We start from the raw sequence: 72,089 nt of genomic DNA on the forward strand, positions 1-72,089 counted from the left end.
CAACACTATGTATGGAGAAAAAAAGGCACAGCACAGCACACCAACATCAAAACCTCATCCCAACATCCCAACTGTAAAGTATAGTGGAGGGAACATCATGGTTTGGGGCTGCTTTGCTGCCTCAGGGCCTGGTCAGCTTGCTATCATCAATGAAAAAAATGAACTCCCAAGTTTATCAAGACATTTTGCAGGAGAATGTTAGGCTATCTGTCTGCCAATTGAAGCTCAACAGAAGTTGGTTGATGCAACAGGACAACGACCCAAAACCCATAAGTAAATCAACAGAATGGCTTCAACAGAAGAAAATACGCCTTCTGGAGTGGCCAGTCAGAGTCCTGACCTCAACCCGATTGAGATGCTGTGGCATGACCTCAAGAGAGCAATCCACACCAGATATCCCAAGAATATTGCTGAACTGAAACAGTTTTGTAAAGAGGAATGGTCCAGAATTCCTCCTGACCATGGTGCAGGTCTGATCTGCAACTACAGAAAACGTTTGGTTGAGGTTATTGCTGCCAAAGGAGGGTCAACCAGTTATTAAATCCAAGGGTTCACATAAGTTTCCCACCCTGCACTGTGAATGTTTACATGGTGTGTTCAATAAAGACATGAAAACATAATTGTTTGTGTGTTATTAGTTTAAGCCGACTGTGTTTGTCTATTGTTGTGACCTAGATTAAGATCAGATCAAATTTATGACCAATTTATGTAGAAATCCAGGTATTTCCAAAGGGTTCACATACTTTTTCTTGCCACTGTAATTTGTTAACTTGCCAATAAGTTAATAGGCTATTTATTGTATTTCAAAAGTGATAATGAATTGTGTTTGGTTGTCAACACAACCACATATCAACATTTAGATTTAGTTTAAGCTTGGATGGTTCCACCTGTGCTATTGACTTAGTCTGGCTTTAATTCCATTTGCTACAAATTAATAATTGAAATCTAAGTTAAAGAATATGACTAAATCAAATCAAACTTTAATTGCACTTTAATTAAAGTGTTTTTATTTAGTCCTATTCTCTAACTTAGATTTTTGTTTGAGATGGAGATGTGAATCCAACATATCAATTACTAATTTGTAGACAAACTGGATTTAAAGCAGACTAAGTCAGTGGCACAGATTGAACTATCCAAGACATCCTCACTGCTGGGTGTCAATCTGGGGTAGGATATCGGTAAGAGTCCATTCAGTGATAAAGCTCTCAGCTGCTTTCCTCAGAAGAGAGGTTGGTGAGATAGGCCTTCACTGATGGAGGGTGACTTGGTTTTAGGTAAGTGGACCACTATAGCTTCTTTCCATTCAGCAGGAACGATGTCCTCTTGTAGTGGTAAATTAAGAATGTCAGCCAGTGGTCTGTGCTCAGCTCATATGCAAACTCCTTATTAGTCTGCCTGGGATTTCATCTGGGCCTGCTGCCTTATGGGTTTTCACCTTCTGTAGCTTTCTGTAGACTTCCCAGGCTTGGACTGTTGGAGCAGGGCAGCAGAGCTGGGTGGTAGGGACTGTGCTACTTTTGATGGTGATTTGATCCTTTAATTTGCTGTACCGTGTTTATCGTCTGGTCTAAGACCCTCTTTGTGGAAGGTTGCCTCAGTTTGGGAGAGGTTGGCTAATTCCTTGATGTTCTTATGCCACTGGGCATAATGAAACGACATTCACTGTTACTTAACCCCTGTATTGATTAGCCTACATTAGGCCTTATAAATGTATTCTATAATATGAAAATGCCTCTATAATTTCCTCTTTGAGTTGTACAAAATAAATAGGCTATACTTTTTAATGAGTCACGACTATCACATTATACAGTAACACCATGAATTTTCAGAATATAATTTCTATTGCCCTCCATTTATCAATAGGCATGATTTACCCATTGTAGTCATCGGAATTAGAAGGCAACATGGTTTTGATGCCTCCCAGTGGAGGATTAGAGCAAACATTTGTTGCACTTCCCATCTTTCACAAGGTAAAACTGCAATGTCCACTGGATTTTGTCTAGAAGGGATACAGCTTTTGTCCAAATAGCGCAGGTTAGGAGAACTTACGCAGCAGGTTAGGAAAATTAGGTTATGGTTAGGAAAAGGGTTAGGGTTAGCAAAAATCAAATAAAAAAAGTCGATTTTTACCATCAATTTGACCAAAGCTGTATCCCATCTAGACATGACATGTCCACTGGCACTGAAGCCCTCATACCAAGATAGTAGACTACAACAGCAACCACAATTAGTCAAGTGTGATGGAGGGGCTTGAAAGCACACAGGGCTCTTTTCTATCTCCGGTGAGAACAAACTCTCATTCCCATTTAGTTTGGATATTTGTCAGGGTACTTCTATGGTTCTCTTGTTGACCTAAATATGAGAAAAGATCATTACTTTTTCTATAAAAATGTCACTCGTATTATTTAATGTGTGTTAAAAGTCTGCATCCATTTTAAGATAAGATTGTTTAAGATCATGTTGGAGCTTTAATGTGTTCTATAATAATCAGCTGGTGATATAAAATGCCTATTCCTATTGCAATTTATTATCCAAATGATTACAAACACAAGATTTAAAAAACAACAACAACGTTCTGTTAAAGATGGGAATACTTAATATTTTGTTAGAGCCAAACAATTGTTCATCTTGGTTCAGAGAAATATTGTATACATTCCATATGCAAACACATGTTTAAGTTTCACATGCTTGAGCAACAACTTGCTGGTGCTTAGATTGACATAAGTATTGAACCAATGGTGTAAGCAGGAATTGTAAAAACTTGGGTAAGAATGAAATTAGCAACTGTATTTCAGACTACATTAAGGTGTGCCAAGGAGAGAGGACGGTGGCCATCTATGTGGCACTGATGTGGCAAAGACACTGGGAAACTTACAGTAAATGTTTCAATATTACTTCTCCATCTTTGAAAAATCAATGTAAGCAACACACTTTCCCGCACCCTGCCTGGCCAGCGTTGAGCTGACAGTGACAGCAGCACGCATGCGCAGTATATCAACTGTTTCGGTGTCGGTGCTGAAGTTGGGCGGATGGAAGAAAAACACCGCCGATGGAGATTATACGGCAGGATGTATCTTTACTGTGCGATCTAACAAGCATCAACATAAAACACATATAAAGTAACCACTATAGACGACTGACAACCAGAATTAAAAGGGTAAGATGATGGATATTCTTATGTTAAATGTCCCACGAGCTAGCACTAGCCATGCTAGTCTCAGTAGCTAGCTGCCGCCTCTTCGCAGCACAGAACATGAGAACGTCTGATGGTGGCTAGCTAGCTATACAGAAAGTGGGTGTTATTCGTAGTTTTGTTGATGCGACAATAAGGCACTATCGTATCTTTGTAGTGGTTTTGCACTATCATTTGGTGTTTTGCCATGCGGAATCAGGTTGTCTTTGCAGCTGACGTTACCTGCAATGATTTAGCTAGCTAGCTAGTTCAGATTCTTCGAATCACAGCTGCAAGACAGTGAGAGACCATGCAAAACACCCAAGGATGAGCAGCAGGCAACGACCGCTATGTTGCGAATGCTTTAGGAAGTTATGACAAGCATGCATATGCTTTAACATGTATTTTAGTCTAAAATGTACGATTGTGCTACAGTTCATTAGCTAACTATTATTTCTTCATGCATTTAATTAGGCAGCGAGTCAGTTTGTGTTAATAACGAACTAGGGGTTGTCACAAGTTACCATAGCCACAAAGTCCACATTTGCTACTGGTTTATCGTAAAAATTCATGGAAACAAATATTTTATTTTTGTCTTAATATAAGGTTAGAAGTGTGGTTAAGGTTAAAGGGATACTTCGGGATTTTGGCAATGATGCCTTTGTCTACTTCCCCAGAGTCAGATGTCTGTGTCCAGTATGAAGAATGTTAAGAGGTCGTTATGCTAGCAGATAGCCATAGACTTCATCATGCGCTGATTCTTGTTAGCAATTGCGCTAGTACTAGTTAGCAGCTTCATTCAAACCGCATGCAGAGACATAAATGGTATCCACAAGTTAATCTGACTAGGGAGGTAGATAAGTGCATCATTGGTAAGGGTTGAATCTGTAGTTACAGGAGGCGAAATTTCGTTCCATAGGAAGTGGGGGCAATTTCACAAGTGTGTGTGATTGCAGCCGTAGTTCGGGGCGTTCCTGCATCTGCAGGAACAGCCCATTGGTGCACGTCATGCTTGTGTTACACTTGATATTATGGATTTGTCTCTGCGATTCAAATGTGGTCAAAAGGGAAATATAAATATTTTCTGTGCTTTTCATGGTCGAAGGACATTGTCTACCAGTGTCCTAGCTAGCTACCTACCTGTGTCGCCCCTGCCTTGTGTGTACCGGAGTCCAAGCTAGCTAACTGCCCTCACAGTCGTTAACAGAACTGCGGGAAAAAAGTGCCGGACAGGCGGTGGGCGAAGTACACTCTCTACCGGTGTGCTAGCTAGCTACCTATCCTGCCTCCCACCTGCTGTGTACTGGAGTCCTCCTAGCTAGCTAGCAAACAAGTTAGCACAGTGTCCTACGCTCCCACCTACCAAACACTTGCCCTTGCCATCGTTAACAGAACTGCGGAAAGCAGTGCTTGACAGGCAAAGGACACTGTCTACCGTTGGTCTAGCTAGCTAGCTAACTACCTATCCCGCCTGCTCTGTACTGGAGTCCTCCTAGCTAGCTAGCAAACAAGTTAGCACACAGTGTCCTACGCTCCCACCTTCCAAACACTTGCCGTCGTTCACAGAACTGTGGGAAAACAGTGCCTGACAGGTGGGGGCTAAGTACTCTTGTCTACTGGTGGCCTAGCTAGCTACCGTTGTCGCCCCCTACTCCAGGCTGTATCACATCCGGCCGTGATTGGGAGTCCCATAGGGCGGCGCACAATTGGCCCAGCGTGTCCGGGTTTGTCTGGGGTAGGTCATCGATGTATAAAATAATTTGTTCTTCACTTACTTGCCTAGTTCAATAAATAAAATAAACATTTAGTCTCATCTGATAATTTAGTTAAAAGACTCAGGTAAAAAAAAATGAAATGAAATTTAGCAATATATATCACATTACATCTTACTAATACATTTTAAGTAATTATGGCAAAAATATTTTTGGCTGCTAAAAAATCTGAGTGGCTGGTAGATTTTTTTCATCTACAGTGGCTACAGCACATCTACAGCACAGTGGCTGATGGACCAAAAAGTGCATTTTAGGCCCTGCTCTGAGCCTTTACCAAAATACAAAACATGGCGGACAATTTCTCTTGCCTCGGATCTGAACTTCAATGACAGTTAACATAAAACAAAAATACGAATTTGACATTCCCGCGCCCCAATGACATTGGCGCAGAGGAGGGCTGGCTTGCTAGCTAGCTGCAGTCATTTTCAGCCATTTTCTTATAAAACAGCTCAGCAGGCGAAATGCAAATTCGCAATGCTAGCTAGCTAATGTTAGCTAGACTCGGGAGCTCTTGGGGCCATAAACAGACTTCAGGAGCCAGTGGGTTAGATATGATTCCACCATGGGCAACAACAACTGGCTACTAGTTTTCAGCCAAATATGTTCAACTCATAGCTAGTTTATCCAGTAACCATTTAGAAGAATAGCTACAGACTGAAATGTAGCTGGCATGCTGGCTTACACCGGCCATGCAGTAGCCAAATAGCTAGCTAATCATAGATGCCAAAAGACACATATCTTGTCTTGGGAGCTCATGGGCACACAGGCTACATTAGCCAACTGGTTAGACATGATTACACCACGGGCAACAATAACTGGCGACTAGTTTGTTTTCAGGTAAATATTTTCAACTCTTCCAACTTAGTTTATCCAAAGACCACCGCATTTAGGAGGATAGCTAATTACTGAAATGTAGCTAGCTAGATTTTTACATTTACATTTTTTGTAATTTACTAGACTTCCAAGAGCAATTAGGGTTAAGTTCCTTGCTCATGGGAAAAGAGAGATTTTTCACTTAGTCTGCTTGGGGATTTGATCCAGGCAATAGCCACTAACTAATCGTGTACGCATAACCCAAATGTATCAAAGAATAGGTAAATTTGCTCATGTCAAGCGACACATACCAGACCATTTGTGGTAAGGTAAAAATAATTAGTGGGCTTGTTTTTCAGACAATGAAACTAAAATAGATTGGTAGCTAGCTGGTGAGGCTTTAATTTCTTTCCCAATTAATCTGGTGATCAAGCTGAAGCTGGATTTCCCAAGTCGTTCGGTCAGTGCTAACTGCTCATGCCGGGGCACGAGCTAGCTAAACACACGGCTCTGTAAAGCATCTTTGTGATGTCACACACTCAAGAGGGCTCACCCAATGGGTTATATGTCGAGACTCAAGAAATTGGAGAAGGGTGTAATTGCGGCCCACAATTCCTGCATCTGCAGGAACCCTTTATAATTCTATTGGTAAATTTTTAAGCTAAGACTCCAGTACACAGGCGGGAGGCAGGGACACTCCAGTACAATGGGTGGCAGTAATGCGCCATAATGTTGGGTGCCAATCTCCAATAAACCCCACAGAATAATATTTTGTCATTTTTAATTTAACCTTTATTTAACTAGGCAAGTCAGTTAAGAACAAGTTCTTATTTAAAATTACGGCCTACCCCGTCCCCGTAGGAGGCCTTTTTCCTTTTGGTAGGCCGTCCATTGTAAATAAGAATTTGTTTTTATCTGGCTTGCCTATAAATGAAAGGTTAAATATAAAATTAAAAACCCGGTCAAACCTTAACCTGGATGACACTGGGCCAATTGTGTGCCGCCCTATGGGACTCCCAATCATGGGCGGTTGTGATACAGCCTGGTATCGAACCACGGTCTGTAGTGGCGCCTCTAGCACTGAGATGAAGTGCCCAAAAACAGCTACCGCTTTAAGGATGTGAAGTTACCGTGGTAAAGAGGCTACTCAGTTCCTGTCATGTGTGTCTGTGTGTGTGAGATTTTGGATCTGAGTAATAGTAGACAGCATCTCTTCACTATCATTTGAAGCAGCAAACTCAAATGAACAACAGACCTTGTGAACAAAACAATGTAAATAGCCAAGAAACACGAGGACAGTCTCACTTTGTAGACTTTTGAGTAAATGTGACTAATTTCAGGAAAATAGGCATTTGTCGCACATCACTACTTTACAGAAGAGGCATTTGAACGTAAACAAGTATTTTATACCTATCGTTTTTGTGTTTATACTTTTTCATAACAACAATGACAAGTTTGATGTTGGACAACAATAGAATGTTCATGATGTCACTGCAACAGCTGTCTACAGACATGTCGATAGACATAGTATAAACCAGCCTTTAGTCTTGAAATCTGTTGTTTAGTACACTCCTGTACTCACTCACTAGAGATTGCACATGGCCTCACATGTGAAGAGATGGGTGGGGCTAAGGCTTAAGAGTGTGTGAGTGATGCTGAATGGGTGTAGATAAAGAATAGCTCTTACAGGAGAAGTTGATATGGCGAATCCCCTTAATAAGCCATTCTTATTGGGACAGGCAATGTAACATCCATAAAGTTTTTTTTAAAGATGCCCCTTACATAGGATTGTTTGATTTGACATTGCTGTTGATGTTATTTGTTTTGAGGCTGTTCTGCTCAGTGCTCCAGATCGTACAAGTTTGGAAAATGGACAATGAGAGGTTGTTGGCAAAGTCTAGAGATCTGTGATGATGAAAGATCTATAGATTTATGATGTTGTATGATACCATTGTAATCATTGACCATCAAAACATAGCCTAGATGTAGACATCACCTTTTCCGTTGATATCATGTTAATTTCAGCAGATGGTAAGGAAAATTCATTGTCCATTTATAGTGGAATAGAAAAATGGCCAGCAGAAGTTTTTGCGATGGCTCCATAACTGAAAATAATCCGAGCCCCAAACTTTGCAAGTATTCCAAGTTTCATGCTTTTATAAAAAAAGCTTTTCACACATTGCCTGGACTAGTAGGCCTAACTGCCAGCCTATCACTCATACGGTAATGTTAGCTCTAATTCAAACTGTGATTTTAACTTTTAGATTTTGCTAGTCGTTTGTTTTCAATAAAGAATTGCAGAGCACCCCAAAACCTCAGCTCTTGATCTACTCAGAATACATTGCTGAATCGGGATGGGGCAGAGGTAAGCATTGTGCTTCTTTGCCATATTTCCAGAGTCTGTCTGAACAAAGCGTTAGGGTTGTGTTGCGTGACCATTAACTCTGAGGTTATACAGAAAATGAAACTCCTACGTCCTCCCTGAAACGTATTCCCGGCCATGGGCCCCTGTGAATACAGTCTATTTGAAAGAAAATTGGTGACACCATGTTAGCCAAGAGCTAGAGGCCGTCCATGGGTTTCTCAAATTGGTATTTTGTAACTGCTCTCAAATATGACACAGGTGATATTTAGCTAATATCTGTTGATGGCATATAAGGCATTTCTTTGCTCTAGATTGCAGGAAATGCAATTACAGGTGTTTAAAAAAATGTAAAAGTCTGTCCCTCTGGGCTAATAACTGAGGGCCTAATTGGTGGAACTTTAAAACTGTTCTGTATGTAGCCTATGTGGCTATGCTTTAATTTAAGCATTAAATATACTTGTGGGTCATTCTATATTAATTCAATCACTTGTTGACCACACCCCTTGAGGAGTACCTGAGGAGGTAGTGTAGCACCAGCCAGTTGAATACCAGCTAATCAATTCATGTTACTTATGTCACCCCTAAAAACGCCCTACAGTCAGTCATACTTCATGTTGCATGGGCTTTGGTTGTGTGGCCACTTAGGGTACATTTAGGTGAGCCTCGGTTTCAAGGTGAAGCGTTCATCAATTCTTGGCTTAAAGGGATAGTTTGGGATTTTGGCAATGAGTCAGGTGAAATCGTGGATACCATTTTTATGCATCTGCTTCCAGTATGAAGGAAGTTAAAAAGTAGTTTCACGAGCCAATGCTAACTAGCGTTAGCGCAGTGACTGGAAGTTGCTGCACACAGAGACATAAAAATCCACAAGGTCATCTAACTCTGGGGAAGTAGATAAAGGGCCTCATTGTCAAAATCCCAAACTATCCCTTTAGGTGGATGTGTACAGGAATAGCCATTTGAACGTTAAGCCTGTAGGCTAGGCCTAATAGGCTATATTTTAATTTGGTAGTCAGTCAGGGCCATTCTTTGGGATGTGCTCTCCATTTTCCAGATTTTAATCAATGTTCATAGTAGCCTAACTAAAGACTTACTGTAAGTCACTTTGAATTATTATCATATTAGCATATTGACATTAGTAAATCATACCAGATGTGAAAGAAATGTCTGTCCATATTTCTAGATTGAGTTCTTAAGGGTGTGAGGGGTCACCCCTCTTTAAGTAATGAGCACACCTTCACCATTGGCTAAGCTAAATGGTTGAACTGGCTAACTAAGCGGACCCACTCAATTAGGCTAGCCACCACAACTTTAAAAAGTTGCTGTTACATCTCACTTATGGAAGATTCTCGTTGTTTAACACTGACTGACTAAGCTACCGTAAATCTTTCAATTATAATGGAAGAAGGAGACATTCAGCAATTTGATCATTGGTGACTGGTTTGAATGCGCAAACTTCGCAATAACAAATTGGAAGATGGAAGCTGTCGCTAGTCATAGACCACCACCAACTCGCTGTATAGAAAGCAATGATGTGAATCCTCTGTTGGGCCTGCGGAGAGTTCGTGGGGATGTGAATCCTCTGTTGGGACTGCGGAGAGTTCGTGGGGATGTGAATCCTCTGTTGGGACTGCGGAGAGGTCGTGGGGATGTGAATCCTCTGTTGGGACCTCGGAGAGTTCGTGGGGATGTGAATCCTCTGTTGGGACTGCGGAGAGGTCCTGGGGATGTGAATCCTCTGTTTGGACTGCGGAGAGGTCGTGGGGATGTGAATCCTCTGTTGGGACCTCGGAGAGTTCGTGGGGATGTGAATCCTCTGTTGGGACTGCAGAGAGGTCCTGGGGATGTGAATCCTCTGTTGGGACTGCGGAGAGTTCGGTGGAGATGTGAATCCTCTGTTGGGACTGTGGAGAGGTCCTGGGGATGTGAATCCTCTGTTTGGACTGCGGAGAGGTCCTGGGGATGGGAATCCTCTGTTGGGACTGTGGAGAGTTTGTGGGGATGTGAATCCTCTGTTAGGACTGCGGAGAGGTCCTGGGGATGTGAATCCTCTGTTAGGACTGCGGATGTGTAGCAGCTTGTTTCTGTATTGTAATTTTTAGCAGACCCTTTACTTCGGCTACCATTTAGGGTTTTATCTTCCTTTTTTAAAAGAAGTGGGGCAGTCCCACACTTCACGTAGGTCTATTTTTTGTTTATTGAATATTAAAGAAGTAGAGAGGAAGGCTAGAGGAGAGGGTTGCTAAAGTTAAGTTCCTCAGGGGGAAACATCACAGACAGTGTGTGAAGACGCCTCTTCAACTGCAGGAGGCTGAAGAAATTTGGCTTGTCACCTAAATCCCTGACAAACTTTTACAGATGCACAATCGAGAGCATCCTGTTGGGTTGTATCACAGCCTAGTGCGGCAACTGCATCGTCCTCAACCGCAAGTCTCTCCAGAGGGTGGTGCGGTCTGCACAACGCATCACCAGGGGCAAACTACCTGCCCTCCATGACACCTACAGCACCCGATGTCACAGGAATGACAAAAAGATCATCAAGGACATTAACCACCTGAGCCACAGCCTGTTCACACCGCTATCATCCAGAAGGTGAGGTCAGTACAGGGGCATCAAAGCTGGGACCGAGAGACTGAAAAACAGCTTCTCTCTCAAGGCCATCAGACTGCTAAACAGCAATCACTAACTCAGAGAGGCTGCTGCCTACTTTGAGACCCAATCAGTGGCCACTTTAATAAATGGATCACTAGTCACTTCATACAATGCACTCTAAATAATGCCACTTTAATCATGTTTACATTTCTTACATTACTCATATCACGTGTATATACTGTATTTTATACCATCTCTGCACCTTGCCTATGCCGCTCAGTCATCACTCATCCTACACTTACATGTACATACTCTCATTCACCCATTTTGATTTGTGTGTATTAGGTAGTTGTTGGGGAATTGTTAGATTGTTACTTGTTAGATATTACTGCACTGTCGGAACTAGAAGCACAAGCATTTCTCTACACTCGCATTAACATCTGCTAACCATGTATATGTGACAAATAAGATTTGATTTGATTTTAAACCCATGCTGCTGTGGTATAGGCTATGTAATCTGGAGGCAGCGGCCCAGACCACTAAACTTCCCTAGGCTACTAGGCACTGTTTCCTGACCAAGCTAATTTTGACTTGTGGGTATATGTAATGATGTCTTTATTGTGAACCTCCTGAGCCTCTGACACAGATCTCGGCTAGGCAGGGTACTGTACAGTGGCCCTCCCCAGGCCATGTTAGAAACCAGATGAGGAAGTGTCTCTGTTTGTAGTTGTCAAGGAGATGACAATCTAGACCTCTGCAGTCATGTGCTTGCAGTAGTTTTGCAGTCGTACATACTGTAGGCCCATGCTATAGCTAGCCTAAAGGCCTAAAACTGTAGAACACAAACTCACATGTGATATACTGTCCATAAGTCACTTTTGAACACTGTTGGGATATGTCCTACATCATGCACAGTGGTAAGAGACAGACTTAGATTTTTGGTGGACTTTACTATTTTGTTTTATATAATAGGCTGCTCCAAATCACCAAAAAGGAGGTGAAAAGTAAGGCTAATTTAGGGGTGTCAAACTACATTCCTGGAGGGCCGTGTGTCTGCTGGTTTTGTTGTTTCCTTTCAATTAGTTTCGAATTAAGACCTAAACAACCTGGTAAGGGAAGTTCCTAATTAATCAATGACCTTAATCAAGTACAGGGGAGGAGTGAAAACCCGTAGACACACGGTCCTCCAGGAATTTATTTTGACACCCCTGGCCTAATGCTTTAGTGGCACAAGATCAAAGGTTATTATAAACCCGCTGTCCGTCTGTACAATATTACAATGCACTGTATTTCTCTTTTGTGTTTTTCAGATGGTATATTGTTGCTCCCCTTGTGATCAACACTGCAAATGATCCACCCACTGAGTCCCTGAACTCTGCTGAGACCCAGGCAGAAACTGCTGTCCTCCTTATCCCTCACTTCCTGGCCCTCCGTCAGGGATGGTGAGAACGACAATACTACCCTGTAGACACACCCTAGTGCTTTACTTCTGAACCCACCCAAGTTCAAACAACCACTTACCTCAACGCCATGATTCACCTGCCTGGTCTGTCTGTGGAAGCAACTGACTAATTTTTATGGTAGGTTACTTAGGACAGATGTCCAATACCTTATAGTAGTGTATGTGACTGTTAAGTTTTATCCGTACATCATTGAAAGAAATTCAGTATGTTACGACCGTAAAACTTAAATTAATAGCCCAGGCGTTTTATTTGCTTATATCACTGAACACAACAGGCGCTTGCTTATTAGAGACGGCCTTCTACAGTGCATTCAGAAAGTATTGATACCCCTTGACTTATTCCACATTTCGTTGTGTTACAGCCTGAATTCAAAATGGATTAAATATAATTGTTTTCTTACCCACCTATACACAATACTCCATAATGACAAAGTGAAAACATGTTTTTAGAAATTGTAACAAATGTATTGAAATACAGAAATATGTCATTTACATAAGTATTCACACCCCTGAGTCAATACTTTGTAGAAGCAGCGATTACAGCTGTGGGTCTTTCTGGGTAAGTCTGAAAGAGGTTTCCATACCTGGATTGTGCAACATTTGCCCATTATCCTTTTAAAAATTCATCAAGCTCTGTCAAATCATTGCTTGACAACCATTTTCAGATTTTGCCATTGATTTTCAAGTAGAGTTCAGACAAATCTGTAACTCGGCAGCTACAGAACATTAACTGGTAGTCATTCAAAAATCATGTTAAACACTGTTATTGCACACAGTGAGTCCATGCAATTTATTATGCGACTTGTTAAGCACACATTTATTCCTGGACTTATTTAAACTTGCCATAACAAAGGAGTTGAATACTTACTTGACTCAAGACATTTCAGCGTTTCATTTTTAAAAATTAATTTGTAAGAATTTCGAAAAACATAATTCTACTTTGACATTATGGGGTGTTGGGTGTATGCCAGTGACAAAGAAATCTACATTTAATCCATTTTAAATTCAGGCTGTAACACAACAAAATGTGGAAAACGTCTAGGGCTGTGAATACTTTCTGAAGGCACTGTATTTGAGCCAGGTGTTTCCTTAATGCACACAGCGTTTGCTAATTTGCATAGTTCATTGTTTCTAATTTGCGTATTTCATTGTTTAATTCCAGCATTCACTTCCAGCATTTTAATACATTTCCTCATTTCCTGCACTCATGTGTTATCATTTACACACGGTGTCACCTTTCTTTTGTCTTAGTCTGTCTCTAAAAAAATATATAAGCAACTTTTCCTTGACAGAATAATTTTTCACCACTTTGACTAGAGGTCGATCGGTAGGTTTCTAGGGGTCTACTCCCCACCATTTCCACCATTAAAGCGCCCCTGGCCCAGCTGAGTAAGTGGCAATGAATTAAAGGATTATTCCACCAACTCCATGGGCCTTTTCTACAGTAATACATGTGAACCTCGTAAACAATTAATTTAGACCATGAGTTTATTTGAAACGTGTGTTAATTTGCTGAAATGTGTACCGTTGCCAGGCTATTTATATGGACAGGTGGCAATTTCAGACGAGGCGTTTAATACCTTTTTTGCACTATTGGTTAGAGCCTGTAAGTAAGCATTTCACTGTAAGGTCTACACCTGACGTATTCGGTGCACGTGACAAATAAACTTTGATTGATTTAAGTTTTACAGTATTTTAATTCTCTGAATTCTCTTCAGCTGTACGCATCAGACAGACATAGACTAATTTATTCTGACAGTCACAGCATAAATGTAGTAATCTAATTTAAGGCTTTTTTTTGTCATGCACTACCAGTCTTGGTACTACCAGTCTTGGTAGTGCATGACATCTCTCTGGGTGGAGACTGGAGAGTGGCAGGCGGAGGAGGATCCTCTTGTGCAGTGGGCCGTAACCCTTGCTCTGCATCACTGGCTGCTGCTTTAGAACGGCTAGGACCATGCGCTGTTAGTATTGAATAAATTAGCCTTACATTTAAAGAGAGTCATATTTGCCATTGAACAAAATTATGTGTGCCACAGCAAGATCAAAGGACAGTACATTTCCCAAATGGCTAATAGAATAAAATGTCTCCTCACTGCAGTTCGACAATAGAATTAAAATTAGATATTAATCCTAGCCAAAATGATGGAGATGCAGAATGAAAATTAGGTTCTTTGGCTAAGCCTATATTTGTCTTTCCACATGGAGGGAACCTTTATTTGCATTTCTTTTCAGTGGCTTGGATGTGTCCCCAACTAGAACAAAGGTGTTTGTCACTGTATTTTGCATCAATGTGCATGTTTTCCACCGGTGGAAGGTGAATAACCGATGGCTGCTCAAGCGGCCAACTCAGGATTTGCATGTTTGGTTTATTGGTCCATATATGATCCTTATCATGGATGTCAAAGTGAAGGCCACAGAGAGAGACATTCTCACTGTTCATTGTTAGTGTCCATAAATACGGAGCAAAAGTTGAATGATGACTTTGCAGGTAAGACGATCCTTTATTTAATAGTTTTGGGATTCAAGAGCAAAGTTTAAAAGTAGTGAAATGAAGTAGAATCACAGGAGAGATCAAATGAGAGCAGAGAAGACATTTATTTTTTAAGGTTAGCCAACATGTACCATCTACAGTACTTGCGGGCCGTGTTCCACACCAGGATTGTGCAGAATGGTATTTATTAACCTGTCATAATTATTATAATTATATTAATAATGGTCTGTTCTTTGGGATTGATTGAAACAAGCATTATTGTACCATTCATGACCAGGATGTTAATAATCGTGGTGATAGTAACCATTCTCTGAAATAATTACCAGAAAGAATCCAATGTTAGTACATATTTTAAAAATTGCGCCTCTTATTTCCTAGGGATGTTCCCAGTAGGCAATTTTTTTGTTTTTTGGGGGGTAGATAGATTGTAGCTCCCATCAATGTAATTGTCCTCATTTCCAATTCCCCATATAATTATTTGGTAAAATAAAAAATATATACTGTTCCAGTCAAAAGTTTGGACACCTACTCATTCAAGGGTTTTTCTTTATCTTTACTATTTTCTACATTGTAGAATAATGGTGAACACATCAAAACGATGAAATGACGCAATCATATAGTAACCAACCAAATGTTAAACAAATCAAAGTAGCCACCCTTTGCCTTGATGACAGCTTTGCACACTCTTGGCATTCTCTCAACCAGCTTCACCTGGATTGCTTTTCCTCACTCTCAAGTCCAACTCATCCCAAACCATCTCAATTGGGTTGAGGTCAGGTGATTGAGGAGGCCAGGTCATCTGATGCAGCACTTCATCACTCTCCTTCTTGATCAAATAGCCCTTACACAGCCTGGAGGTGTGTTTTGGGTCATTGTCCTTTTGAAAAACAAATGATAGTCCCACTAAGCGCAAACCAGGTGGTATGGCGTATCTCTGCAGAATGCTGTGGTTGCCATGCTGGTTAAGTGTGCCTTAAATTCTAAATAAATCACTGACAGTGTCACCAGCAAAGCACCATCACAGCCCCTCCATGCTTCACGGTGGGCACCACACATGCGGAGATCATCCGTTCACCTACTCTGCGTCTCACAAAGACACGGCGGTTGGAACCCAAAATCTCAAATTCGGACTCATCAGACCAAAGGTCAGATTTCCACCGGTTTAATGTCCATTGCTTGTGTTTTTTGGCCCAAGCAAGTCTCTTCTTGTTATTGGTGTCCTTTAGTAGTGGTTTCTATGCAGCAGTTCAAGCATGAAGGCCTGATTGACACAGTCTCCTCCTCTGTTCAGTTGATGTTGAGATGTCTGTTACTTGAACTCAGTGAAGCATTTATTTGGGCTGCAATTTATGAGTCTGGTAACTCTAATGAACTTATCCTCTGCAGCAAAGGTAACTCTGGGTCTTCCTTTCCTGTGTCGGTTCTCATGAGAGCCAGTTTCATCATAGCACTTAATGGTTTTTGCGACTGCACTTGAAGAAACTTTAAAAGTTCTTGAAATTTTCCGCATTGACTGACCTTCATGCTTTAAAGTAATGATGGATTGCTGTTTTCTTTTGCTTATTTGATATTTTCTTGCCAAAGTATGGACTTGGTATTATACCAAATAGGGCTATCTTCTATATACCACCCCTACCTTGTCACTACACAACTGATTGGCTCAAACACGTTAAGAAGGAAATACATTTCACAAATACATTTTTAACAAGGCACACCTGTTAATTGAAATGCATTCCAGGTGACTACCTCATGAAGCTGGTTGAGAGAATGCAAAGCTGTCATCAAGGCAACGGATGGCTACTTTAAAGAATCTCAAATATAAAATAAATTTAGCTTTGTTTAACACTTTTTTTTTGGTTACTACATTTTTATATTTATTTGACCTTTTATTTAACTAGGCAAGTCAGTTAAGAACAAAATCTTATTTTTAATGATGGCCTAGTAACAGTGGGCTAACTGCCTTGTTCAGGGGCAGAACGACAGATTTTTACCTTGTCAGCTCGGGATTTGATCTTGCAACCTTTCGGTTACTAGTCAAACGCTCTAACCACTAAGCTACCTGCCGCCCCGATGATTCCATATGTGTTATTTCATAGTTTTGATATCTTCACTATTATTCTACAATGTAGAAAATAGTAAAAAATAAAGAAAAACCCTTTAATGAGTGTCCAAACGTTTGACTGCTACTGTACATACATATGCATACGTGTATTATATATACACTACTGTTCAAAAGTTTGAGGTCACTTAGAAATTTCCTAGCTTTTGAAAGAAAAGCATATTTTTTTGTCCATTAAAATAACCTCAAATTGGTCAGAAATACAGTGTAGACTTTGTTAATGTTGTAAATGACTATTATCTGTAAACGGCTGATTTTTATTTTTAATGGAATATTTACAGAGGCCCATTTATCAGCAACCATCACTCCTTTGTTCCAATGGCACATTGTGTTAGCTAATCCAGTTTGTTTTAAAAGGCTAATTGATCATTAGAAAACCCTTTTGCAATTATGTCAGCACAGCTGAAAACTGTTGTTCTGATTAAAGAAGCAATAAAACTGGCCTACTTTGGACTAGTTGAGTATCTGAAGCATCAGCATTTGTGGGTTTGATTACAGGCTCAAAATGGCCAGAAACAAGAAACTTTCTTCTGAAACTCATCAGTCTATTCTTGTTCTGAGAAATAGCCAAGAATGTGAAGATCTGGTTCAATGCTGGGTACTACTCCCTTCACAGAACAGCGCAAACTGTCTCTAACCAGAATAGAAAGAGGAGTGGGAGGCCCTCGGTGTACAACTGAGCAAGATGACAAGTACATTAGAGTGTCTAGTTTGAGAAACAGATGCCTCACAAGTCCTCAACTGGCAGCTTCATTAAATAGTACCCGCAAAACACCAGTCTCGACGTCAACAGTGAAGAGGTGACTCCAGGATGCTGGCCTTGGCAGAGTTGCAAAGAAAAAGCCATATCTCAGACTGGCCAATAAAAATAAAAGATTAAGATGGGCAAAAGAACACAGACACTGGACAGAGGAACTCTGCCTAGAAGGCCAGCATCCCAGCATCTGTACAGTTTCCTTTGTTAAAATGGACTCTCTTGACCTAAATTGCTTTTGTTTTAGAGATTAGTCCTGAATTGCATGACCTCTAAAGGCACATTTAAAGTTTTCCCGTACGGTAAGGGGATCTGCTGTACCTATGTTATGTCAGAAAAAGTCAGTTATAAATTATTCTGTCCAAGTTAAAAACAAGTTATCGTCCAAAAGGCTTTGATTAAATTTCCAATATCCTCGCCCCCACGTGGAAATGCTGTAAGAGTAATGTATATGCCAATTATCTGATTGTCCGACCGCATTCTGTCCCCTATCAACACTTTTTAAACTTTTGGTGCCAGAGAGAATGACATAAGAAAGTAGTCAAGTCGACTAGCTTGATTGAGCCTCCACCATGTGTATCTTACTAGGTCGGGATATTTAAGCCTTCATATGTCCACTGGTTCCAATATATCCATGACATTCGGGATTTCCTTAAGTGGATGAAGGTGATATCCTTTACGGTCCATAGAGGTATTTAAAACTGTATTATAATCTCCCACCATAATAATAGTCTTGTATTGCTTGTAGGGTTGATCAATTATTATATATATTTTCAAAGAAGCGTGGATCATCATTATTTGAACCGTATAGGTTAATGAGACAAATCTGTTTATGGTCCAATAACATATTTAAAATCTACCTTGTTTGGACAATTTGCACATTCTGATCAAAATGACTTAATTAATATCCTCACCCCTTTTTGAGTTTCTTTGCACATAGGAGAAATATATTCCCCCCCAGTCCTTTTCCCACATAACTTCATCTAAAATTGTTGATTGAGTTCCCTGTAAACAATAGATATTGTATTCCTTCTCTTTTAGCTGGGTAAATGCTGATCGTCTTTTCTCATTATCTGCTAAGCCATTACAATTATAACTGGCTATCATATTTTTATTGATTGATTGAATTGGCTTGATTGTACTGGAGTGTTCATTCACTCAAGAAAGATTTGCCCATATGTCAGTGTCCACTGCCTAAAGTAGGTTAATGCCTTTGTATCCTACTTTTGTTGGGTTTCACAATGGTGGAATTGCACACAGCTATTGCACTGCAACCTTTAGGCTAGCTTATGTCCACTTGTTTACTCCCCTTCACACATGTAGGCCTAGTAGGCTATAGACAGGCCCTTGGTTTGTGCTCCTTGTCATTGGGGACAAATATAATGTGTTTCTTTGCTCGGTCACATGCCTTTGCACCTGGATGTAGTTACAATGATATACAGTTGAAGTAGGAAGTTTACATAGGTTGGAGTCATTAACTTGTTTTTCAACCACTACACAAATTTCTTGTTGACAAAGTATAGTTTTGGCAAGTCAGTTAGGACATCTACTCTGTGCATGACAAGTAATTTTTCCAACAATTGTTTACAGACTGATTATTTCACTTATAATTCACTGTATCACAATTCCAGTAGGTCAGAAGTTTATGTATGCTAAGTTGACTGTGCCTTTAAACAGCTTGGAAAATTCCAGAAACTTATGTCATGGCTTTAGAAGCTTCTGATTGACTCAAATTATGTCAATTAGCCTATCGGAGGTGTACCTGTTGATGTATTTCAAGCCTTACCGTCAAACTCAGTGCCTCTTTGCTTGACATGGGAAAATCAAAAGAAATCAGCCAAGACCTCAGAAAAAGAATTGTAGACCTCCACAAGTCTGGTTCATCCTTGGGAGCAATTTCCAAACACCTGAAGGTACCACGTTCATCTGTGCAAACAATAGTACGCAATTATAAACACCATGGGACCACGCAGCGGTCATACTGCTCAGGAAGGAGACGCGTTCTGTCTCCTAGAGATGAACGTACTTTGGTGCGAAAAGTGCAAATCAATCCCAGAATAGCAGCAAAGGGCCTTGTAAAGATGCTGGAGGAAACGGTTATAAAAGTATCTATAACCACAGTTAAACAAGTCCTATATCGACATAACCTGAAAGGCCACTCAGCAAGGAAGAAGCCACTGCTCCTAAACCGCCATAAAAAAAGCCAGACTATGGTTTGCAACTGCACATGGGGACAAAGATCGTGCTTTTTGGAGAAATGTCCTCTGGTCTGATTAAACAAAAGTAGAATTGTTTGGCCATAATGACCATTGTTATGTTTGGAGGAAAAAGGGGGAGGTTTGCAAGCCGAAGGACACCATCCCAACCGTGAAGCACGGGGGTGGCAGCATCATGTTGTGGGGGTGCTTTGCTGCAGGAGGGACTTGTGCACTTCACAAAATAGATGGCATCATGACGTAGGAAAATGATGTGGATATATTGAAGCAACATCTCAAGACATCAGTCAGGAAGTTAAAGCTTGGTCACAAATGGGTCTTCCAAATGGACAATGACCCCAAGCATACTTCCAAAGTTGTGGCAAAATGGCTTAAGGACAACAAAGTCAAGGTATTGTAGTGGCCATCACAAAACCCTGACCTCAGTCCTATAGAAAATTTGTGGTCAGAAATTAAAAAGTGTGTGCGAGCAAGGAGGCCTACAAACCTGACTCAGTTACACCAGCTCTGTCAGGAGGAATTGGCCAAAATTCAACCAACTTATTGTGGGAAGCTTGTGGAAGGCTACCCAAAACGTTTGACCCAAGTTAAACAATTTAAAGGCAGTGCTACCAAATACTAATTGAGTGTATGTAAGCTTCTGACTCATTGGGAATGTGATGAAAGAAATAAAATCTGAAATAAATCCTTATCTCTGCTATTATTCTGACATTTTCACATTCTTACAATAAAGTGGTGATCCTAAGACGGAATTTTTACAAGGATTAGATGTCAGGAATTGTGTAAAAATTGAGTTTAAATGTATTTGGCTATGTAAACTTCCGACTTCAACTGTACATATCTGTTTTTTGAGGGGTAAATTGTTATGCTGTTTGTAATGTATGTTTTTTATTTTGGTATCTATTTAGGCACTCACAGCAGACCCATAATGTAGCACAGACTGAGCATCTTCTGCTCATGTGTAAAGACAGTGTTTACTGTGTGTGTACGGTCTGTGTGTACAGTCTGTGTGTACGGTTTGTGTGTGTACCAATTTCTTGCTCACACAGCAGAGCAGATTTGTCAAGGTGCCAAGCAAGGCCAGCTCCAGGAGGGAATCCTGTCTCATTCTTTCACCACCTCTTTCTATCATTCTATCTATTTTTCTCTCTCCATCCTCATCCTCTATCTTTCTCTCTTTCACTTTGGGCTTGTGCAGCTGAAAATGTTCTACGTTGGCCTCTGAGTTTGAATATCAATATTGTTGAATTTAATTTATTTTGGGTAACAGACATATACAACAAAATGTACAATGTGGACCCAGAGGATATCACTTGAAAGTATTAATTAAATGTCTTGTTTCCAAAGTGGTCCTTGGTTGTTGACATGGTTTGACTGTGCTTGCCACACACACAATACCTTGTTTTTACATTTTATTTTGTTGAAATTATAAAAAGTTGACCGCATGAATGAGTGGCAAAGATAATAGGGGCAAATTTAGAAAACAACCAGTGAAAAAATACCTTTTCTCATCTGTATTGATTTCTGTATTAAATTCACCTGGTTTGTGTTCTCTCAATGTTGTGATATTCATACATCTATGAGGAAGATGGCATAGTCCTTAACCAATGTGTTTGGATTTTGTCCACAGCCCCGAAGTTTAAGCGGAGTTGATATGAGAAAACGGCAGCAGCCACACATTGAAGGACCTCCCCAGGCGCCTGGCCATCCAAGGCCCAACAACTGCTGCATGTGCTGGTGCGGTTGTTGTAAATGCCTCTGGTACGTCAATCCTCGCTTTCTGTTTACTTTCCCCATGTTTCCTCCATATTCAAAGGGCTATGGCTGTCTAAATGCCCTTTAGAATTATGAGAAATTGTGTTTCGATTTTCCTGGAATATAGACAGAAAAAAGCACCTGGTCATATTACCTTCAAGACCACATCCCTTTCAATGTTTTTATATTAGTGGGGGAAAGTATTGTAGACTAGTTATCAGCACTTTAGGCCAAAATAACCAATACTCGTACATTTGTAGTTATTGTCGTTATTCACCCAATGTTTAGGCTGATCACATTGTTTAGAAATTAAAGTAATGAATGCTGAAAGACTGTAGGTCACCAGGTAAAACATGACTTGATGCGTGAAGTCTTTTCCCCCTCATAGTTTTCAGTTCTATGGGTGCATAAACATTGTTTATCAGACCAATTATCTTGATGCCTGGGAAGAGGGTGAGTTTAGGATAGGAGACCCCCATATACAACTATATGATTACTACTTTTCGCGTTTCCGTGGAGAAAACGGCAGGGGCGCATTAGCTTTTAATAATCTGCATTTTCAAAATTCTGACCATCAAAAAAATCAGGATTTTAACCATTTCACCTGCATTTTATATTGAAAGTCAATGTTTGTGTTTGTTTGCTTCAATAGAGTTATCAGGGGCGTGCAACTATAGTTTTTCTTCACACAAAATAAATTAATGCAACACATTTGGTAGAAAATAGCATGGTTTTCATCAGATGACTACAAAAGTGCAACACTATTTGGCTATCAGGCACACATAAGTAAATTAGCTTACAATGAAAAAGTATGGTCTTTTTTTCAGTTCAAAGTCTAGTTTTGATTTATATTTCATTGAGTTGTCAACTAACATTATCCAATGTAAAATCAAGAAAGAAATGCAACATGTCATTGGATTTTGGTTAAAAGTTGGTAAATAAAGGCTAAATGCCCTTACATGTTGACCACACCGCTAGTGTCGCATGCGCGAGTGTTGCAAAATAAATGTACACAAACATGTTATTCAATCATTTCACCCACACTGATGGTGTGCGTCAACGAGAGTCTGCGTAACCAGGCACTAAAATAGAACTTGGTTCTATGTGTGATGCTTGATGCGCTGCCAGTCCCGTCTCTCCCATTTCCTCATTGTTAAAAAAAAATCATATACCCACGTGCCATCTCCTCATTGGTTTTAAGGAGCATATACCCATGTGGGTGATTGAAAGGTGAGGTCCACACTCCAGTCCAGTTGGTAGTGGTAATGCACCTTAAAGTTGGTTGCCAACCGCAATGTAAAGTCCAAAGAAGAAGAAGCCTGAAGGAGGAGAGATTACATTATTAGAAACTAACTTTTACCCTTTTATCTGTGGATTAATTTTTGGAGTAGAGGACCTTGTACATTTCAGGTAAAATAACAACCCAATGTTTATATCCTAGGACAGATTAGCTAGCAACAGCAAGCTAGCTAGCTAAATTGCCATACATTTTTTAAATGCTTTTCGACCTGTTCCCAAGTTAATATAGTTGGTTCAGAGTTTGTTTTGATATTTAAACCTGCGTGTTCTGATCGCGTCTGGTGTGGGTGGACAAAATCAACATGCACGGTCTGGTCCGCATGTTACATTGACTTTTTGCAAATCCAATCAGTCCACCACTGCTCTGATGTACTTTCTTCCGTGTAGTTTTTCTCCGGGAGGAAGTTAAAATGCAAGATAAACTTCATGTAAAACTTTAGGAAATGTAGCTGGCTACATTATTTCTATGATAAACATGAGAAATCTGATGCCCCACCCCCTCAACAAAGACTGGTTGAATCAATAATGTTTCCACATTTCATTGTGAGGATGTTGAATCTAAACTCAGCAAAAAAAGAAACGTCCCTTTTTCAGGACCATGTTTTTCAAAGATAATTCATAACTCCAAATAACTTCACAGATCTTCATTGTAATGGTTTTAAACACTGTTTCCTATGCTTGTTCAATGAACCATAAACAGTTCATGAACATGCACCTGTGGAATAGTTGTTAAGACACTAACAGCTTACAGACAGTAGGCAATTAAGGGCACAGTTATGAAAACTTAGGACATTGAAGAGGGCTTTCTAATGACTCTGAAAAACACCAAAAGAAAGATGCCCATGGTCCCTGCTCAGCTGCGTGAACGTGCCTTAGGCATGCTGCAAGGAGGCATGAGAACTGCAGTTGTGGCCAGGGAAATAAATTGCCATGTCCGTACTGTGAAACGCCTAAGACAGCGCTACAGGGAGACAGGACGGACAGCTGATCATCCTCGCAATGGCAGACCACGTATCTGGTGGCCACACCAGATACTGACTGTTACTTTTGATTTTGACCCCCCCCCTTTGTTCAGGGACACATTATTCCATTTCTGTTAGTCACATGTCTGTGGAACTTGTTCAGTTTACATCTGTTGTTGAATATTATTATGTTCATACAAATATTTACACGTTAAGTTTGCTGAAAATAAACACAGTTGACAGTGAGGATGTTTATTTTTTGCTGAGTTTACGTGGAAACAATGTTGATTTAACCAGTTTTTGTCCAGTGAGTGGACATCAGATTTGTCATGGTTGTCATAGAAAGAATGTACCCTGCTACATTTCCTAATATTTTGTAAGTTTTTCCCCCCCCTACATTTTAACTTGCTACCGGAGAGAAACTATACCAGAGAAAGAATATTAGTCAGAGTGCTGTCTGCTGATCGAATAACCGTTTATGAATGCGGGAATCTGATTCATGAAGACAATAGAAAATATTTATCTTCCAAGTGGAGAAGTGTAACCGGAGCACAAAATTAAGCCGAGCAGAAATTACAATAAGAACATTTTAGATCTGCGTTTACAAAACGCAGTTTTTCAGTGTTATCTTTTTTATTTTTTAACACGATCCCTAAATGTGAAAAGAACAAGGTAAATATCAGTTAATATCATTGGTTGTAGTTTGCATAGTGTATTGATAAGCCATCCTTTGCATTTCCATAAAAGGGGTGAAGTTTGTGATGACAACATGAGCAAACAGTAATTTGCAGTTTAAGAGTAATATATTTACAGACTGATCAAAGGTTATAAGCAAGCTCTAAGATTGTAAGAATAATATGTGACTGACCAGCTCAAATCAGTCTTATGCAGCAAAATTTGAAATGTTCTTTTACATTGGATAAAAGTAAAGACTCAGAGCTACGAAATGGTATATCATACACTGCAATTGAGGAACAATGGGAAAGTCATTCTGCTTTGAAAGTTGATCAACTTGTAAACTCACTTTTGAGAAAATGGCCTTTGAAAGTTTTGGTACCTATTGGAGAGCTCGCCTTTGTCTACACCCATTCAGCATTGTTCACACCCTCTTAAGCTTTAGCCCCACCCATCTCTTTAAGGATTCACACGGGATGAGATCATGTGCTAAACAGTGAGTAGTGTAGTAAAGATTAAGACTAAAAGTGGTAGTAGCCTACAATAAGGAACAATTCCAGGTAAACATAGTGTCCAGATAAAAAAATGTATAAATGTTAGACACCCAGACACACTTGTCTAAATTGATGGGTCATGTGAAATAAATGCTATAACCCCCAGCCATATCCAGTGGTGGGAAAAGTACTAAATTGTCATAGAGTAAAAGTATAAATAATTTCAAATTCCTTATATTAAACCAGACGGCACAATTATTTTATTGACGATAGCCAGGGGCACACTCCAACACTCAGACATAATTGACAAACGAAGCATTTGTGTTTTGAGTCGGCCAGATCAGAGGCAGTCGAGGGATGTTGACGAGGGATGTTCTCTTGATAAGTGTGTGAATTGGACAATTTTCCTGTCAAAATGTAACAAGTACTTTTGGGTGTCGAGTAAAAAGTACATTATTTTCTTTACTAATGTAGTGAATTAAAAGTAGCCAAAAATATGAAATAGTAATGTACAGATACCACAAAAACTACTTAAGTAGTACTTTCAAGTACTTTACACCACTGCCCAAATTTCTTCACACCAGTACATTATCATACTTTATATACCGTTAAACATGCACTTATCACATAGTATTCCATACCTAAGTTAAGGCCATGCAATCTGAGTTGAAACCTGAGTGAGGTGCACATGTACAGTACATAAAAAGATGCATGCACCATTTGCCACTTGTTGTTCGCCTATTGAAATTAAACTTAGCTAGCCAGCTACTTAACCCTGTTGCCCAAAGCTAATGTTATAAGCAGTCAGATAGCTTCATCTGGCTAGTGAGGCTCGACCGGACCGGGTTGTGTGTTGTGAAGCTAGCCACAATAAGGATTAGGCACAATAGTGGAATTCATAGAAATCCTGGTTGAAAATGAAACGACTGAAGAAATTAACAATGAAACAGCACAGCAAGTAAGTGAAATAGCCCACATAGGACTTTAACCCACACAGGGTTTTTGCTTTAAAGTCTTAACTAGTCCACGTAGGTTCTATTTCCATCAGGTCCACTCAGGTTTGGATGTTAACTCAATTTTTTTCTCAAAAAAACAAACATTGTTTCCAATAAATGTCAGTGTCATCCTATTTATCGGTCTCTGTTCGAAATGACATCCATTCCACTACCGCTCCCAGCCAGGCGGGGATCCGATCTGCTCCGTCTAGTGGAGTATGGCTTCCCCGGCTGCATCTAATGCAACTTCCATGCACGGTTAACCTGGATTTCCCAGGAACAATCAGCAAAATTATGATTTATCATCCCTTCCTTGTCGCCAAATATTGTGGTGGAAATTCTAACCAAGTGAGAGAGACTTTGTTATTTCTTCAAACAATCAATCTTTATTATTGATTAAGAATTGCAATAATGAAGCTGGTCAACAACCACCCATCGGTAATCAGATTTGGGTTACAGCTCTTTATAGCAAAGTACATCCTCCTGAATGTTCATGACAAACAGATGCCTGGAATGGGTCAAAAGGTTAGGATTTGTATGTGAGAAAGGAGTAACCCCCAGTCAGATAGCATTTGCTGTGAAGACTGTTCCAATTGTATAGAAATCAGGGTTTGGCACCTAAGACAAGGTTCCTCCCATCAGTCGTCCTTGTACTTAATAATACACAAAACACCAACTCATTCTATGGAATGCAGGCTGTAGGTTCTATCACCAAGCCATCATAATTCAATTGCCAGCACCAAGCCCCAGAGGCCCAACTCAGTCCCACAGACACAGATGAGAGAGTACTAAGAAATGTAATTCGATGCATAAACAGTATTATAACTTCATCTTGTAAGTTTTCTACCATATTACTCCACAATACTAATCTAATTGACAGAGTGAAAAAAGGGAAGCCTGTACAGAATAAAAATATTCCAAAACACATAGTGGGGCAAAAAAGTATTTAGTCAGCCACCAATTGTGCAAGTTCTCCCACTTAAAAAGATGAGAGAGGCCTGTAATTTTCATCATAGGTACACTTCAACTATGACAGACAAAATGAGGGAAAAAAATCCAGAAAATCACATTGTAGGATTTTTAATGAATTTATTTGCAAATTATGGTGGAAAATAAGTATTCTAACATTTAAAATCCATTTTAATCCCACTTTGTAACAACAGGATTTGGTAAAAGTCTAGGGCTGTGAACTCTTTCTAAAGGCACTGTACATGGTATCGGTCTCTAAAACTACCATGTAAGTCAATAGTTTTAGCACCACTTAATATGAAATGGGCCTAACTTTGAACCTACTGTAAGTTTAAGACCAAGGCTGAACAAAGCAAGCTTCAGGACACCACCACAGCCAAGTCTGTCTTGGACAGTGAACCCACAATATAGGCCTTCAAAACAATGGCTTGAAATAATGAAAACATTGAAGAAAGCATAATTGTAAGACTCGTTTCTAAAATGTGGCCTCCACAACCCTTCCCAATTATATGGTGACCTTATCTTCTCTATAAACAGCCAGCCTATTTCCATCTTCACATCACATGCAAAATAGCTGTGAAGAACATGTTTTATATTTAGTCATCTCAGGAGGTGTAGAGCCTGTGGCTAGCCTGCTCAATTATGTCAGGACAAAGGATACTTTGATGAAGATACTAAGAGGAAGCTAATATTCACCACTGTGCGACTCCCAGTATATGACATATCATATATGTAGGAAGAGACATGCCATGTATGGGTACATGTATGTTGTCTTTCTGAATCCTTAGCGCTCATTCTGGAACCTAGCTGCATTATCGGCTCAATTAAATTGGGGTACTTTTTTGTGCATTAGCAAAAAAAGAAATAAAGGGGGAGCGGGATTCCTGTGGTAAACTCTGTCACAGGTAGATGCTTCCTGCTTTCAGAAAAACATAGGTCCACAAAGTACACAGGCGGTAGTTTGTAAACAAAGATACTACATATAGCCTACTTTTATTAGGTTTGATTGGATACGGTAGCCCCATGGCTAAAGAACACTCCCTCAAGTGCTTTTATAACCCAAAGACAAATAGAGCTTTGAGATAAAGAAGAGGAACTTATCATCTCAAGCTCTTCGAGAGATGCTGCTGTGTCAAGAGGCTGTGCCCCTAGGCAGAAGCACATTAAAGCAGCACTTACTAGCACAACACTAGGAATCTGCTGTCAGAGATGCACAAGTAAATCCAATCGGGTTGTGGCGATGTTCTGTGTCTGTAGCTAGGTTTTCCTTCCAATTGGTGACCGATTTCCATATGTGACTCGTTTTTAAATCAAAATGCATTTTTTGGGGGCAGAAATTCCTTCTGGAACGTGTGAACTTTCATGTGCCTTAATAACAAACTTGTATGCCATCTGTAAATATGAATACAATTGTTAAATTACGAGCCTAGTTGGTTTAGCCACAGAAAAAACCTGCAACCTTCCTGCTAGCAATGATTGGCTGAGATAATGATTGCACTGTACATGCCGAGAGATGAGTTCGGATTGGTCTGCCATGTAGCACGCTTCTGTCTATTTGAGCTGGTCAGTATGAGTAGGTAATCCTGTTTTAACGCTGCTTAAAAATATATGTATTGCGTAGTAGAACTGCATAAGTGCTGATCTCCTCTTTCTGGAGAACTGAGATTTGATATCAGTGGAATTAGAGTATGATAGCTAATGAGATAACCCTTATCTCTGGATTACATCTTCAAACTAAGGGCAACCATGGCATCTGTGTGACAGAGAGGGAGAAGCGTCCATCCATGTACACGGGTAAAATAGTCTAGCTAGCTACATTTTCAGATATGACACATTTCTAATTTAGTCAAAGTCATTTTAATTTCATGGCTGGCTCACTAGCTAACGTTACATGTATGCTCTGTGTAGTAATATTTTTCGTATTTCAGAGCCATTTGCTTAGCTAGCTATAGCCTAATGTTAGCTAGCTAACATGGCATCTGGTTGGTTAGCTACCTGCAAATTCATGCAGGGTAGTAACGTCATGAGTTGGGATTATGGTTCATTGTTTAGCTAGCTAGCTACATGTCTTAACAAAAGACTCCACTATGCCAGTAAGCTTTTCAATAGAATGTTAATGATGTCACTGCGACAACTGTTGATAGACGTAGCTGGTAAATTTGATCTGGCTATCTACTCTGATTTCAGAGCACTCTCTTCTGAGTTTGCCAGAGCACAGAATAACTGACGAATTTACGAACGCTCAACACCCGTCAGTAAACGTTGGCAAAAAAACATAAATTGTTGCCAGCATCACAGTTGCAGTCGCCAACGCTCTGGATAACAGACTGACCAGCTCTGCTAGGGCGTGTAAAATTGTCAGAGTGAGCTGTTCTCTCATTTGTGTTTGGATGTAGCTAGCAAGCTAGCCAACGTTAGCCAGTTAGCTTGGGTGCTTGACTGCTGCTGTTAGGACAGAACGTTCAGATCAACCTTAACCTCTTGAAGCTAGGGGGCACTATTTTTATGTTTGGCAAAATAACGTTCCCAAAGTAAACAGCCTATTTCTCAGGACCAGATGCTAGAATATGCATATAATTTACAGATTAGGATAGAAAACACTCTAAAGTTTCCAAAACTGTCAAAATATTGTCTGTGATATTTACTGATATTGCAGGCGAAACCCTGAGAAAAATCAAACCAGGAAGTGGAAAACTCCATGTTCCATAGCCTCCCATTGCTCCATTTAAAGGGATATCAACCAGATTCCTTTTCCTATCACTTCCTCACGGTGTCAACAGTCTTCAGACATAGTTTCAGGCTTTTATTTTGAAGAATGAGCGTGAACGACCACATTGCGTAAGTGGATAGGTGGGGGCTCTGAGTGAATTGTGCGCAAAAGAGAAAGGTGGCCATTGTTCCTCACGGTCCTAGTGAAAAGCCAACTGTTCCAGTTGATATATTATTGAATAGATATTTGAAAAACACCCTGAGGATTGATTATTAAAAAAACGTCTGACATGTTTCTGTGGACATTATGGATGTAATTTGGGATTTTTGTTTGCGTTGTCGTGACCGCTCTTTCCAGTGGATTCCTTTGCATAACGCACCAAACTAACGGAGGTATTTGGATATAAAAAATATCTTTATGGAACAAAAGGAACATTTGTTGTCTAACTGGGAGTCTCGTGAGTGAAAACATCCGAAGATCATCAAAGGTAAACGATTAATTTGATTGCTTTTCTGATTTTCGTGACCAAGTTACCTGATGCTAAGTGTACTTATTGTTTTGTCGAGCGATCGATAAACTTACACAAACGCTTGTATTGCTTTCGCTGTAAAGCATAATTTCAAAATCTGAGATGACAGGTGGATTAACAAAAGGCTACGCTGTGTTTTGCAATATTGCACTTGTGATTTTATGAATATGAATATTTTCTAGTAACATTATTTGACTGTGGCGCTATGCTATTCAGCGTTGCTGATGACAGTTATCCCGGATCCAGTATGGGTGGTTCAGAGAGGTTAAAGAGATGGGTGGGGCTAAAGCATGAGGGTGTGAACGATGCTGAATGGGTGTAGACAAAGAAGAGCTCTGCAGTAGGTGTAACAATACATTCAAAGGCCATTTTCTCAAAAGTGAGGTTACAAGTTTATCAACTTTCAAGGCAGAATTACTTTCCCATTGTTCCTCAACTGTAGTGTATGATATACCATTTAGGCAAAAAGCCATATAGCCATATACCATCTAGCCAAAAATTACCATTTCAAATTTTGCTACATAAGATCGAGCCGGTCGGTCATATATTCTAAAGTCTGCATAGAGAAAATATGTGAATTTTCCCACTAGAGGTGTTTATTTTTATTTTTAGCTTCTACTTTTTAGCAGATAAAATGCTGTGCGTGATAACGTAGTGCACATAAAAGCACATTTGTTTTAGTTTTCAAGTACTGAATAATAAAACAGAAGTTTTTGTTTCCATTGCAATTTCAACTCTACGGATGGTTTTGTCACAAAAACTGTTGCCATAAATAGCATACTTGCCCAATTTGGTTTTGCTTCATGCTCTATTGACAACAGTAAGCTGATGAATTGGACAGGGTAGATTATATGATGAGATATGGATCAAATGTTTTAATTGGCAGCCATGCACCGATCAAGCACCGATCATCATGTGACCATCATCATCCAAATGAAAGTTACAATCTTGGCACACCTGTATTTGGAGAGTTCCTCCCATCCTTCTCTTCAGATCCTCTCAAGCTCTGTCAGGTTGGATGGGGAGCGTCGCTGCACAGCTATTTTCAGGGCTCTCCAGAGATGTTAGATCGGGCTCTGGCTCAAGGGCTCTCCAGAGATGTTAGATCGGGCTCTGGCTCAAGGATATTTGAAGACTTCTCCCGAAGCCACTCCTGAGTTGTCTTGGCTGTGTGCTTAGGATCGTTGTCCTGAAGTTGAACCTTTGCCCCAGTCTGAGGTCCTGAGTGCTCTAGAGCAGGTTTTCATCAAGGATCTCTGTACTTTGCGCCGATCATCTTTCCCTTGATCCTGACTAGTCTCCCAGTCGTTGCTGCTGAAAAACCCCAGTCCCTGCTGCCACTACATGCTTCACTGTTGGGATGGTGCCAGGTTTCCTCCAGATGTGATGCTTGGCTTTCAGGCCAAAGAGTTCAATCTTGGTTTCTTCAGACCAGAGATTCTTGTTTCTCATGGATTGAGAGTCCTTTAGGTGCCTTTTGGGGAAACTCCAAGTGGGCTGTCATGTACCTTTTACTGAGGAGTGGCTTCCATCTGGCCACACTACCATAAAGGCCTGATTGTTGGAGTGCTGCAGAGATGGTTGTATTTCTGGAAGGTTCTCCCATGTCTACAGAGGAACTGTGGAGCTCTGTCAGATTGACCATCGGGTTCTTAGTCAACTCCCTGACCAAGGCACTTCTCCACCGATTGCTCAGTTTGCCCGGGTGGCCAGCTCTAGGAAGTGTCTTCCATTTAAGAATGATGGAGGCCACTGTGTTCTCGGGGACCTTCGATGCTGCAGACATTTTTTGGTTTTCTTCCCCAGATCTGTGCCATGACACAATCCTGTCTCTGAGCTCTATGGACAATTCCTTCAACCTCATGGCTTGATTTTTTTCTCTGACCATGCACTGTCAACTGTGGGACCTTTTATATAGACAAAGGGAAGGGGTCTGAATACTTTCCGACTGCATTGTACATCCCCCAACAGCTTTGTTGGGGGAAAGCTAAATCCTAGTTGGCATGAAACTGAGTGCTGTGATGGCTAAATGAGGCTAAACACTGAATGTTTAGATTTTTAGGCTACGTTAGTACTGACTGTCTGATGATTGACAACCATTATCGATGGTGATGACATTGATGTGACAAATGGTGGTTTAGCCTATTTGAACTTAACTGGCGCTGCGCAGTAAAGAACACACAAATGACAGAGTGATTTGCCTATTCCGTTTTGCTTTAACCTATTTCAATATATATACAGAACGCAAGAGAGGAATGTAGGCTAGACAGTGTGGAGAATTCCACCAAAGCAGTCCAGTCAGAAAATATTGTTTCTCGCTCTCTCTGATGCATGGGCCTAAACCTATTCATTTTTTCTATATAATGGACACTCCATAGTTCACTCAAATTACAAAATGACATATTGGTTTCATTACCCTGTAAGCAGTCTATGGACAAGGTAGAGCTGGGCGATATGAACAAAAATCCATATAACGATAACAAATTATGATAAAACATTTTTAGGGGGAGGTGCTAGAGCTGGGCGTTATGAACAAAAGGTATTATTGTAATAAATGTAACACTTTTTTTTGCTCGATAAAACAAATAACGCTACATATTTTGTTTTTCGAACAGTTCCTTTATATTAGCTGCAGGGTTCTAGACACATTTTCCCAGTGCCAAGTAAGACAATTAAAATGGTAGCCTATGATTCAAAAAGTAAGCTGTTTCATCTAACATATCCAGGAAATGCATTATTGATATTTTGATAGGATCCAGAATGTTCAGATTTATATCTTGATCCTCAGAGAATTTTCTGACATCTTTGTGCATATTGGCCTAAAGACTATATTATTGTTATTAGGAAGTGGGAACTCAAAACACTTAGCTAGATTGCTAACAACTATTGTTGCTATAAAGCCATGTGGGCTAATTGATTAATCAATCAGTAAATCTAGGCTAATGTCCTAAAAGAAAATCCTGTGCTAGGCCTAGACTACTTGATGTAGACCTATTCACTGCAAATGGCGCACTCCGGCTCAACTCCTCAGGCGCATCAAAACCATACTACACAGATTACTCTGGTTGTGAATTGGTGCCATGAACTCAATATTAAGAGGTAAGAAATATATTATATACTCACAGAAAGCTGTGACTCTCCTCTCTAACTAGAACAACAGTAGTTGCTTTGAAAACTAATTTTCCCCAGTAGCAGTTTGAGCAATGGTCATATGCTTGTGCTTCTCAGAATGCATCTCTCCCTCCTCTGTGCGCACAGTGGGCAGAGGGAGTAAGAGTCAGCAGCTGACAGCGAAACAGGGACAGGCAGATACTTTCGTAGCAGGAATAAACATAATGCATATATTACTGTTGACCAAAGAATTGTTTTAGAGAAATCTACAGGAACGTTATGTAACAAAATCACCTAAAATTACTGGCAAGCAATTGTCGGTGTCTAGTGTTTGGTTTATCGTCCCAGCTCTGGGACAAGGTATGACAGCAACCCATGCTTTGGTTTAGATTCCGTGGCACTGTTTCCACATGCTAACATTTTAGCATTTGCGGCACAAATCCCATTCAAGTCATGGGACCGATATTAGCATTTTTCGCACATCACGTTCAAATCATCTATATTGGACTTTGTTGAGCTTCACAATCAATTTGAGATACTTTCGGATGATTTGGACATGATTGTATATGTAGGTGTTTAGTATGAAAATAATGATCATATGACACAGGCTGAACCAATAGGCCTAAACTAGGCTACATCCAAGCGCAATTCAGTCAAATCTGCATAGCAGTATTTACACAGTGGCATATACACGTGCCTTTTCTCCAATACATCCCTACTTGAAATTTCACACAGAATTAACACATTCCGTTTGCATGGCAGTTGAAATTTCTTGATAACCTCTTTCCAATGCATTTGTAATGTATTTAGGAACAAAACATGCACCTCAAACTAGCTTTTCAGGTGTTTGTGAAAGGACAGACAGCTGGAATGTATTGTTAATGTGTTACAATTCAATTTGCAATATAATTTGTTATTGTGTAATTATTGTGTATCCCAACATGTGTTTAACATGTACATTTCCGGTATAGCGATTTTGTAAAGGTTTTGTGTACTGTAAATAGCAGGGAGTCTCACTCCACTCAGAGGTTGTTTCCACATCTAGTTTTCTCCTGGTTTTCAGAAGAATACATACCTGTTCTCAGGAAGTAGTTCAACAAAGATACTACATGAACATCCAACCTTGAGACTGCCATATAAATAAGTATGTTTGAATATGGAATATGTTTGAAAACAATAGTAATGTTTGATCTGCTTCTCCTTTTCCAGGAATGAGGACCGCATGGAGCGTTCCGAACGGGCATGCACTAAAATGGATAGTATTGAAGCCACGGAGGAGCAGTAAGTTGCCAGCTATGCCTTTTTCCATAGGTTGTCTCTGAGAAAATACCAAACTGTTTTGATATGATGTCACATTTTGGTAATTTAGCAGATGCTCTTATCCAGAGCAACTTACAGTAGATAAGACGACCACATATGACAATCATAGTAAAACGTTCCTCAACAAAGCAGCTATTAGCGAAATCAGTCTTAGTAAGAAAAGACAAGTGCAAGTGTTAGTGCAAGAAAGGGAAGTACAACAGTGAGGTGTTATTTTTGTTTTCATGTTGTCAGATAAGCTGATGGCCTTTGGTCACGCCTGTTCATCCCTGTCTTTTGAAGGCATTATACAGTACATAGACATTATACATTACGACTGTCAGCCTCAAGAAAGGATGCCAGAAAATATGCCAGAAAATGTCATTATTTGCATGCAAGAAATTAGCCAGAATGCATGCCAGAAATTAATTGCATGCCAGAAATCTAATTGTATTGCCTGTTTCGTTTTACTGCTTTGGCCCATTCATTTTCTCTCTTTATATTGCTGCTGTGTCAATATCTATTCCTGTGTGTTGCTCACTCATTTGCTGTATTAGCCAATTAGAGCATGAGTTTTATTTTCTCTCCACCTCTCTCACAATTTCAGTTATTTGACTGAAACATATCTTAACTGAGGACACACAAGGACATAATTTTCATCCACCCCAAAGGAGCAGGTCCATTATAGTGTATAGGGCTCAGCTCTACGGTATATTGTGTGCTTATTATTTGCGTGATATGTAATATTGTCAGATTTCTGCATTCAGCTGCATTTACACGATGTAGCCTGTCTGGCTGCCCAAACAATTGTGAGCCCAATACTGTTCTCACATGGCTGTGGCCATGACACAGGGTTCAACCTGAGGCTCTACCTTGGAACACCCATTCTTCATGTTGTTGTTGTAATAAGTGAGATCACCCAGTCCTAATTGTAATAATGGTAACACTTTAGCATGTGACATGCTTAGCATGTTTTGTCGATTGAGACATGAAAATAGCAGGAAGTCCCGCACACTGAATGTTCCTAATTACCACCTTTTAATGACAACATTTCAATTGTTCCCTGTAGCCATGACTCTTAGGCCTCAGACACACCAATAGCGTTTGCTGGCCGAGATTACTTAGCACCTGTGAACGTAATTTGCGAACCGAGTGACCCCCGATTTTACATGTAAAATTGAGTGAAAAATATTGTCAGTCAGACGTTTGCAGTGGGTGGTTCCTAAACACAGCGTGCTGAACGATCGGCAGATGAACGCTAGATCTACATTCGGTGCGATGTGTGCAAGCCTTTAGGTCAAAAAGGCTCTTAGGGAGATGCTCTGGTTCAAAGTGTTGAAGTCATTGAATGTGGTGATTAGGATCATACCAAAGTGTTCCACTAGTATATGCACAAGTCAGCCAAATGGAATGGTTGGTTGGTTACAGTGGCTAACCAAGGTATGGATTGCAGTCTCTTCATGTCTTCTTAGACTTCTTCGAGGTAAGCGGTCTACATTATAAGGTGGGTCAACTATCGCTTTAAAAATAAGGCTTGAATAAAATAGTTTTCCATAAGGGCCACACCCCTGATCTATGTTTCCCAAGTTCTAGCTGTTTGAAAATGTTCAAGCTATAACATGTACTTTCTCCAAATCACTCTACCTGGCTATAAATCTTCAGGTGGTTGAGGCTGACTACTTGTAGAAATGTGTCATCATATAACAGTATATAGGCAAGATCTTTGTCGTTGAGTCCCGCTACCATATCTGCCTATAGCAGCTTGTGCACAATACTGAAATTACATCTCTCTAAAATGACAAAACAGGATATTTGAGGTATGGGGCATTTCAATGTAGCCTATTCTCGTTTTTATGACTTATAATCAACACTGTCCTTGACATAGTATCTATATGAATGCCTACAAAAATGCATAGCCTCATTTAATTCATTTTCAAAGACACAAGTAGGTAAATCAGATTTCAAATAAGTAATTACACTGTCAAAATTGTGAAGAAGTTAAATAATAAAATAAGTATGGGGAATAATAGTAGTGTTCTGACAAGCACATTCATTACCTGCGTACCCTTTTCCCATCTTCAACCAAATGTGTGCCTGTCAAGTTACCAGGTTGTTACCACCTAGTAATTATTAGGCTAGTTAGCGCCCCAGCGCCTATCAAATGTGTCCTGCGATTAAAAAAACATATCTCCAGTAATATGGATCATAAATGGAACCGTGAGGCTTAGGGAACGCTGGCATACAGTGTGCAGGCCGTTGTTCTTTTCATGTTTATCATGAGCCCAGGACCTACGTTTTTTCAAGGATGTGTGTATGACATATGACCGCTACTATTTCTATTGCTAATTGAAACAGCCTGTGGAAACCATGTTATTGCATCTCTGGAGAAAAAATAATGAATTTGTTTGTCTTGTGTAATGTGAGAGTCCAGACTGCTAACACTGGGTTCCTGGTATCCTGTGTTTAGGCAACCCACTCTAGACGAGGTAGTTGCCTGGGCCCGTAGCTTCGAGCTGGTGATGCGCTCCTCAGAAGGCAGGGAGATTTTCCGAGAATTTCTGCGCTCTGAGTACAGCGAAGAGAACCTGTTGTTCTGGCTGGCCTGTGAGGAGCTGAAGAAGGAGACGGACCCGACTGCGATCGATGAGAAAGCCAGGATCATCTACGAGGACTACGTCTCCATTCTATCGCCAAAAGAGGTAGGAGGCATCATGTTGGAAGCAGGAGTTTGACTGGCACCTAGTATCACTCGGCTGATATTTACTTTGTTTTCAGGACTATTCCATTGGTTCCATTGTGGGAAATTAAAGCACGTACAGCTGAAGTATTTGACAATGTTTGGAATACATGTATTTGACCCAGGTCTGATTCCAAGACATATTGAAACCCCAATCTCAAAGTGGTTGTGTGTGATAGCAATGTCACTGTTCTCTCCCGCTCCTCTGCCTTCAGGTGAGCCTGGATTCGCGGGTGAGGGAAGGCATCAACCTGAGCCTGACGGAGCCCAGCAACTTGATGTACGAGGAGGCCCAGCTGCAGATCTACACCCTGATGCACAGAGACTCCTACCCCCGTTTCCTCAACTCCTCCGTTTACAGGGACCTTCTGGACAGCAAGAGAAGCTCCTGCCTAGACACCTAAAGTAACCCCCACCCTCCCAAAAAACAAGAAGACAATAAGGTGCCAGAACTGGGTTTGATATTTTCCTTTTTTGAAAAAGAAACAAGAAAATAATGAATAGTTTAACAATTTCAAGTGTCTGCTCGCAGGCAGCCCTGAGGTTTAGTTCCTGGTTTAACTGCAGATAAGAGCTCCTCGGGCTACTGTGACAAAGAGAAACAAAAGGAAGGACAGACCCATTGTTTCTGTACTGTACTTTTGAGAGTTCTCCTCCTTTCGCTCCCTCTTTCTCTATCTTGCTCTGTATTTTTCTCTCTCAAATTCTGTCCCATGCCTCAGCCATTTTTACAGTCCAAAAACAATGTCTTTTTTACGATGGCTGTAGAGCTTGACCGTGGTGAGCAGGAAAATCAGACTTTGCATGTAACAAGGTAATGGAATTCGCTCTACAGTAGCTTGGTATTTTAGCAGTGGACTGCAAAGGTTCTTGAATATGAGATGTATTTTCTTCTGTTCTTGGGATATACCCTGTCAAGCTCTTGATGTGAAGGGAATATTGATATTTGCCAATTAGCTTGCAGTCGTTGATTTTGAGAAGGTTGAAAGTTTTACAGCAGTGTTAATATCCAAGCACTTGCCTTCTTTACAACTCTAAAACTGGGAGAAGGGCTAGAATTGTGGTCGGGCAGCTAAATGTCTTATGAACATTACTTTCCACGGGAAATCACAATGCCTTTATGTGAAAAAGGCAGCACAAGAGCTGCTTGTTATGGCAACAACACAGTTTAGTAAACACAGAGTCCTTTCTATCCTTCCCACACCATCTCACCCTGAGAGAAGCACAGGTTATGTCAAAGGTTGGAATCATTGTTGGAGAAAAAAAGAAATCAAAACATTCAATTCAGTCGTTTCATACAATAAATCATTAACACTTTACAGCTCTCGAGAATGAAAGAGAACCATTTACTTATTAGTTTTTCTACTGCCTATAATATAAATAGTAGTAATCACGATGCCTTGGTTTGGAAGGTAAATTATAAGATAGTGGTATGTCTAATGCATCACCATGAGGTCTAAGAGTGGGATGCAATGCTGACACATGGAATTATGAAGTAGGCCTATATGGCTTCTTGTTTTAAAGCTGTAGCTAGTCCTAGACTGAAGGGGGTCAGTACCAGCTAAGTAACAGCCCAGTCGGGGGCAGAAGAGGTGGAATCAGACGTATTTATATATAGTTGTTGGAGGTTTGCAGTCCTGTTCACCAGATGTGCGTCTGTCTTTAAGACTGGTTATTGAGGCTCCAATAAGGTGCTTGGATCTCCGGTGAGCCCCATGCCGTTAAGTCTCTCTGCTTTACAGAGTTTGGCAGGGGAGGTGAATAGATATTTTTGAGACGGGTCGTTGTTTTTTTTCCTAAAATTGCCAGCACGCATTATTGTGTGTACCTGCCGTCCAGATACATACTTATCAAAACATTTTAAAGAGTTCAAGTCCCATGAACATATAGGCCTAAAATATATGTTAAATGATTTTTTGTTGTTGTTGCAAGTGTGACATTTAAACATGGAGAAATTATTGCAGGCCTTTGTCACCTGTTGATGTGTAAAAGGTCCGTGCATGAGTAAAGTATATTGTGAGAGGGAGAGTTGTGTGTATTGTCACCACTGGTGGGTAATGATATTCATGTGTCATTGAAGCAGTGCCACTCTTCTGTTTGAACATACTACCTGACGTTCATGTGCCAAGGCCAGTCATTATTTAATTCAATTAAGGGTTTTAATAAAGCCCATATACTCTAGGTTATTGAAGTGCAATTGGATCAGATGTAGGCTTTCTGTTTGTATTCATTCACAAAAATGAATATATAGCATAGCCTAATGATATCAGCCATTTTGAACATCCAACAATATTCTAACGTTCCGTAAATTTCGTTCACATTCAGCCACCTTTCTAGATAGTTTGTTGCAATAGTGTTTGCATACTCTTTAATGAACAGTGATACAGTGAAAGTGATACAGTATGCATGCACCACAGTGGTTAGGTAGAGGATACCTTTTTATGTAGCTCTATTAATGACAAAATAAATGACTTGCTCATTTTAGATATTATTTCAGCTGTAACTTCTGAATGTTTGACCAACCAGACAGTGAAATTATGGTTCAATCAAACCAAGTTTACATTCATGCGGTGAGCAATCATCCTGGAAAAGCAAGAGAAGCCAATTGCAAAAAAAATCTAGGTAGGAAAATGGTTCTGAATGATTCACAATTAGCATTTTACACTGGGTGAAGAGCAGTATTGCAGGTTTGTACGACGTGTTCTCTGGTGTCTCGGAGTAATTGATTATTTTCACTCCATGGAAAGAAATGGTTGTTCATTTTACTGACATTTCAACAAGGATTTAGCAATTAATGACATGAGGTGGTATCATAGGCATAGTGTCATGTTCAAATGTTGACTTTCAATTCAGAATGAATGGCTTTGAAAGGTGGCAGAGGTTTGTTGGCAGAATAAGATTTTTATCTGAAGTGTCAGAATTGATGTGATTAAGAGAAGCATTGGCCTTATCTACTGTGTTTCTCCTTTAACTTTCATTAGGGATTTCACTACCTCTCATATTGGTTAATTTATTTCACATCTAGTTGTCAATGTACACTTTGTTTTTAGATCTACTTGAAGCCTAACACTGTAAACAAAATGTGCACAGAAAATATATGTATTAAGCGTTAAAGGACGATTAGCCTAGTTAACTTTTTTGTTTGTTTAATTGTGTTCAACTGGAAAAAGATTTTTAGATATATAAATAATTCAGGAAATTCACTGTTTAAAGGGCTAATCTCATTTTGCCTATGCAAAGATATTACTGTTGAAATATGGGAAAGGATAGGTTAAGTTTGATGGAACATGGTTTACATTGCCCTTTGCTGATATTCATATCTTATTCAGCAAAAATGTACCCTTAGTTTTGTTTCTATATAAATATATAACAAGTAATATACAGAGAAAATAGTATATGCCTTCGTGATGAAAAAAACAACAACACTTGATAAATACAAATAAATATGTGTGTTGTCTGACCTGTGGCTGTGTTATGACATCTTGGTGAGATGACAGTTCACTGCAAAATACACCTGTTGACTGATCGACTAGTCCGAGACTCCTTCATCCATAGAGGCTTTATTATCCATTCAGTGTTTTCTTTCAGGCCAATGAGCATCTCTTTATCCAAGGAGCTATTCAATGTCATTATTGCTGTACGTAACCCATATTGTCATTTGCAATCCTACCATTTCGAATTTCAAAACATTTCTACTGTACAATCAAGGGACAGTCTTGTTTATTGTTGTTTCCAAGGGTGCTTCGTAGTCACATTCACAAAGGTTGAAGGGCTATTTTAGTCACTTAAACAAAGATGTTAAATCCACAAGAACAGAAACATCTACCTCTTGGTTGCTTTCCCAAACCTGTAGGCTACTTTGGTACTTGGCCTTTTTTGTCAGACCACCGGAATGTAATAAGACGGAAATAGCAGTACGAGAGCTATGATGTCGTGGTAAAATTCTGTAGATATAAGGGTGCAGTTTTTCTTCGACTGCACACAACACATTAATAACTCATTAATAACAATACATTGAACTAATAACTAATATTACTACTGACTGGCTGAATTAACATTTTCAATAAGTACGTTCGCTAATGACATTACATTTCAGTTGTCTTGTTAATGTTCCCTTTTAAGATTTAATGTGGTACTACATTATTATGTCCAAGCGGGGTATACTGGTCACTAGACCCATAAATATTTTTCTGTATATCTAATCATACCCCTTGAGCTGTCTGTGTCTTCCTGACTGGTGGCTCTTTTTAAAATAAAATAAATATGTTTCTCTGCTGAAATCTGGGTAAAAGATTGAAAGGAATGATAATCTTAATCAGTACTTTTAGTTATTGCTTGCTTTTCTAAAGTCTACCAACTTTGCCAGCAGGCATGCCAGCTAAGATAGATAGACAAGCTAGCTACTATATCTTCATTGATAGCCTGAAATGGCTTCTTGGTAGCTAGTTATGAGGTTGGGAGATAGGTTTCCAATCTGGGCTAAAGACAACTTCATAAAATTGCAAGGTGGCTAGTAGTATTACAGAGAAAATAATATATATATACACACTACCGTTCAAAAGTTTGGGGTCACATAGAAACGTTCTTGATTTTGAAAGAAAAGCAAAAAAAATTGTCCATTTAAAATAACATCAAATTGATCAGAAATACTTTGTAGACATTGTTAATGTTGTAAATGACTATTGTAGCTGGAAACGGCAGATTTATTTTTATGGAATATCTACCTAGGAGTACAGGGGCCCATTATCAGCAACCATCACTCCTGTGTTTTAATGGCATGTTCTGTTAGCTCATCCAAGTTGATCATTTGAAAAGGCTAATTGATCATTGGAAAACCCTTTTGCAATTATGTTACCACAGCTGAAAATTGTTCTTCTGATTAAAGAAGCAATAAAACTGCTCTTCTTTAGACAAGTTGAGTATCTGGAGCGTAAGCATTTGTGGGTCCGATTACAGGCTCAAATTGGCAAGAAACAAAAAACTTTCTCCCGAAACTTGTCTATTCTTGTTCTGAGAAATGAAGGCTATTCCATGCGGGAATTTGCCTCGAAACATAAGATCTCGTACAATGCTGGGTACTACTCCCTTCATGGAACAGCGCAAACTGTCTCTAACCAGAATAGAAAGAGTAGTGGGAGGCCCCGATGCACAACTGAGCAAGAGGACAAAGACATTAGTGTCTAGTTTAAGAAACCGACGCGTCACAAGTCCTCAACTGGCAGCTTCATTAAATAGTACCCGCAAAACACCAGTCTCAACATCAACAGTGAAGAGGTGACTCCGGGATGTTGGCCTTCTAGGCAGAGTCGCAAAGAAAAAGCCTTATCTCAGACTGGCCAATAAAAATAAAAGATTAAGATGGGCAAAAGAACACAGACACTGGACAGAGGAATTCTGTCTAGAAGGCCAGCATCTTGGAGTGTGCTTTTCTTTCCAAAACAAGGACATTTGTAAGTGACCCCAAACTTTTGAATGGTAGTGTATATATATATTTTTATACAAGACAAATCTGAGGGGCCACGTGCCCCTTTGCCCCCTATGGGCATGCCGCCTCTGGTCCGATGTACATTTTTTTGTCCACTGGGTTAGCTTTATGTTCAGATACTGAGAGAGCTTGGGTACTTGCTTTCAAAGGGTCATGCCTATAAACACCTGTCTTATTCATTTTGTTTAATTGTTCATTTTTTTTCCCTAAGCGCTAAACATGTTTTAATTATTCTCTTTCCTCTAACTCCATTAGAAACCATTTGTAATGTCCACGAAGGGACATTAGTGGTGACTCACTGTCACCCTACTACACAAACATTGATTGAAATAATGCTATAATAATAAATATTATGAGTGAACTTGTCTTGCTGGGTTTTGTCTAATAGTATACATTACATAGATTTTTTTGTAATATAAATTGTAGAATGATTTTGGGAATTGGCAATACCAGATTAGTTTTCTGTCACAGGTACCTTTTTATATGCGTCCATATTTGAGAATGGGGAAGTATAGCTGTGCAAACAAAGATACTGGCTTTTCATGAAATTACATACAATTGACTTACTTCAGCTTTGGGTTTCTATAGTCTGTCACCTACCATGCCTTCAGAAATGCTGCCTCCAATGCATTGTCCACAACAATTAAAAACCAGTAAGAATTCTTTATGTAAAACTGTCACAAGACCTAAACATTACAGTGTAATCAAGTTGACAAAATGATATTGAAAGAATGTGGGGAACAGCATTAGATTCCACCTGTTTTGTCTGTTGGCCATACCGATTTTGTCCTCTGTTAAGTGTCATCCATACCTTACTCCCATCTCATCTCTCAACTGATTTCCAATGTCCAGTCATCTACAAAGATACAGTACATTGATGAGGCTTTTCAGGAATTACCAAAGAAAGAAGGCTATTTTCAACAACAAAATATCATTGGTCAATATTACCACCACAGGTGTCCGTCAGTGATTCAGGCCATGATCTCAAGAGCACTAAGTGCTAGACTAGTTCCTCGAATATTGTACTATTCTGATTATTCACTGTCTGCTTAAAACTGAGCACCGTTTGTTTAACATGATCCTGTAGGCCTAATTCTTGTTCCTTGTTACAAATGGCTATATACAGTCCTTTGGCTCCCATCCAAACTATTATTTTGCGGCAGGGAATGTGTAACCAGTCCTGAAGCTCTGTCTAAATGTCGATAATCCCTACTTCTGATATGATTTTGGAAACCTTTTGGAACTTTACTTTTATATCAAGTTTTTTTTTATACAAATACCAAAGATACACTTACTGTACACTGTTTTAACACCGTTGCAGCTGACAGTATATTTCAGTTAAACACTTCTGGCTTCCTTCTTCTGTTATTAAAAGGTTTTCGGAATGCTGGGTAGCTAATTAGAACAGGTCATTGCCTCTCATGTAAACAATCCATAGAATTTGTGTAACATGGGAACATTGCAGTGTGGGATTCATGTTAAAAATGTGTATAGTAAATTTACCTTAACATTTAGACAGAGTGTTGGAACTGGTTACCTATTCACCAGAAGCTAAATAATAGTTTGGATTGGTTCCTAATGGCCAAATAATAACACTTTGAGACTGGGAGAAAGCTTCAATCATGAGATTAGATGCATGTATGATATGGGCTGTTGGGAGGCAACATGTCTGTAAACTGTAAGTGGCAGGTTTTCTCCATAATTTAATGTTCTCCGTAATGTTTTTGCCCTTTTGTCCTTGCTCTTCAACATAATGCATACGTCCCTTATCTCACTTTATGGAACTGGCTGTGACCAGACACAGAAACCGGCATCGATATAGAACGTTGCTGTATTGTTTATGTAAACCAGTCTCACTCCAGATAGCGATAGCAAAAGAGTAGGAAGGAGAATCCTCAAACACACATTTTACCTCGATCAGAGGCATTCATGACAATTGTGTCTTGCTTTGGGATGATAGGGATCGCTTTGTACAGGTATTTCTCTTCAACATACACAACTGGTGAGGCAATCAGAGCATGTTTATTGATTTAGAATGCCAGAACCTTCTTTTCGCAATGCCTTTGTAGATAACATCAATGATCTGGAATTAAAATAACTCTTTTAAAGGTCACTCAAGTAATTGAAAGTTCTATTTTATATTCAGCATGCTTTTGCTAAATAAAATAATAATTCAGTTATTTACCATAAACAATACTGTATGAGTATGTATTAAAGTATTGCATTATGCAGACAGTTAGTAACGTTAGAACTCTTTTGAGAGATTATTTTACTTCTAGTATGTTTCACTAATATTGACAATATAAATATCTTAAGTCTTTTTTTAGTATATTCTCGTCAATTGCCTGAATGACTTTAATCCTATTCATATGAATGAGATTAGATTATTGTAGTGTTACAAAACCAGCTAGCTGGCCTACTGATATTGCTACACTCGCTAAGTCTAGGGGTCCTAGGCCTAGCTAAATGGTCTGTAACCTGATTTAATGTGTTTGTTAACCTGAGAAGTCAGAGTATGTGGACCGTGTTGTATGCACTTGCCCCAGGAGACAGACCATTTTTTCTGGGTTCAGGGATGGCTCTGTTTTGACTCTCTGGTCAGCCAGCCCAAGCAGATGATTGTGTGTTCAGTTTATGTTGATGAAAATAGATACATACAAAAAGGAAACTGCAAAAAGGCATGTCCAAAACTAAAGAGATGACACAAAACACTGTCCGGCCGAGAGTCTCATGTTCACCTCTCTCTTGTCGATCCCTGATTGCCCCCACCTGTTTGCTTATCAAGGCTTGGCACAGCATATGGCCCGATTGCTGCTGCCACCAGGGGATGTGGAGTGGAAATGGTAGTGTGCTGTTTATCTATGTGCTAACAAAAAACTACCCCCCCATATCATAACAGTAGGTTGCTTCAGATGATTTGACAGTATGCAGTTGCATGACTCAATAACTTTTATCTAAAGGCCATTTAACACGTGTCTGGGAACGCTCAATTGAACTCTCAAGGGCATCAAGAGGGATTGTTGTACGACAACCATTGATGATTGTGAACGCTATAGCTATCCCTTGAGAGTGTTGCCAGGGCAAGTCAATAATGACTTCTACAAGTCACATTTGCTGTTTGTTTCCATGTAACAATTTATTGAACAGGCTGTTATGTGGCTTTTTCTTTTGTCTTGTTGAGCTGTTAAAAGATCTTGCTATGGAAATGTAATGAAAGCAAACATTTGAGATATGTAATGTAAATATTTAGGTGCTTCATATATTCAAGAAAGACAGTGACATTCAAGCTACAAAGTGGCATATGAAAGTGACTCCAGTAATTTAGTGGACACCCTTTACTGACCCCTAAGTTTGACATTATCTGTGCTATTGTAGCTGCCCTCTTTCACAGTGATAAATATCTTCTTTAAAAGGGGCATAGCCTACTGTAATTGGAGGGGTTGTGTTTAGGAAGTCATGGATTGGTGAGCATTGAGAAGCTCTACGCGTCAAGTATCTTGTCAGTCACTATTTTGCTTTCTCAGCATGACAGTATTAATATGACAATCTATGACAAAATCACACCGGGCTATTGGTTTAAATAAGCACTGGGTTTCCTGATTCTAGGTGGTTGTTATAGGCTGTCATTCTACCTGATATAATTTGGTCATGTAAATCTAATTTTATCTACGGAGTGCATGTGAAGTTGCCAAACGTTCTCCTGTTGCTTATAGTTGCTTTCTCTGCTAGAATGTGCCAAAACATTTACCGAAGGCTGAAATGGTCCTCTCGGTCCATTTCTAGACATGTAGGGAAGGAATATCTTTGTTGGGTTTTGATGGTGTTGTTTCATGCGGTTTGTTTGTAACAAACACAGAATAGCCTGTCATAAACCCACCCTCTTCACTTCACTGTCGTAGGCCCATGTGGGGAAAAAAGGAAAACGTATTTAACTTTTCCTCCTCAAAATTCATTTTCACACACAACCGTGACATTAGTCAACTCATTTGTCATTTGAGATAAAACATTCAAGTTATGCATTCAAGTTATACGTTTATATAATTAACAAGTACTGAACAATTATTGGGGCTTTGTTTGAATCTTTGTCAAGCAGGTCAATATTTTGTAATATTTCAGAGAACCTGAGCTCCCACCCTAAACAGAATTGGAAAAATAGATTTTTAAAAGACTTATGTGGTGTATATATCCGCTAATGATGAAATTGTAACATTTTTGTTGAATAATGCCATTCACATTTGCTGTTTTGTATTGTTTTGTTTTATTTATTTTAACTGGTCTATATTTCATTTGTTTTCTAACTCAAAAGACAGTGTTTATTAATGTTTAACTTATTTTTTAACATATGGAACATCTTTGTTAGAAATTGTCAAATTGTGGTAAGCATATGATGTAAAGTTCAGTTTTTTTCTTTGTTTACAAAGCAACACCTTGCAAAAGAAAAAAATGCCAATCTTGTAACTGACCTTGAATATCTGTGTCATTTAAATAGTGCTGCTAGAGAAATAAATACATTCTAAATGTAACATCTTACAATAAACACTTTTTAGACTTTTTGCCATATGTGATGTTCTTTTGAACTAAAGTTATCCTCCCATTATGTATCACATACTAGGACTGAGCACTAATATACTGTATGTGTTACATCCTAGTTTAATAATTAACAAAACTGAGTAAATGTAACAAGTACTATACAGTAGGAATATTCTACAATTACTAAATATGTGTACAGTATGTCTGCTTTCCAGCCCCCTCTTCCCCTGGAAATGACACAGAGAAGGTGTCCCCCTCCTCAAAGGCCCCTTACCTCCCAAAATGCAGTGACTCTTCTGCATGTTCACTTGGCCAAGAAGTTCATTTTCATGGATTTGAGAGATACATTTGTATATATAGTGTTATATGGACATCCCTTTAAATGAGTGGATTCGGCTATTTCAGCCACACCCGTTGCTGACCGGTGTATTAAATTGAGCACACAGCCATGCAACTTCCATAGACAAACATTTGCAGTAGAATGGTCTGTCTTATTGAAGAGCTCAGTGACTTTCAACATGGTACCATCATAGGATGCCACCGAGTTCCAAACTGCCTCTGGAAGCGACATCAGCACAATAACTTTGTCGGGAGCTTCATGAAATGGGTTTCCATGGCTGAGCAGCCAAGCACAAGCCTAAGATCACCATTTATTTTTATTGGTCGCATACACATTTAAGAGATATTTTTGCGGGTGTAGTGAAATGCTTGTGTTCCTACCTCCAACAGTGCAGTAGTATCTAACAATTCACAACAATATACACATCTAAAAGTAAAAGAATGGAATTAAGAAACATATAAACATTACGACCAGCAATGTCGCAGTGGCATTGACTAGAATACAGTATGTAAACATTACGGTGACTAGTGTTCCATTATTAAAGTGACCAGTGATTCTATGTCCATAGGGCAGCAGGGTTGAGTAACTGGGGGGGTAGCCGGCTAGTGACAGTGGCTAAATTCAGGACAGGGTACTGGGTAGAGGTCGACCGATTAGTCGGAATGGGTGATTAATTGGGGCTGATTTCAAGTTTTCATAACAATTGGAAATCGGTATTTTTGGATGGCAATTTAAAAATAAACTTTTTTTTTTTTTTTTTACAACTTTATTTAACGAGGCAAGTCAGTTAAGAACACATGCTTATTTTCAATGACGGCCTAGGAACGGTGGGTTAACTGCCTTGTTCAGGGGCAGAACGACAGATTTTTTTCACCTTGTCAGCTCAGGGATTCAATCTTGCAACCTTACGGTTAACTAGTCCAACGCTCTAACCACCTGCTTCACGACGGAGCCTGCCTGTTACTCGAATGCAGTAAGAAGCCAAGGTAAGTTGCTAGCTAGCATTTTTAAACTTATCTTATAAAAAACAATCATAATCACTAGTTATAACTACACATGGTTAATGATATTACAAAAAAGGACTGTTGTGGCTCCAACGTGTACCTAACCATAAACATCAATGCCTTTCTTAATCAATACATAGAAGTATCTATTTTTAAACCTGTATATTTAGCTAAAAGAAAGCAGGCAATATTAGCCAGGTGAAATTGTGTCACTTCTCTTCCGTTCACTGCACGCAGAGTCAGGGTATATGCAACAGTTTGGGCAGCCTGGCTCATTGCAAACTAATTTGCCAGAATTTTACGTAATTATGACATAACATTGAAGGTTGTGCAATATCACAGCAATATTTAGACTTATGGATGCCACCTGTTAGAAAAATTATACGGAACGGTTCCATATTTCACTGAAAGAATAAACGTTTTGTTTTCGAAATTATAGTTTCCGAATTCGACCATATTAATGACCTAAGGCTCGTATTTCTGTGTGTTATTATGTTATAATTAAGTCTATGATTTGATAGAGTAGTCTGACTGAGCGATGGTAGGCACCAGCAGGCTCGTAAGCATTCATTCAAACATCACTTTCGTGCGTTTTGCCAGCAGCTCTTCACAATGCTTCAAGCGTTGTGCTGTTTATGACTTCAAGCCTATCAACTCCCGAGATTAGGCTGGTGTAACCGATGTGAAATGGCTAGCTAGTTAGCGGGGTGCGCGCTAATAGTCAAAGGTATATGAAATACAAATCGTATAGAGAGAAATCGTCCTATAATAACTACAAACTAAAACTTCTTACCTGGGAATATTGCAGACTCATGTTAAAAGGAACCACCAGCTTTCATATGTTCTCATGTTCTGAGCAAGGAACTTAAACGTTAGCTTTCTTACATGGCACATATTGCACTTTTACTTTCTTCTCCAACACTTTGTTTTTGCATTATTTATTTGAGGCTAAATTGATTTTATTGATGTATTATATTGAGTTAAAATAAGTGTTCATTCAGTATTGTTGTAATTGTCATTATTACAAATAAAACATTTAAAAAATCAGTCCTCCAATAATCGGTATCGGCGTTAAAAAAATCATCATCAGTCGACCTCTAGTACTGGGTGGAGGCTGGCTAGTGATAGATATTTAACAGTTTGATGGCCTGTTTTTCAGTCTCTTGGTCCCAGTTTTAATGCAGCTGTACTGGCTCACCTTCTGGATGATAGCGGGGTGAACAGGCTGTGGCTCGGGTGGTTGATGTCCTTGATCTTTTTGGCCTTCATGTGATATCAGGTGCTTTAAGTGTCCTGGAGGGGAGGCAGTGTTCCCCCAGGGATGCGTTGGGCAGACTGCACCACCTTCTGGAGAGCCCTGTGGTTGCGGGCAGAGCAGTTGCAGTACCAGGCGATGGATGATACAGCACAGGATGCTCTCAATTATGCATCTGTAAAAGTTTGTGAGGGTCTTAGAGGCCAATATGAATTTCTTCAGCTTCCTGAGGTTGAATAGGCATTGTTGTGCCTCCTTCACCACACTGTCTGTGTGTGTGGACCATTTCAGATTGTCAGTGATGTGTACCCTGAGGAACTTGAAGCTTTTCACCTTCTCCACTGCGTTTCCGTCGACGTGGATGGGGGCGTGCTCCCTCTGCTGTCTCCTGAAGTCCATGATCAGCTCCTTTGTTTTGTTGAGGGAAAGGTCATCTTCCTGGCACCATTCCGCCAAGCATCGGCTGGAGGGGTGTAAGCTTGCCGCCATTGAACTCTAGAGCAGTGGAAACACGTTCTCTGGAATGATGAATCACGCTTCACCATCTGGCAGTCCGATGGACAAATCTGGGTTTTGAGGATGCCAGAAGAACACTACCTGCCTGAATGCATACTGCCAACTGTAAAGTTTGGTGGATGAGGAATAATGGTCTGGGGATCTTTTTCATGGTTCGGGCTAGGCCACTTAGTTCCAGTGAAGGGAAATCTTAACGCTACAGCATACTTTGTGGCAACAGTTTAAGGAAGGCCCTTTCCTGGTCACGCATGACAAATCCCCTGTGCACAAAGCCCAGAAATGGTTTGTTGAGATCGGTGTGGAAGAACGACTGGCCTGCACGGAGTCCTGACCTCAACTCCATCGAACATCTTTGGGATAAATTGGAACGGCGACTGCGCGCCAGGCCTAATCGCCAAACATCAGTGCCCGACCTCACTAATGCTTTTGTGGCTGAATGGAAGCAATTCCCCGCCTCAATGTTCCAACATCTAGTGGAAAGCCTTCCCAGAAGAGAAGAGGCTGTTATAGCAGCAAAAGGGGGACCAACTCCACATTAATTCCCATGACTTTGGGAATGAGATTTTGGACGAGCAGGTATCCACATACTTTTGCTCATGTAGTGTATATGACATATTAAAAATTTTAAAAAAGATACTTAACTGTGGCCTGGAGTAGTCCAATGGTCTAAGTCCCTGCCTCTGTGTACGCTGCAAGCATGGGTTGAAATCCGACCCACTGCTCTAGCACTATCTCTCCTCCAATCATGTTGTCTCTGTTCAATAATCACAAAAACTATGAAAGGAGTGGTGCGGAGCCGGCTCTTGCCACCAAGTGACCGCTTAGGGCTCAGCGGCTGATATGGGGTCCCTGACCCAAATTTTGTTTGATTTGTTATACATATTTTAGGAACTCAGTCGGAGTCTCAACTTAGTGTTGAGAGTAAGAACAGTAGAATACACCAATTTAAAATCGCACACAGAATAAGTTAATTTAGTTGCTAATGGCAGCCTGTAGTATCCCGGTCGGCCTTCAACTTGAGTTACTCAATGAGAGGGGACAGCATTGAGCGAGCAATGTTGGAGTGGCATAGATAAAAATACAATAGAATAGAATACAGTATATACATATGAGATGGGTAAAGAAAAATATGTAGACATTATTAAAGTGACTAGTGTTCCATTATTAAAGTGGCCAGTGATTTCAAGTCTATGTATATAGAGCAGCAGCCTCTAAGGTGCAGGAATATGTAACTGGGTGGAAGCCGCCTTGTGATGGCTATTTAATAGTCTGATGGCCTTGAGAATAGAAGCTGTTTTTCAGTCTCTCTGTTTCTCCATTTGAGCACTGTGATTAGTTGCCCAAAAAGGACTACCGCCCCGTAGCACTCACATCCGTCATCATGAAGTGCTTTGAGAGACTAGTCAAGGACCATATCACCTCCACCCTACCTGACACCCTAGACCCACTCCAATTTGCTTACCGCCCAAATAGGTCCACAGACGATGCAATCTCAACCACACTGCACACTGCCCTAACCCATCTGGACAAGAGGAATACCTATGTGAGAATGCTGTTCATCGACTACAGCTCGACATTCAACACCATAGTACCCTCCAAGCTCGTCATCAAGCTCGAGACCCTGGGTCTCGACCCCGCCCTGTGCAACTGGGTACTGGACTTCCTGACGGGCCGCCCCCAGGTAGTGAGGGTAGGCAACAACATCTCCTCCCCGCTGATCCTCAACACTGGGGCCCCACAAGGGTGCGTTCTGAGCCCTCTCCTGTACTCCCTGTTCACCCACGACTGCGTGGCCACGCACGCCTCCAACTCAATCATCAAGTTTGCGGTCGACACAACAGTGGTAGGCTTGATTACCAACAACGACGAGACGGCCTACAGGGAGGAGGTGAGGGCCCTCGGAGTGTGGTGTCAGGAAAATAACCTCACACTCAACGTCAACAAAACTAAGGAGATGATTGTGGACTTCAGGAAACAGCAGAGGGAACACCCCCCTATCCACATCGATGGAACAGTAGTGGAGAGGGTAGCAAATTTTAAGTTCCTCGGCATACACATCACAGACAAACTGAATTGGTCCACTCACACAGACAGCATCGTGAAGAAGGCGCAGCAGCGCCTCTTCAACCTCAGGAGGCTGAAGAAATTCGGCTTGTCACCAAAAGCACTCACAAACTTCTACAGATGCACAATCGAGAGCATCCTGGCGGGCTGTATCACCGCCTGGTACGGCAACTGCTCCGCCCTCAACCGTAAGGCTCTCCAGAAGGTAGTGAGGTCTGCACAACGCATCACCGGGGGCAAAGTACCTGCCTTCCAGGACACCTACACCACCCGATGTTACAGGAAGGCCATAAAGATCATCAAGGACATCAACCACCCGAGCCACTGCCTGTTCACTCCGCTATCATCCAGAAGGCGAGGTCAGTACAGGTGCATCAAAGCTGGGACCGAGAGACTGAAAAACAGCTTCTATCTCAAGGCCATCAGACTGTTAAACAGCCACCACTAACATTGAGTGGCTGCTGCCAACACACTGACACTGACTCAACTCCAGCCACTTTAATAATGGGAATTGATGGGAAATGATGTAAATATATCACTAGCCACTTTAAACAATGCTACCTTATATAATGTTACTTACCCTACATTATTCATCTCATATACATACGTATATACTGTACTCTATATCATCGACTGTATCCTTATGTAATACATGTATCACTAGCCACTTTAACTATGCCACTTTGTTTACATACTCATCTCATATGTATATACTGTACTCGATACCATCTACTGTATCTTGCCTATGCTGCTCTGTACCATCACTCATTCATATATCCTTATGTACATATTCTTTATCCCCTTACACTGTGTATAAGACAGTAGTTTTGGAATTGTTAGTTAGATTACTTGTTGGTTATTACTGCATTGTCGGAACTAGAAGTACAAGCATTTCGCTACACTCGCATTAACATCTGCTAACCATGTGTATGTGACAAATAAAATTTGATTTGATTTGAAATTCTGGGGTGGGGCTTAGTGAAATGTCAATTCAAGAACGATGGCTTCCAGTCTGTGTTGGAAAGTAAAAAACATATCAGACAATAGGCTGTGGGCCCTCCCTTCATCCCTCTCACCTGTTAGAGCAGTAGGCATCGCTTCTTTTCAACCTTGGTGGTCTGTGGACAGACACACTTATCCAGAGCGACTTACAGTAGTGAGTGCATACATTTTCATACTGGTCTACCAACTGAGCTACAAGGGACAACCTTGGTAGAGCACATTACTCCTCTCCCCTCACTCCTGCCCCTTTTTCTCTCCCTACCTCATCTCTTTCCCTCCATTTTCCTCTCTCCCTCCCATTTCTCTCCATCCCTCCCTCTTTCCCCCTCCCCTTTCTCATGCTCCCTCCCTCTCTCTCTCACAAGTTAGAGCAGTAGACATCTCTTCTTTTCAACCTTGGTAGGCTGTGGGCGGTGCACGTTCCTCCTCCCTTCCTCTTTTCCTCCTCCCTGTAATTGCTGTCAGCTGAGTAAATGATGTGGCTAGTTACTGTTCTCCCCTTCAAGTAGATTATGCCTACTTGGATTTACTATTTTTCACTCTCCTTCAGCCCGGTGTAGCATTTGCCTCCCTTCCGGCTTCCACCGGCCTGTACTGAAAACTACATTACTGAGGATAGACGATATTGACACTCCTATTTGTTATATCTTCAATTTAAGCCTACTAGCCTACAGGCCTGGAGAGAAGCATTAGTCATTCCCCTACCTAAGATTAGTAAAGCCCCCTTTACTGGCTCAAATAGCCAACCAATCAGCCTGTTACCAACCCTTAGTAAACTTCTGGAAAAGTTGTGTTTGACCAGATACAATGCTATTTCACAGTAAACAAATTGACAACAGACTTTCAGCACCCCTTATAGGGAAGGACACTCAACAAGCACAGCACTTACACAAATGACTGATGATTGGCTGAGAGAGATTTATGATTAAAAGTTTGGGGGGGCTGTTTTATTAGACTTAAGTGCAGCTTTTGCCATTATCGATCATAGTCTGCTGCTGGAAAAATGTATGTGTTCTGGCTTTACACCCCCTGCTATATTGTGGATAAAGAGTTACCTATATAACAGAACACAGAGGGTGTTCTTTAATGGAATTCCCCATGGCAGCTGTCTAGGCCCCTTACTTGTTTCAATCTTTACTTTAATTAAAGCCAGTGTGTCTATGTATGCGGATGACTCAACACTATACATGTCAGCTACTACAGTGACTGAAATGACTGCAACACTTAACAAGTGCTGCAGTTAGTTTCAGAATGGGTAGCAAATAATAAATTAGTCCTAGATATTTCAAAAAGCTTTGTATTTGAGACAAATCATTCAATAAACCTCAACTAAATCTTATAATGAATCATGTGGAAATTGAGCAAGTTGAGGTGACTAAACTGCTTGGAGTAACCCTTGCAAACTGTCATGGTCAAAACATGTTGATACAACAGTAGCAAAGATGGGGAGAAGTCTGTCAATAGTAAAGCGCTGTTCTGCCGCCTTAACAGCACAATCAATAAGCCAGGTCCTACAGGCCCTAGTTTTGTCGCACCTGGACTACTGTTCAGTCGTGTGGTCAGATGCCACAAAGAGGGACTTTGCAGGAAAATTGCAGTTGGCTCAGAACAGGGCAGCACGGCTGGTCCTTAGATGTACACAGAGATCTAACAATCATATGCATTGACTTCATCACTACTTGTATTTGTGAGATATTGACATGTTGAATGCACCGAGCTGTCTGTTTGAACTACTGACACACAGCTCAGACACCCATGCATACCCCACAAGACATGCCACCAGAGGTCTCTTCACAGTCCCCAAGTCCAGAACAGACTATGGGAGGCGCACAGTACAACATCGAGCCACGACTACATGGTACTCTATTTCACATCAAGTAAATCATGCAAGCAGTAAAATCTGATTTAAAAAAACATAAAAATACACCTTATGGAACAGAGGGGACTGTGAAGCAACACAAACACAGACACATGCATACAAACACACAATAATATACGCACACGTACACGTGGATTTTGTGTTGTAGATTTGTGGTAGTAGAGTAGGGGCCTGAGCACACACACTTAATATTTTGTGAAATCTGTTGTTGAATGTATTGTAATGTTTTTAAAATTATATAATTGCATTAATTTTGCTGGACCCAAGGAAGAGTAATGGGGATCCATAATAAAAACAGATATAAAATACACCCCCTCCAAAGTGCTTCTCTCCTGGCTATCATACTGTAAAATGGCCTCCGTTGCGTTGCTGTTTTGATGAGCCCCAGCATTTAATCACACACTGTTGTTATGCTGGCAAGTTTTGTACCTTGGTTGTGTTTATTGTGGGTCCTAGTGCTGGCTGGTTTCTAGTCTGTGGTTGGGTTCTGGCTTGCTGCCTATAACTGTGGTGATCCTACAAATGGTGTGATTCAATCTAACTAACTATCACACTGTGTGGATTGATTGACTTTTAGCTGATTCCTCGCAAACCAATTTTATTTGTGTGGATTTTAACAAATCTTTTTCATAATTGTGTCTACCACTTTCCACCATATGAGGAAACATGCTTTTCCAGATTTGCGGTTACACCTTCAGAGACTACGGTGAACATTCCAATGTCAAATCAAATCAAATGTTATTTGTCACATACGCGGGAATACAACAGGTGTGTGTAGACCTTACAGTGAAATACTTACGTACAAGCTCTAACCAACAATGCAGTTGAAAAAAATTACAAGTAAAAAATACCTACAAAAAAAATAAGAATAATAAATAAAAGTTACAAATAATTAAAGAGCAGCAGTAAAATAACAATAGCGAGGCTATATACAGGGGGTACCGGTACAGAGTCAATGTGCGGGGGCACCGGTTTGTCAAGGTAATTGAGGTAATATGTCCATGTAGGTAGAGTTATTAAAGTGACTATGCATAGAAAATAACAGAGTAGCAGCAGTGTTAAAAAAAAGGGGTGGGCACCAAGTCTAGGTCCAAGAGGCTTCTAAACAGCTCTACCCCCAGCTGTAGAACCTTTTTGAGGATCTGAGGACCCATGCAAATTCTTTTCAGTATCCTGAGGGGGAATAGGTTTTGTTATGCCCTCTTCACAACTGTCTTGGTGTGCTTGTACCATTAGTTAGTTTGTTGGTGATGTGCTCTCAACCTGCTCCACTACAGCTCCGTCGATGAGAATGGGGGGGTTGCTCGGCCCTCATTTTTCTGTAGTCCACGATCATCTCGTTTGTCTTGATCATGTTGAGGGAGAGGTTGTTGTTTTGGCACCACACGGCCAGGTTTCTGACCTCCTCCCTATAGGGTGTATCGTCGTTGTCGGTGATCAGGCCTACCACTGTTGTGTCATCGGCAAACTTAATGATGGTGTTGGAGACGTGCCTGGCTGTGCAGTCGTGAGTGAACAGGGAGTACAGGAGGGGACTGAGCAGGCACCCCTGAGGGGCCCCCATGTTGAGGATCAGCGGGTCGGATGTGTTGTTACCTACCTTTACCACCTAGGGGCGGCCTGTCAGGAACTCCAGGATCCAGTTGCAGAGGGAGGTGTTTAGTACCAGGGTCCCAGGTGGTAAGGGTAGGTAGGAGCTGTTTTGTACAGTTCCAGGATAATACTTACCGGCCAAATTGTACAATTTGGAAACTGTCAGCTTATGGCAGACTGAACACAAGATGGGGGACTGAACACAGCTATGTAGACCACCTCAAGATAAAAACATAATATTCAATATCGGTAAGTTAGACTAAATACAGTTGAAGTCGGAAGTTTACATACACATAGGTTGGAGTCATTAAAACTTGTGTTTCAACCACTCCACAAATGTCTTGTTAACAAACTATAGTTTTGGCAAGTTGGTTAGGACATCTACTTCGTGCATGACACAAGTAATGTTTCCAACAAATGTTTACAGACAGATTATTTCACATATAATTCACTGTGTCACAATTCCAGTGGGTCAGAAGTTTACATACACTAAGTTGACTGGGCCTTTAAACAGCTTGGAAAATTCCAGAAAATGATGTCATGGCTTTAGAGGCTTCTGATTGACTCAAATGATGTCAATTAGCCTATCGGAGGTGTACCTGTGGATGCATTTCAAGGCCTACCTTCAAACTCAGTGCCTCTTTGCTTGACATCATGGGAAAATCTAAAGAAATCAGCCAAGACCTCAGAAAATATAATTGTAGACCTCCACAAGTCTGGTTCATCCTTGGGAGCAATTTCCAAATGCCTGACGGTACCACGTTCATCTGTACTAACAATAGTACACAAGCATAAACACCATGGGACCACGCAGCCATCATACCACTCAGGAAGAAGACACGTTCTGTCTCCTAGAGATTAGTGTACTTTGGTGCGAAAAGTGCAAATCAATCCCAGAACAACAGCAAAGGACCTTGTGAAGATGCTGGAGGAAACCGGTACAAAGTATCTATATCCACAGTGAAACGAGTCCTATATCGACATAACCTGAAAGGCCGCTCAGCAAGGAAGAAGCCACTGCTCCAAAACCGCCATAAAAAAGTCAGACTATGGTTTGCAACTGCACATGGGGACAAAGATCGTACTTTTTGGAGAAATATCCTCCGGTCTGATGAAACAAAAATAGAACTGTTTGGCCATAATGACCATCGTTTTTAAAAAAAGGGGGAGGCTTGCAAGCTGAAGAACACCATCCCAACTGTGAAGCGGGGGTGGCAGAATCATGTTGTGGAGGTGTTTTGCTGCAGGAGGGACTGGTGCACTTCACAAAATAAATGGCATCATGAGGTCGGAAAATGATGTGGATATATTGAAGAAACATCTCAAGACATCAGTCAGGAAGTTAAAGCTTGGTCGCAAATGGGTCTTCCAAATGGACAATGACCCCAAGCATACTTCCAAAGTTGTGGCAAAATGGCTTTAGGACAACAAAGTCAAGATATTGGAGTGGTCATCACAAAGCCCTGACCTCAATCCTATAGAAAATTTGTGGGCAGAACTGAAAAGCGTGTGCGAGCAAGGAGGCCTACAAACATGACTCAGTTACACCAGCTCTGTGAGAAGGAATGGGCCAAAATTCACCCAACTTATTGTGGGAAGCTTGTGGAAGGCTACCCGAAATATTTAACCCAAGTTTAGCAATTTAAAGACAATGCTACCAAATACTAATTAATTGAGTGTATGTAAATTTCTGACTCACTGGGAATGTGATGAAAGAAATTAAAACTGATATAGATCATTCTCTCTACCATTATGCTGACATTTCACATTCTTAATATAAAGTGGTGATCCTTACTGACCTAAGACAGGTCATTTTAACTAGGATTAAATGTCAGGAATTGTGAAAAACTGAGTTTAAATGTATTTGGCTAAGGTGTATGTAAACTTCTGACTTCAACTGTATTTATGAGGAGCCGGCAGATGCCACGGTTATCGATCCTGCATCCCAGTCAAGGCAGAGGTCTTTGGTGAATGGGGCTGAAATGTCTTTGGGGGATCCCATCCTGCTGATCAACAGTCTTTCCCATCTGCTTCCAGAGATTCCTACTCCTGCTCCTTCATTCTCTACCCTGTCTCCTGAGGGTCCAGCTCAGGGGGTTTCTACGGCAGGTCTGTACCCCTGGGCTCCCTCTCACAGCAGGCCTTTAGAGTGTCTGAGGCTCCAGTTCTTTTCAGTGAGAACATGAAACTACCTATGGAGGTTATAAGTTTCAAATTCTTCAGAAGACATTTCCAAAGAATGGCAGCTGAGTATAAAAAAAGTTTCTTTCCCCATACCACTTTTAAATCTAAAAAGGAACAGCGTCAGTTTCACTACTTATAGTACTGTAGAATAGTTATGGTTATCCTGTACCAAGTTAAAGTAGTTACATATGTACCTGGGGACCATACTGTGGACAATCTTATGTACAAGACACAATTTAATCTGAGAGACTCTCTCCTCCACTTTGAGCCATCTAAGGCTTTCAAAGTGGGAATGGTCAAGATGTGTAAGTGCTAGAAGTTTAAGAATAATCCTGACTAATTTGTTCTGAGACATCTGAAATGTATTTTGTATTATCTTGGGGGCACTATTGTACCAAGAAGAGCATGCATAGTCAAAGTGGCCCTGAACAAGAGCCCCTGCCAATTCCCCCCCCATTTCATTCTTATCCAGATATTTGGAGGTTCTTGCCAGAAACCTAGTTTTATGGTTCACTTTGGAGATAACATGTTGTGCCATGCTCTCCCTTGTCAGATGGTTATCTAGATCACATCCAAGATAATTAACATAGTCTTTTGCTGTGACAACTATATCACCCACTACCACCTTAAAATCAGGGGATTTCCTCAGTTTCAATTTGGACCTGAACAACATGAACATTGTTTTGAAGTGACAGCTTATCATCATATAGTAATTTACTGACATTCAGGGATTTCTCAACCATATTTTTGTCTTTGTGAGAAACCAACAGTGCTGAATCATCTGCATCAAGGAAAAGGTCACATGTACAGGTAGATTTCAGATGATTTATATACATTAGAAAGAAAAGTGGACCCAGCACACTCCCTTGGGGTACCCCACAGTTCAGGATTTTGGGTTTAGACTGGGTCCCATCCACATTCGCCATCTGTTTTCTTCCTTGCAGATAAGAGAACCCATTTTAAAATAAAAATCCAATTTTATTTGTCACATGCACCAAATACAACAGCAAAATGCTTACTTACCAGCCCTTAAACTTCTTAAGGTATAGGCGGCAGCATTTTCACTTTTGGATAAATAGCGTGCCCAATTTCAACTTCCTGCTACTCATGCCAAGAATATAAGATATGCATATTATTAGTAGATTTGGATAGAAAACACTCTGAAGTTTCTAAAACTGTTTGAATCATGCCTGTGAGTATAACATAACTTATGTAGCAGGCAAAACCCAGAGGACTAACCGTTTTGGCAAAGTTTACAGGAAACTTTTGAGATATTTTGTAGTGACGTTGCGCAAATTGGAAGCTGTTTTTTTCTGGATCAAACGCTCCAAATAAATGGACATTTTGGATATATATGGACGGAATTAATCGAACAAAAGGACCAATTGTGATGTTTATGGGACATATTGGAGTGCCAACAAAAGAAGCTCATCAAAGGTAAGGCATGTTTTATATTTTATTTCTGCGTTTTGTGTAGCACCTGCAGGGTTGAAATATGCTACTCTCTTTGTTTACTGTTGTGCTATCATCAGATAATAGCTTCTTATGCTTTCGCCGAAAATACTTTTAAAAATCTAACATGTTGGCTGGATCCACAACGAGTGTAGCTTTAATTTAGTATCTTACATGTGTGATTTAATGAAAATTAGATTTTTATATCATTTTATTTGAATTTGCCGCGCTGCATTTTCCCTGGCCTTTGGCCAAGTGGGACGCAAGCGTCCCCTATACCTTAATTAACAAACAATGCAGTTAAGAAAAAAATAAGTGTTAAATAAAAAATAAAAGTAACAAATAATTAAAGAGCAGCAGTAAAATAACAATAGTGAGGCTATATACAGGAGGTACTTTACTGCTAAGTTGTTAAAGTCCATGGCTCTTAGTTTGATTAACAGAATCTCATGATCCACTGTATCAAACAACTTTTGGAGATCTAACATGTCCATACCACAAGATTTCCCTCCATCTACTTCCTTTCTGATGTGATCAGTTACATAGTAGGCAAGTGTCAGTGGAATGGGATTTCCTAAATCTAGATTGGTCCCCCATCTCCCGTCCACAGACACTCACTTTCGTGCAACCATCATTATTGGTAGCTCCATGGTAAGGAACATCTCGGTTCCTGGAGAAAAAAAAACATGCACTTCCTGGGGGCTATGGTGAAGGATATCACAGGATTTATTCTGCCAATCCTACATCAGCTGCAGCTGCCGTAGTGCATGTGGGATCAAATGATATCAAAAGGATAAATCAGAGCTAATGAAAAAAGGTTTATATTGAGCTGATCAACACCCTGAAACACTCTGAAAAGCAGCCAATTATCTCTAGTCCAGTGCCGTTGCTGGGACACTTTTTGCAAAACAAAAGATGATGGACTCAAACCATCTAGGAGCCTGGACCCTCTCTTCACATTTCAAGGCCACATTAAGATTTTGACTCAGACCTACAGTAGCCCCGCTCAGATAATACCTCCCATCCTTTCTAGGTGTTATCATCGTACTGTTGTTCTATACTTCCAGGAGTGTTGTCAGTTGTAATCTTGTACCCATTCATTTGAACTGTTATAGGTGTCTTACCATCCTCCCTCGGCTAACCTTTGTGCACTCGAGGAGTTGACTAGTTTGTTGTCGTCTTTTACCACATCAGAAGTTATCCTGGGTGACCTAAATTATGATTGGGAAATGCAGGCTTCAGACAATCTAAAAGATGTGTAATGATCTAAACCTAATCCAGCTGGTGACTAAGCCTACACGGCCCAACCCTAAAGATCCTTCAAAGTCAACTCTGATTGTTCTTATTTTAACGAATACACCAGAGAAATATGTTTATTCTGGTGTCTTCGCACAAGACATTAGTGACCATTTCACTGTAAGCACAAAAATCTATGCCTTGTGTCATCACAAAGATAAACTTTAAAAACTTAAGTGAACAGGCTTTTTCCCCCCCATGATCTTTATTTTAGTGACCTTGATTGTATTTCAGCTATCCCTGAACCTTTTTACAGATGTCTTCAATACTATTGTGGACCATCTTACTCCGTTAAAAAAAAGAAGGGTTAAAGGATGTTAAAGCATTGAGAGAAAATACATCCATTTTCGAGAAGCTATTGTCTGAAAACATTGCTTAATCCCCCTGGGTTACATCCCAAATGGCACCCTATTCCCTACTTTTGACCAGGACCTGTATCCACAAAGCGTGTCAGAGTAGGAGTGCTGATCAAGTCCCAACCTGTACATGTAATCTTATTCATTATGATCTACAAGGCAAAACTGATCCTTGATCAGCACTCCTACTCTAAGAGATTTTGGGATACGGACCCAGGGCTCTGGTCAAAATTAGTGCACAATATAGGAAATAAACAAGGAAATCTAGTCAGACATGACACATGCTCCACCGTGACTCAAACATAATCCTAAATCATACTTTACCGTACCGCATTTCTGTGAACTTCTCATTCAACTCTAATATTTTGTCTGCACTAATACTTTGAGTCGCCTTTTTAACATCGCTGAGACAACTTAATTGCACGTTGCCACAACTGTCACACCATTTCACAGAGCTCTGAATCTTAAACATGCAGGTTAAATCTCTCACTCATACAGGGCCAAATTTGGCTGTAGTTTAGATGGAGAAACATGGCTAAAGATGACTCATGAATAAACAGACGTTCAGAAGCATCATGAGATGTGGGCTGCCAATGTGAAGAGCCAGCTGACAGACGTTAGGAGAATAGTGGAGCAAATTAGCGAGGTTAAAGAGAGAGAGAAATAACATTGTTGGACACCATAACAAGCAGATCAGAGTTTAGATGATAATGCAAGCTGACGAATTAAGGATCTCAGTCACTTTGTTTGGCAAATATCAAAGGCACTTTCATATTCTATGCAATTGGGTAGATCACTTGGCTTATTTACAACAAGCTGATTTAGTAGCAGTTTTCCTTATACAAAATATATAGTTAAGCAAAACAGCAGAACCCACATTTGTGTAAATGCTTGATCATTTTCTGTAATTACAGAAAGTAAGACTATGATACGGTTGTTAAATCACATAGATCTCCCTTGTTAAGCATACTTTTTTACATTTTAACTCCTAGGGGATTATCAAGCAAACATTCCTTGATTAAACATAAATTCTGAATTTAGTCCATATTGTCCTGATAAACAAAACAACTTGAGTTGAGTTCTGCCTCAATAGCTTCCCTGCTACCAATTGAAAGTGGAAAAACCCTGCATTTCATTGTTTATTCGTCATTACGCAGTATACACATTTGGTTACTTTTACACCAGGGATACCTTTGTGTATAAGCCTGTTGTATATGCCATGACGTTGGCCTGGGGGTAGGTTTATGACCGTCATAAATACCTCTTCCCCCCCTTTTTCCTCTCTCTACCCTACTAATGTTACATTTGCAACCCCTTGGTTAACATAGAGATTCTGGGAACATCAAAAGGTGGGGGGAAATGAACTATATTCTGGTAATCCGACCAATTGAACATATGCGGTGGTACTTAATGAATATGACGTCAGTTCGGTTGTCATCTGAGACATTCTCATCAATGATAAGATTACATAAACTCTACAGTGGAAAGTCTACACATCAGAGTTATCGGATTCACATGGAATTGTTGTTCAATTGAAATGTTTGAATATTAAATTATTCGTGATGGGATGAAATGTGATTTTAGCTTCTAAAATGTGAGATTTGGTTTTTCATAAGATTGAGCATAGCCTTATCAGTGGCCCGCCCCTGTGAAGGGACATGGGCTATAAAACTTTTCAAACACACCCTCCTCTCCCTTCCTATATAAAGCCTTGACGGCAATGTAACCTCCTGTTCCGAGGATATGAGGACGACGGTCCGATGTCAGAATGGTTCAGATAATAACTACAGAACGAAGCCAACATCGGAGTGAGCTTTGGTTACGAATGGTATGAACTCCGAACTCCTATTTACTACAGAAGTGATACCTCCTAGCCGTTTAGTTAGCAACAGCAGCTGCAAACGAGGTTTAGGAAGGAACAGACAGAGTATCCTGTCTATCACACAACAACGTTACTACAACGTAACCAATTGACCACCAGAGACATACTTCAAAGGATAAAGGACTCGATTTGGCAACACGGCCTTCCATCTACCACCAACCTACTGAAGCGCAGCTCAGAGTAAATATTTATTGCATTTTCCTTTTCCAAATGGGCGGTAATTTAGAATGCATAAGATACTGTATTTACGATAGCACAGCTTCGCCCTTTGTTCCTCAGTCTTCCCGCTCTTTCACTCAAACCCAGCCCCTTTTCTTTTGTGTAACAAGCTGTCATATCTGTTCTGCCCGCTAGGGACGTTTTCCTTTATGACGTCATTTGTAATCAAATTATGATTAATTATGTGTATGTGTAATTCTGTGTGATTAGTTAGGTATTTAGTAAATAAATAATTAAACCCAATTTTGTATTGCTGATTCAACTTTTTCAACGTTCGTGACGATAACCAAGAATTTACACCTTTCAGATGAGACTGAATTAAGGTGACGATTAATATTGACTGCTATTGATGTAAAATATTACTAGGTCTTTAAGAGTTTATTCGGGAGATAACAGCTCTATAAATATTATTTTGCGGTGCCCCAACTCTCTAGTTAATTACATTTACATGATTAGCTCAATCAGGTAATATTAATTAAGGAGAAATTATTTGATAGAATAGCATGTCATATCACTTAATCCGGCATAGCCAAAGACACGACATACAGTGCCTTGCGAAAGTATTCGGCCCCCTTGAACTTTGCGACCTTTTGCCACATTTCAGGCTTCAAACATAAAGATATAAAACTGTATTTTTTGTGAAGAATCAACAACAAGTGGGACACAATCATGAAGTGGAACGACATTTATTGGATATTTCAAACTTTTTTAACAAATCAAAAACTGAAAAATTGGGCGTGCAAAATTATTCAGCCCCTTTACTTTCAGTGCAGCAAACTCTCTCCAGAAGTTCAGTGAGGATCTCTGAATGATCCAATGTTGACCTAAATGACTAATGATGATAAATACATGATTACTACATGATTCCATATGTATTATTTCATAGTTGTGATGTCTTCATTCTTATTCTACAATGTAGAAAATAGGAAAAATAAAGAAAAACCCTTAAATGAGTAGGTGTGACCAAACTTTTGACTGGTACCCTATATATGGTGCCTTCGGAAGGTATTCAGTCCCCTTGACTTTTTCCACATTTTGTTAGGTTACCGCCTTATTTTAAAATTGATTAAAGTTTTTTTTCCCTCATCAATCTACACACAATACCCCATAATGATGAAGCAAAAACAGGTTTTTAGAAATGTTTGCTAATTTACAAAAAATAAAACACTGAAATATCACATTTACATAAGTATTCAGACCCTTTACTCAGTACTTTGTTGAAGCACCTTTGGCAGCGATTGCAGCCTCAAGTCTTCTTGGGTATGATGCTACAAGCTTGGTACACCTATATTTGGGGAGTTTCTCCCATTATTTTCTGCAGAGCCTCTCAATTTCTGTCAGGTTGGATGAGGAATGTTGCTGCACAGCTATTTTCAGGTCTGTCCAGAGATGTTCGAACAGGTTCAAGTCCGGGCTCTGGCTGGGCCACTCATGAACATTCAGAGACTTGTCCCGAACCCACTCCTGCGTTGTCTTAGCTGTATGTATAGGGTCGTTGCCCTGTTAGAAGGTGAACCTTCGCCCCAGTCTGAGGTCCAGAGCACTCTGGAGCAGGTTTTCATCATGGTTCTCTCTGTACTTTGCTCTGTTCATCTTCGCCTTGATCCTGACTAGTCTCCCAGTCCCTGCCGCTAAATAACATCCCCACAGCATGATGCTGCCACCACCATGCTTCACCGTAGGGATGGTACCAGATTTCCTCCAGACGTGATGCTTGGCATTCAGGCCAAAGAGTTGAATCTTGGTTTCTTCAGACCAGAGATTCTTGTTCATGCTCTGAGAGTCTTTAGGGGCCTTTTGGCAAACTCCAAGCGGGCTGTCATGTACCTTTTACTGAGGAGTGGTTTCTATCTGGCAACTCTACTGTAAAGGCCTGATTGGTGGAGTGCTACAGAGATAGTTAACCTTCCAGAAGGACAACTTTCCCATCTCCACAGAGGAACTCTAGAGCTCTGTCAGAGTGACCATTGGGTTCTTGGTCACCTGATCAAGGCCCTTCTCCCCCGATTGCTCAGTTTGGCTTTAGGAAGTCTTAGTGGTTCCAAATTTCTTCCATTTTAAGAATGAAGGAGGCCACTGTGTTTCTTGTGGACCTTCAATGCTGCAGAAATGTTTTGGTACCCTTCCCCAGATCTGTGCCTCGACACAATCCTGTCTCTGAGCTCTATTGACAATTCCTTCAACCCCATGGCTTGGTTTTTGCTCTGACATGCACTGTTAACTGTGGGACCTTATATAGACTGGGATGTGTCTTTCCAAATCATGTCCAATCAATTGAATTTACCACAGGTGGACTCCAATCAAGTTTTAGAAACATCTCAAGGATGCGCTCAATTTCGTGTCTCATAACAAAGAGTCTGAATACTTATGCAAATAGGGTATGTTTTTTTATAATTTAGCGAAAATGTCCTAAAACCTGTTTTTGCTTTGTCGTGGGGTATTGTGTGTAGATTGATGGCTGTAACATAACAAAATGTGGAAAAAGTCAAGGGGTCTGAATACTTTCCGAATGCACTGTATATACTATAGCCCACAAAGCAAATATTGCATATAACAAACAGTTATGGGACCTGCAGCATGGTCAAGCAAGTTCATGTTTGTCGGTTTACTAAACAACTACTGATTTAGAACCACAGAGTTACCACAAGTCAGCACAAACATGGGTCAATCAATCAAATGTATTTATAAAGCCCTTTTTACATCATCAGATGTCACAAAGTGTTATACAGAAACCCAGCCGAAAACCCCAAACAGCGAGCAATGCAGATGTAGAAGCACGGTGGCTAGGAAAAACTCCCTAGAAAGGCATGAACCTAGGAAGCAACCTAGAGAGGAACCAGATTCTGAGAGGTAGCAAGTCCTCTTTTGGCCGTGCCGGGTGGAGATTATAAGAGTACATGGCCATTTAAGGCCAGATTGCTCTTCAAGATGTTCAAGCGTTCATAGCAATAATAGTCACAGTGTTTGTAGAGGTTAGTACCTCAGGAGAAAATGTCAGTTGGCTTTTCATAGCCGAGCATTCAGAGGTCGAGACTGCAGGTGCGGTGGAGTGAATCGAAAAAAAGCAGGTCCGGGACAAGGTAGCACGTCCGGTGAACAGGTCAGGGTTCCATAGCCGCAGGCAGAACAGTTGAAACTGGAGCTGCAGCACGACCAGATGGACTGGGGACAGCCAGGAGTCATCAGGCCAGGTAGTCCTGAGGCATGATCCTAGGGCTCAGGTCCTCCGGGAGGGGAGGGAGAGAAAGAGAATTAGAGGGAGCATACTTAAATTCACACAGGACACCAGATAAGACAGGAGAATTACATCTGATATAACAGATTGACCCTAGCCCCCCCGGCACATAGACTATTGCATCATAGATGCTGGAGGCTGAGACGAGGGTGGGTCGGGGACACTGTGGCCCCATCCAACAATACCCCCGGATAGGTCCAACCAGGCAGGATATAACCCCACCCACTTTGCCAAAGCACAGACCCCACACCACTAGAGGAATATAGAGGAATATCAACGGCATGGATTAGGTTATCTGCATAATTATTTGACAAATGGTTTCTGATTTTTGCAATGTTACGAAGATGGAATAAAGCTGTCCTTGAAATATTCTTGATATGTTCGTCAAAAGAGAGATCAGGTTCCATAGTAACGCAGAGGTCCTTCAGTTTTATTTGAGATGACTATACAACCATCAAGATCAGATACAACAGCAGATCTCTTTGTTTCTTGGGACTTTGAACTAGCATCTCTGTTTTGTCCGAGTAAAGTAAAGCATTTACCGCCATCCACTTCCTTATGTCTGAAACACAGGCTTCCAGGGTAGGCAATTTTGGGGCTTCACCATGTTTCAGTGAAATGTACAGCTGTGTGTTGTCTGCATAGCAGTGAAAGTTGACATTGTGCTTCCCAATGACATCACCAAGAGGTAGAATATATAGTGAAAACATAGTGGTCCTAAAACAGAACCTTGAGGAATGTCAAAACTTACAATTGATTTGGACAAACCATCCACACAGACATACTGATATCTTTCTGACATAAGATCTAAACAAGGCAAGAACTTGTCCTTGTAGACCAATTAGGGATTCTAATCTCTCCAAAAGAATGTGGTGATCGATGGTGTCAAAAGCAGCACTAAGGTCTTTGAGAACGAGGACCGATGCAGAGCCTTGGTCTGAGACCATTAAAAGGTAATTTACCACCTTCACGAGTGCAGTCTCAAATCAAATCAAATCGAATTTTATTTGTCACATACACATGGTTAGCAGATGTTAATGCGAGTGTAGCGAAATGCTTGTGCTTCTAGTTCCGACAATGCAGTAATAACGAACAAGTAATCTAACTAACAATTCCAAAAAACTACTGTCTTATACACAGTGTAAGGGGATAAAGAATATGTACATAAGGATATATGAATGAGTGATGGTACAGAGCAGCATAGGCAAGATACAGTAGATGATATCGAGTACAGTATATACATATGAGATGAGTATGTAAACCAAGTGGCATAGTTAAAGTGGCTAGTGATACATGTATTACATAAGGATGCAGTCGATGATATAGAGTACAGTATCTACGTATGCATATGAGATGAATAATGTAGGGTAAGTAACATTATATAAGGTAGCATTGTTTAAAGTGGCTAGTGATATATTTACATCATTTCCCATCAATTCCCATTATTAAAGTGGCTGGAGTAGAGTCAGTGTCATTGACAGTGTGTTGGCAGTAGCCACTCAATGTTAGTGGTGGCTGTTTAACAGTCTGATGGCCTTGAGATAGAAGCTGTTTTTCAGTCTCTCGGTCCCAGCTTTGATGCACCTGTACTGACCTCGCCTTCTGGATGACAGCGGGGTGAACAGGCAGTGGCTCGGGTGGTTGATGTCCTTGATGATCTTTATGGCCTTCCTGTAGCATCGGGTGGTGTAGGTGTCCTGGAGGGCAGGTAGTTTGCCCCCGGTGATGCATTGTGCAGACCTCACTACCCTCTGGAGAGCCTTACGGTTGAGGGCGGTGCAGTTGCCATACCAGGCGGTGATACAGCCCGCCAGGATGCTCTCGATTGTGCATCTGTAGAAGTTTGTGAGTGCTTTTGGTGACAAGCCGAATTTCTTCAGCCTCCTGAGGTTGAAGAGGCGCTGCTGCGCCTTCCTCACGATGCTGTCTGTGTGAGTGGACCAATTCAGTTTGTCTGTGATGTGTGTATGCCGAGGAACTTAACTTGCTACCCTCTCCACTACTGTTCCATCGATGTGGATGGGAGGGTGTTCCCTCTGCTGTTTCCTGAAGTCCACAATCATCTCCTTAGTTTTGTTGACGTTGAGTGTGAGGTTATTTTCCTGACACCACACTCCGAGGGCCCTCACCTCCTCCCTGTAGGCCGTCTCGTCGTTGTTGGTAATCAAGCCTACCACTGTTGTGTCGTCCGCAAACTTGATGATTGAGTTGGAGGCGTGCGTGGCCACGCAGTCGTGGGTGAACAGGGAGTACAGGAGAGGGCTCAGAACGCACCCTTGTGGGGCCCCAGTGTTGAGGATCAGCGGGGAGGAGATGTTGTTGCCTACCCTCACCACCTGGGGGCGGCCCGTCAGGAAGTCCAGTACCCAGTTGCACAGGGCGGGGTCGAGACCCAGGGTCTCGAGCTTGATGACGAGCTTGGAGGGTACTATGGTGTTGAATGCCGAGCTGTAGTCGATGAACAGCATTCTCACATAGGTATTCCTCTTGTCCAGATGGGTTAGGGCAGTGTGCAGTGTGGTTGAGATTGCATCGTCTGTGGACCTATTTGGGCGGTAAGCAAATTGGAGTGGGTCTAGGGTGTCAGGTAGGGTGGAGGTGATATGGTCCTTGACTAGTCTCTCAAAGCACTTCATGATGACGGATGTGAGTGCTACGGGGCGGTAGTCGTTTAGCTCAGTTACCTTAGCTTTCTTGGGAACAGGAACAATGGTGGCCCTCTTGAAGCATGTGGGAACAGCAGACTGGTATAGGGATTGATTGAATATGTCCGTAAACACACCGGCTCAATGCTATGATGGGGTCTAAAACCAGATCGAAGCATTCCGTATACATTATTTGTCTTCAGGAAGGCAGTGAGTTGCTGGACAACAGCTTTTCAAAAGAAAATGAAAGGAATGGGAGGTTTGATATTTATTTTTTTATTTCACCTTTTTTTAACCAGGTAGGCCAGTTGAGAACAAGTTCTCATTTACAACTGCGACCTGGCCTGGATATAGGCCAATTTAGTTTTTTACATTTTCCGGGTCAAGGTTTGGCTTTTTTAAGAGAATCTTTATTACTGCAACTTTTAGTGAGTTTGGTTCACATCCGGTGGATAGGGAGCCATTTATTATGTTCAACATAGGAGGGCCAAGAGCTGGAAGTAGCACTTTCAGTAGTTTAGTTGGAATAGGGTGCAGTATGCAACTTGACAGTTTAGAGGCCATGACTATTTTCATGACTGTGTCAACAGATACAGGATTTAAAAAACTTGAGTCTCCATTGATCCTGAGTCCTGGCAGTTCTGTGCAGACTCGGGACATCTGAGCTTTGGAGAAATATGCAGATACAAAGTGGAGTCCGTAATTTGCTTTCTAATGACCATGATCTTTTCATCGAAGAAGTTCATGAATATCACTGCTGAAGAAGTGAAAGCTATCCTCTCTTGTTGAATGCAGCTTTAAAGTTAGCTTTGCGACAATATCAAAAATACATTTAGGATTGTTCTTATTCTCCTCAATTAGGTTGGAGAAATAGGATGATCAAGCAGCAGTGAGGGCTTTTCAATATTGCACAGGTACTGTCTTTCCAAGCTAGTCTGAAGACTTTCAGTTTGGTGGAGCCCCATTTCTGTTCTAATTTTCTGGAAGCTTGCTTCGGGGCTCCGATATTTTCTGTATACCAGGGAGTACATTTCTTGTAACAAATGTTTTTGTTTTTTTAGGGGTGCGACTGCATCTAGGCTATTACGCAATGTTAAATTAAGATCCTCAGTTAGGTGGTTAACTGATTTTTGTACTCCGACATCCTTGTGTAAGTGAAAGGAGTCTGGAAAGGCATCTAGGAATCTTTAGGTTGTCCGATAATTTATAGCACGGCTTTGATGTTCCTTGGTTGGGGTCTGAGCAGATTCTTTGTTGCGATTGCAAACGTAATAAAAAATGGTGGTCCGATAGTCCAGGATAATGAGGAAAAACATTTAGATGCACAATATTTATTTCACGGGACAAAATTAGATCCAGGGTATGAATGTGGCAATGAGTAGGTCCGGAGACATGTTGGACAAAACCCACTGAGTTGATGATGGCTCCAAAATCCTTTTGGAGTGGGTCTGTGGGCTTTTCCATGTGAATATCAAAAGCCACCAAAAATTTGAATATCTGCCATGACTATAAGGTCCAATGGGAATTCAGGTAACTCAGTGAGGAACGCTATATATGGCCCAGGAGGTCTGTTTAAAGTGATTGAGTAGGCTGCATAGATTAACTAGGAGTGATGAGCTGTACAGCAGACTCTCACAACTCAATCGCTGGTTCAAAACTGTTTTCTGCCCCTCCCAAAATATAGAATTTGTAGATAATTAGCCCCCTTTCTGGGACTCACCGACAAACAGGACCAAACCTGGCCTGCTGAGGAGTGACGGAATCCATCCTAGCTGGAGGGGTGCTCTCATCTTATCTATGAACATAGACAGAGCTCTAACTCCTCTAGCTCCACAATGAGATGGGGTGCAGGCCAGAC

The 72,089-nt window shown here is 40.6% G+C and overlaps 1 protein-coding gene across 2 annotated transcripts; it reads left to right on the top strand.

The window, feature by feature from the left end:
- Positions 1–3,002: 3,002 nt before the first annotated feature.
- Positions 3,003–40,820, top strand: rgs17 (regulator of G protein signaling 17). 2 transcript variants are annotated; one of them, XM_024388155.2, is made up of 6 exons: positions 3,003–3,157; positions 12,025–12,294; positions 21,390–21,520; positions 34,468–34,539; positions 37,025–37,256; positions 37,510–40,820. In XM_024388155.2, exons 2-6 carry the CDS (start codon positions 12,292–12,294, stop codon positions 37,696–37,698), a joined length of 627 nt encoding a protein of 208 aa, XP_024243923.1. In that variant the 5' UTR covers positions 3,003–3,157; positions 12,025–12,291; the 3' UTR covers positions 37,699–40,820. The 2 variants fall into 2 exon arrangements, with proteins under 2 accessions (XP_024243923.1, XP_042162124.1); XM_042306190.1 differs by lacking the exons at positions 3,003–3,157; positions 12,025–12,294 and adding an exon at positions 14,624–14,667.
- Positions 40,821–72,089: the final 31,269 nt, after the last annotated feature.

Source organism: Oncorhynchus tshawytscha, linkage group LG25, assembly GCF_018296145.1.
Source record: "Oncorhynchus tshawytscha isolate Ot180627B linkage group LG25, Otsh_v2.0, whole genome shotgun sequence".
In the NCBI taxonomy this organism is placed as follows: Eukaryota; Metazoa; Chordata; class Actinopteri; order Salmoniformes; family Salmonidae; genus Oncorhynchus; species Oncorhynchus tshawytscha.

Coding starts and splice junctions, on each gene's coding strand:
- rgs17 (XM_042306190.1), top strand. Junction 34,540..37,024: donor ATTGAAGCCACGGAGGAGCA/GTAAGTTGCCAG, acceptor TCCTGTGTTTAG/GCAACCCACTCTAGACGAGG. Junction 37,257..37,509: donor CCATTCTATCGCCAAAAGAG/GTAGGAGGCATC, acceptor CTCTGCCTTCAG/GTGAGCCTGGATTCGCGGGT.